The following is a 72,089-nucleotide window of genomic DNA, read 5'->3' as shown; positions in this document are numbered from 1 at the left end:
TATATAATATATAAGTATATTATATATATTTAACGTCATACCTAGTGTATTTTAATACTAATATAAGTACATATATATTAGTATTAAAATACACTTAGAATGACGTTATATATATATAATATATAATAGATATATACAATTATATATATATAAATACGTATAATTACAATAATAAATAAATAAAATAATAAAATTAATAAATAAAATATTGAAACAAAATTTAATATAAATTATATATACATATGTAATTTCATTCTAACTGTATTTTGTTATTAATATATATATGTAACAAAATACACTTAGAATGACATTCTATCTATATCTATCTATATATAAAATGCAAATAACCGCAAATATATATATATAGATAAATACATATAATTACATAAAATATTACATTAGTATACACGTAGAATTTAAATACCTATAAATGCATATGTATTAAAATTCTACGTGTATATTTAAGTAATCTTTTAACATAATTAGGTGATTTGATTAATTAAAATTTGATTGATATGCCTGACAACACGGAGAAAGTGCAGAGAATTTAATTCGCTATATTTGACCCTGTAACTCTCCAAGACAACATAAAACCTGTACAGGGGGGGTACTGTTTTACTCGGGAGACTTCGCTGAACTCAAATATTAGTGTTTCAAATTGGTAAATTGGATTACAACGATGATATTTTAAGTAAAAGTTAAGTTTTTCGCATTTTTTTACAAACGAACTGCACTTTTATGGACTATATTATTGTTGTAATATGTTTTACTGTTTTAAAACACTAATATTTGTGTTTAGTGAAGTCTCCCGAGAATAACAGTACCCCCCATGTACAGGTTTCATGGTGTTTTGGAAAGTTAGAGAGTCACATATAAGGCTTGCATTTCATTTTTTTTACATTGAAATTTGCCAGATTGGTTATGTTGCCTTTGAGAGCGTATGGTAGCCCAGGAATGAGAATTACCCCCATGATGGCATACCATTTGCAAAAGTAGGCAACCCAAGGTATTGCAAGTGGGGTATGTCCAGTCTTTCTTAGTAGCCACTTAGTCACAAACACTGGCCAAATATTAGTTTTTTGCTTTTTTAACACAAAAACAAATATGAACGCTAAATTTGGCCAGTGTTTGTGACTAAGTGGCTACTAAAAAAGACTAAACATACCCCACTTTCAATACCTTTGGTTGTCTACTTTTTAAAATGGTATGCCATTATGGGTGTAATTCTCATTGCTGGGCTACCACACCGTCTCAAAGGTAACATTACCAATCTGGCAAATTTCTATTTGAAAATGGAACGTTCTATATTTGACCCTGTAACTTTCCAAAACACCATAAAACCTGTTAATGGGGATACTGTTGTACTCGTGAGACATCACTGATTACAAATATGTGCATTTTTGTGCAGTAAAACCTAACAGTATTATGACATTCACAGCTAAAATGTCAGACGGAAATACAAATTTAAAAAAAAATCTTATTTTCTCACTTTTTTTAAATTTTATTCATAATGAATTATGTTCCATATATGAATAGTTAATGGTAAATTAAAGCCCTGTTTCTCCTGAACAAAATGATATATAATAAGTGTGGGTGTATATAATTTGAAAGAGGGGAACTACGGTTGAATAGACATGTAGCGCAAATTCTAGTTTTTGTTTACGTTTTGTTTTGATCAGAACGTGCACTATTGACTCCGTCCTGAAGGTGTTAAGCATCATTGGTGTTATTGCAGAAAACAGACAATGAGTCAGTCAAATAATGAATATTACAAGGAAGTCATTATGAAAGTAAAAATGTGATTCAGGTCATTATCTTGCCTACAAATAAAGATATACTCAGGTAGCCTCAATCTTGATAGAATGATATGCTGTATGGGTTGGCAGACCTATATCAAGAATATAAAACCAGGATACAGGGTTTGAGATTGGAAGACCTGCAGCAAGATTGTAAATTGAGGATTTGAAGAATAACCTAACGTAGCCTAACGTAGCCTAACGTAGCCATTTTATACACCTGCCACCGAGTTTGAGTTTCCAGGTCTGGATAAACAAATTGCGGTACCCTGAAGATGGAATTAATTCTAAAAGACCTGGGGTTTCAAGACTACACCAGGTTATCCTCAAGTTATTAGTCCAAGGGTCCGGAAACAGGAAAAAGAGAATAGTAGAGTTGTAGATCAAATGTTTTGAATCCTTGTGATTAAGAAAAATCTTTAAGATGACAAGTTCTAAAACAGAATAATTATATAATAAACCATCATGAGGGAGAACTAAAAAATTCACCAAATGTATACAAATTCAAAAGGTTTTTCGGGAAACTGTTTGAAACATTCTTCCATGTAGATTCTAGTTTGTTGGGTGGTTTATTGTATAATTGTGTAAGTTATTTTTGCTATGAAGACTAGTTAATGCTCTTGAGTGACGAGCACATAGAGTGTACTCTATGCTCATAACATTGAACTTTTTTTTATAATTCTTTATTTGTTATTTTGAACATAACTTATATACATATGAGCATAACATAGACAAAGGTTGATGAGACCACATTTTTGACAGCATATTCTAAAGCAATACAGGATAACCAGAGACAAAGTACAGTGTATCAGAATATTGTGACAGGTTACATTTTTACATTATTTTGTCATGTTGACCTGTAAGATAGTTGCATTTAGTGTGCATTGCCTAGTAGAAGAAGGCCATATTGCATGTATACATATCATCAGTGAATTAATGGAGGGAAGTCTGTGGAATTGTACTCTATATATAGATGGCCAGTGTTTGAGGAGGAAGGCTTCTTGATCAGAGATAGGATTTGTCTCAGGAAAGAGAAGGGTTTAAAACTATATATATATATATACATATATATATATATATATATATATATATACATAACCGTATATATATATATAACTGTAGGATGGATGAAGTTCATGGGAAGGGTAAATGAGTAAAAATTCAAGGTATTGTAAAAAGGAAGAAACTAGTGTGTCTTTAAAGCACCATGGAGTCACATGATGAAAGAGAGAGAGGGGAGAAAAATATGAAGAGGAAGTGCCAGTGTGCCTCATGGACTTAGAAAGGATTAAAATAGCATATTGTACCTATCTGGATAGTGTAAACAAAAAGTAGAAGCACCTACATGTATCATAACATTAAACTTTATTGCATTAATGTTGAAAATGTGTATAGTATTGTGAGTGTATATGCTTGGTGAATGTGGTTCCACTATTCACAGATGAATCAAAGAAAAAAATGATAGAACAATACATCTCTGATGTTAAACTGTACATATTTATTTATTTATTTATTTATATTTATGTATTTATTTATAAAATATTTTACCAGAAAAGAAACATTGAAATTGCGATGCAGGTGCATATACTACATCCCCATAATCAATGATTAGCATCAGCATTTGCTGTACAATCTTTTTTCTTACTGTAGGGCTTAGACAGGATTTGTTTCAGTACAGGGCGCCTAGTTTTGGATAAAGTTTAGGTGCAAGTTTTTCTATGTGGAGGCCAAAATATAGATTGGGGTCTAACAACATACCCAAGTATTTGAAATATATACTGTCTACTGTATATCTGACATTAAAAAATATTCTATTTTTATTTTTTTATATTTTGGTAACTCTGGTGGTGTTGTACATACAGTAATAAATTATTTCGAGTGACCTTCCACTGTTTGTATACAGTTATAAAATAAATAAGAGTGACTATTTGTTCATATATGCTGTCACATTTAATGTAAATGTAAAAAAAAACATTTTTTTACCTATATAACTAATATTTGTTTTTTAAATGTTTTATCCTTACTATATTTATGTATAAATGTAATTAAAAAATGAAAAAAATTGCATTGTGTTTTTCATAATTTAACGATTTCCTTTTATGCTTGCTTTTTAAGCTTAATGCTTGCTTTTTTTTTTTACACAGTTTTTTTTTTTTAAATGGCATGCCAATATATTTTTATGCCAAAAAATAATTCAGTAATGATGGAGTTAAATCACATATTTTGTAAAAAAAAAAAAAAAGTGGATTACATGACTAGCAAGCTCTTACAGTAATATTATACAACTACAGTTTAATATAATTTATTTCACTGTAGGTTTGCAGAGCGTAGATAATAATGATGAATGTAAAATGCCATTTAAAAGAGTACAATTTCATAACAAAGCTACTTTACCACTTTTCAACCTTGATATCATGACCCACAAATGTCCACTATATATAGAAAGCATTCAGCAGTCGGTGATTTTAAGATTGGATTTTTAAGTGCTTTACAAATCTATATCCTACAAATAAAACTCATATAATAAACAGAAATACTATGTTTTACAGTTTTATTTATTAACTACTGTTACGTCTTTAATTTTGTTTCTATTTTTCCATGTTATTTATTCTATTATTAATTGTATGCTATATATACACTGTTATAAATATGCATTGTGACAAGATGTAATTTCATAAATACAGGTATAAGCAATTTATAAAGGATTTCTGCATACAATCAACAAATTGTTTTAATTATATAGTTAAAATTAAATGGTTACTCCAAGCATCATAACAAGTACAGCCTGTAGTTTGTTAAGTAACCTGGCTCCATTCCAACTGTTTGCCCTCTTACCTGGATCTTACCTGGATCTTTCTGGGCACCAAAGAGCCTCTCATGGCTGTAGATGTACATACATCTTCTGCAGACCTGCAGAACCCAGATGCCGATACCATTGCCCATTCTTTGCTCGATAGTGTCAGTTTGATGCTCTAAGCCAATGCTTTTCATTCTGTTCATAGAAAAAAGTGTTTAATTGACATTAATCAGCCCAGGATTATTGTTCCAGACTGGCTAATGACACCCCTAATTACACTGTCAGATGAGGAGTTACACCTCCAACACAAAAATGGCAATTTAGAGGGCATCTGATAACATTATACAAATACACCCAGGACTAATACAAACCATTGTGTGGACTTTACATAGGACATGAGGTCATGCGTTTAGACTAAAAGAAAGAAGCTTTAGAAAGTTTTTTACCGTAAGAACAATAGGGATACGTAATTCTCTGGCTGAAGAAGTGGTTTTATCGGAGTCTGTCCATGTTTAAACAGCAACTATATTCATAATTGCAAAAGCAGAATATTAAATTATAAATATTTTCAACTGTAGAGTTCTTGATCCAAGGATAAATATGACTGCGATTCTGGGGTCGAGATTGTTGCAAAATTGGAAGTGCTTCAAACTGGATTTTTTTGCCTTCTTTTGGATAAACAGCAAAAAAACTAATGTGATGAAGGCGGAACTTGATGGACACATGTCTCTTTTCAGCCTATATAACTATATAGTGTGTGTATCTTAGTGTCAGTGTGTATCTGTGTCTGTTGAGGTGTGTATGTATCAGTGTATCTGAGAGTGTGTGTATGTGTGCCAGTGTGTGTATTTGTGCGTATCTGAGTATGTATCTGAGTGTGTGTATCTGTGTGTCAAGGTGTGTGTGTGTGTGTATCTGAGTATGTGTCTGAGTGTGTGTGTGTGTGTATGTGTGCCAATTTGTGAATGTGTCAGTGCATATATGAATGTCTGTGTATTTATTTATCTGTGTTTTAATGTATATGTATATCTGTGTAAGTATTTTTGTATGCAGTATGTGCATACATCCCAGCAAACACCAACACAGCATGCAAACACACCCTTACAAGCTAACACAAACATTACATACAAACACACCCCTGCATTCAAACTCCAAAATTATACACAAATAAACTCAAACACTGATACCACACAATTGTACATCCACATTAAAAGCCAACACTACATCCAAACACACCAATACACACCAAAACACTCAAATGCAAACATTAAAAATGAACACACCTCTGTATTAAAATGTTAGTATGTTATACAAACACCAACACTACACACAAAACCACACGCATTCAAAAGCCAAAACTAGTTACACACACCCCTGCATTCAAAGACAAAAACTACACACAAGTATACCACTGCATTCCAATGGCAACAGTACATACAAATACACCCCTAAATGCACAGACATACTTTAGGTGAAGGAATGCGCTATCACTTGAATCGGTACTATTTTCTTTTTCCCTGTTTGTTTGTTCATTCGAACTCACCTAGTCCGATTCCAGAATGAGGACTTCCCCAGCAACCCATTAGAATGTGGAATACCAAGTAACAAGTGTGAAAACCACAAAGGAAACTATTAGTAAAGTGCTCCCCTGGGTGGCCGCCATTTCATGCAACCGAGCAACCGAGCATTGACAGAATGGATGGTGGCCATTTTGTCTCCTGAATGCAAGCAATGGTACTTGTTCGTGGAGTGCCTGGAACTTTTTTCAGCTAGGCACTCCCATGAACAGCGGTGTAGATGGAACCGCTGCCAGGACAAGTTCCCGACCACCTTTGCGAACGGCGTTCAGGAAATGTTAACTACGAAATGGGGGGAGCATTCTCCATGTGAAAGCAATTGAATAGTGTGTGTGGTTTTCATATAGCAATCCTTGAATGGAGACCGGCCATTGCCACTATTTCCCTGGAACTAAGTTGGGCTTCTACCTTGTGGCTGGCCTGTCCAAACCACCAAATCAATCTAAGTGCTTTTTGGATATGTTTGGCGCTCAGGTCAGGGTTATCTGGGGATGTGACTCTCAAGTGGTTTCCATGTATTTTGGGGGTACTTTTGTGGTGTTGAATTTTTTTTAGATTTTTCTGCACCTGAGAGATAATTTAGTTATACATTTCCGGACTCAATTATTTCACACGCACAGGGAGGAGTTTACTGTGTGTATAAATTGTGAGTGCTTACCTGAAATATACAAATCTACTCCCAGCATTCAGCCTCGACTAATTTTTTTGGGGAAAGCCATACAAGCGATATTCACTTTTACTGTCTGATAGAGCTACCGTGTTTCTCCGAAAATAAGACCGGTTCTTATATTAATTTTAGTCACAAAAAACACACTAGGGCTTATTTTCAGGGTAGGGCTTATTTATTTACGGTACCGGTATGTACATTGAACAACATTTAAACAACATTTAACCCCTTAAGGACACATGACATGTGTGACATGTCATGATTCCCTTTTATTCCAGAAGTTTGGTCCTTAAGGGGTTAAACAACTTTTCTTCAAATACCGGTACAGTCATCTTCATTTTCCTTTGAACCATTGGTCCTAATCTCTCATTTACAGCAATATATGGTACAGTAGCTCTCCCTACCATAAACAACATTTATTCAATTACAATCATGTCATCTTCTTCTGGAATGTCATCATAACTCTCCAAACCCTGATTGCCAGCCTGAATTTCTTGCATCTCCATTTCCTTTTGAACCATTGGGCCTAATCTCTCATGTAAAGCAATATAGCTCTCCTTAAATGAGTACTTCTTGTCCATGTAGCCTGCTCGTAGTGCTTTGGCAACACAGCTGTCAGTGATTTTATCCCAGGAATTCTTCTCCCATGTCACGACCTCTAGCAGTTTAGGCTTCACAAAGTTTCCACGATTTTTGATTTTTTGATTTTTGACCAATCTATTTTCAGTGTATTCATTGATTTCCGTGCGCAAATGGTCCTTGAATGGTTTGTTTATTGCAATATCAAGACTTTGGAGATAAGCAGTCATTCCTGCAGGAATCATTACTTGATCTATTCTTCTCTCTGCAAGGAAGTTCTTCATGTCTTTTTTTTTTTTATATATATTTTATTTTTTTCTTAGTTTTTTGGTCTTGGAGGTATTTCTCCATAATTCAAGAACCATAGTATAACAGTATCTTGTAACACATGCACAAGAAATAAAGATTACAAATATAAGAGAAGAAAAAAAAGGAGAGAGAAAAAAAAAAAGGAGAGAAGAGAAAAAACAACAAAGAACCAATTGTCGCATCACCATATACAGCTAATAGTTTTCAGTAACAATCGTATTTGGCCTAGGTCACATATAACCTTCATATAAATCATAAGGAACAATGAGTATCCTCCTTTGGTGTCTGTGTTAGCGTACCTATTCTGTATCACAAGAAAGATGTTCTATTCTGTGTCTATGTGTTCCCTCCACAGTCTGGTAAAATACGGTAATTGTGTATAAGTCTGGGTCTGCAGCAGTTTGTAGCAAAGGGATGTCGGCTTAGAGGGCATTTTGTCCCCTAAGCATAACAGTTCAAACTTGGACTTTTCTCTCGGGGTCCAGGTTAATAGGCCTTGCGCGGATAAGAAATGTTGTATTTGTTCATATTGAAACCTCTGCATGAGCGTGGGATCTTTCCCATCCGTCAAGAATGCAATTGGTATCAGTCCCCCCTCCTTCACCACGTCAGTCAGAGTTATATGCGTCTTCCTGTGTCCACCTCCCTGTGGTGACAATATTAGTCCATGTTTACCTGCTATGAAAGTGGGGTTATTCGTGATAGGGTAGTTCGGGGACGGTGTCGGAGCTATGTCTGGGAGATTGTTTACCTTTTTCCAGATTCGTATGGTTGGAGTTACTGTCGGATGTGGTGGTGTCGTCCAGTCAGTGACTGATGTCATCAGCCAAGGTATTGCCTTCAAAGATTCCCCAACCTGAGCTTGTTCTAATGTGACCCATAATTTGGAGGCAGGTTGGTAAGACCAGTCTATGATTCGTCCTACGTGTATTGCCTGATAGTATAGCCACATGTCTGGTAAGCCTACTCCCCCCCCTCTCTTTGGGTCTAGTGAGTATGTTATATCTTATTCTAGTGCGTCTTTTGGCCCATATGAATCGTGTAAATAAAGTCTGGATTTTCTTAAAGAAGGTTCGCGGAATAGCAATGGGGAGGGTGTTCAATAAATATAGCAGTCTAGGAAGGACATTCATTTTGAGAATATTAACCCTTCCAAACCACCGGAAATGAGGTTTATTCCAGGATTCCAGGACTGCACTGATGGCTCCCAATAGTTGTGGGAAGTTAGCTCCGTATAGAAGCTTGTTGTGGGGAGTGATATTGACTCCCAAGTATTTGATGGACTTTGGCGCCCATTTAAAAGCATATTGTGCCTGTAGTCGTGCTTTGTCCACGTCTGGTAATGTGAGATTTAATATTTCACATTTATCTATATTTATTTTAAAATTTGACAGAGTGCTATAGTCGTCCAGGAGTCCTAATAGTGTGGGAAGGGACTTGTGTGGGTTAGAGAGTGTGAATAATAAGTCATCTGCACATGCAGATACCTTGTACTGGAGTTTACCCACCTCTATCCCTTCCACGTCCATATTATTCCTTACTGCATTCAGTAGAGGTTCCAAACCCAGAATGAACAGCAATGGTGACAGGGGGCACCCCTGTCTCGTGCCATTTGTTATTTGGAAGGGGTCAGACAATACACCATTGATCTTCAGCCTTGCTGAAGGGTGAGAGTAGATTGCTTGGATCCACTGCATCCACCTTTTTCCAAAGCCTAATGACTCCAGCGTCGACAGGAGGAAGTCCCAGTCCACCCTGTCGAACGCCTTTTCCGCGTCAATAGCTAATAAAATGGATGGGGCTCGGATAATTAGAGGTGTGGCTTTTGTTCCATCCAGACGAATTGCCAAAACACAAGTAACACGTGCACTTTCATAACCAGTGGAGGGAACGTAGATTGAGGAGGCTCCCCTCTGATCAATTGTCGTTTGAGATCCTTGGCCCATATACACTGCAGTTTCATCCATCGCAATCATGTTGGAGAGTTGGTATTTAGAAAAGTCTATGCCATCAATGAAGAACTTGAATGCAAATGCACGTTTAACAACTTCATTATCTTCCAGCTTGAACAGTGTTGTCGATCTTCTTAGAGACAGTTCATATCGCTTAAGGAAGCCATCCAGCCAGTGGTGTGATGCTTTGAAATCTTCTGTGGATATGTCGAATTGTGGTGCCATTTCAAGGGCAAATGCTTGAATATCAGCCCTGCGCACAACCAAAGCCTTTGCTCTCTTGTCAGCAATCCATTCACAGATGACATCTTCCAGCTCAAGATCTAATGGCTGGCGACCTGATCCACACTTGCGCTTCTTAGCATTTCCCTCGTCCACCTTTTGACTGAGGTTACTATACTCTGCTCACCATTTTCAGACCATTCGGAGATCTAACTTCATCTCTTTGCAGAAAGTGGTCAGAGTCCTCCACGATTCCTTTCTTGTACTTGACAGAATAGCTCTTTCTCTTTGCACTCATCTTGTCTGGGGATCAAAATACCGTACTGTCTAATTAATCCACCCCCTCTAATTAATCCACCCCCTCGTTAATTAATCCACCCCCTCATTAATTAATCCACCCCCTCTAATTAATCCACCCCCCTCTAATTAATCCACCCCCCTTAATAATCCACCCCCCTCTTTAATAAATCCACCCCCTCTAATTAATCCACCCCCTCTAATTAATCCACACCCCCTCTAATTAATCCACCCCCTTCTAATTAATCCACCCCCCCTCTAATTAATCCACACCCCCCCTCTAATTAATCCACCCCCCTCTAATTACGGTAATCCACCCCCTTTAATTAATCCACCCCCCCTCTTTAATTAATCCACCCCCTTTAATAAATCCACCCCCTTTAATAAATCCACCCCCTCTAATAAATCCACACCCCCTCTAATTAATCCACTCCCTCTAATTAATCTACTCCCTCTTTCATTAATCCACCCCCTCTCTTTAATAAATCCACCCCCTCTAATTAATCCACCACCTTTAATTAATCCACACCCCCTCTAATTAATCCACACCCCCTCTAATTAATCCACCCCCTCTAATTAATCCACACCCCCTCTAATTAATCCACACCCCCTCTAATTAATCCACCCCCTCTAATTAATCCACCCCCTCTAATTAATCCACTCCCTCTTTAATTAATCCACCCCCCCTTTAATAAATCCACCCCCTCTAATTAATCCACCCCCTTTAATTAATCCACACCCCCCTCTAATTAATCCACACCCCCCCTCTAATTAATCCACACCCCCCCTCTAATTAATCCACCCCCTCTTATTAATCCACACCCCCTCTAATTAATCCACCCCATTTAATTAATCCACCCCCTTTAATAAACCCACCCCCTATAATTAATCCACACACCCCTCTAATTAATCCACCCCCTCTAATTAATCCACCCCCTCTAATTAATCCACCCCCTCTTTAATTAATCCACCCCTCTCTAATTAATCCACCACCCCTCTAATTAATCCACCACCCCTCTAATTAATCCACCACCCCTTTAATTAATCCTCCCCCCTTTAATTAATCCTCCCCCCTTTAATTAATTCACCCTCCCTTTAATTAATTCACCCCCCTTTAATTAATTCACCCCCCTTTAATTAATTCACCCTCCCTTTAATTAATTCACCCTCCCTTTAATTAATTCACCCTCCCTTTAATTAATTCACCCCCCTTTAATTAATTCACCCCCTTTAATTAATTCACCCTCCCTTTAATTAATTCACCCCCCTTTAATTAATTCACCATCCCTTTAATTAATTAATTCACCCCCCTTTAATTAATTAATTCACCCCCCTTTAATTAATTCAACCCCCCCTTTAATTAATTAAGTCCCAGACATAAAATGCCGGTATCCACTCACCGTTCAAAGAGTCCGACCACTGGGTGCCTCCGCTGGATCCTTCCGCTGAAGATCCGTGAAGGCAGACTGATGGCGCTGCGCACGTCATCATCACGCTGCGCACGTCGTCATCATGCTGCGCGATGCCGCGGCCCGCAACGCTCCTCCCCCTCCTCCTCATAGAAGAAGGAAGTCCCGCCGGGCCGCAAAGGTAGAATAGTCATAGTATATAAAATCTCCAACATCTGCAATGCTATATTCATAATAATAAGTCTAGATTTTGTGGACTATAATTAAAGCATTACATTATATTATATAATAATAAATCATTATCCAAAAAGATTAACTAATATGGAATGTTTATCAAACAATATTACATTGAGGTCAAAGAAAAAAAAAAACAGGAATAACACATAAATGTTTGTGAAAAACTTTTCTGCCATTTTGAATTTCCAGGGTTAATGAAAAGTGAACATATTTAAAAAAAATAAAATAAAAAAAATCACCAAAAGCATTTCAGAATTAATTGTATGGTAAAAGTGCATGGAGCCTATTTGAAAAGACATTTTACAGTATGAGCTGCTGTTGCATCTGCTGAAAGAGAAAGGAAAAAACCCCAAATATTGACAAACATTCTCTATGAAATAATTTCACTAAAGCCAGTAACACCCATTGAATATATGTACTTAAATGTTGTGTTAAAACAAATCAGTATGAGCAAACAAAATCCAATGACTATCATTAAAAAAATAAAACTGCTTATCATGTAATTATTGCACATAGAAAAGTCCAGCTAAGAAAAATATAAGGCAAGAGAGATTATTAGTTCAGATAAATATAGGTATCTGTTTGCCCTGTTGTGAAAGATTGAAAAATATTTAGTCTAACAAACTCAACTAAAAGTATAACAATGACATTGAAGAAAATATCAAAATACAAAACAGACAACAGTTGAGATTGAATACATACAGAAAAAATGCAAAGAAAAAATAAATAAATGCATAATATTAGGTAAATAAATACGTAACAAAACAGATACTATTGCAATTGGCTCAAATCTTCCATTTACTAAGCAACTGATCTTTCCTCATATGATTATTGATGTGAAAAAAATAAAGCATTAAGAGATATAGCATTTGAGATATCACATCTAGAAGTTTTGTTTGATCAGGACCCTAAAAGGCAGCTTGGTCAGCATAGAGGCTTAAAGGGATACTATAGGCACCAAAACATTTTAAGCTTAATAAAGCCATTTTGGTGTATATGTCATGCCTCTCTAGTCCTACTGCTCAATTCACTGCCATTTAGTTAAAGCACTTTGTTTATACTGCCCTAGTCACACACATCCCGCACCCCTGCATGTAACTTACACAGTCTTCCTAAAAACTTACTGTGAAGATATATTTCATGTTTAAACTTCCTTTATTGTATTGTTTATTTTACCATTTATTTTATTTCCTGCTCTTTTAATAGCCTTCTAGAGCCTGCTGGGTATAAAAAACATCTAAATCCTGTTAATATCTGATTTAAAAGTCAGATATTGTGTTTTCTTTTCATACATGTGAGTCATAGCCAGAGGAGGTATGGATAGGCTGCATGGACATAAACAAAAAAGCGATTTAACTTCTAAATGGCACCGAATTGTGCAGTAAGACTGTAGGGGCTAGATCTATACAGCAAGCCGTATCATTAAGCTAAAGTAGTTTTGGTTGTTATAGTATTTAGTCTAGTGCTATCCTCAGAATCAGTATCAAATAGAGGGCAGTGTACCCCCTAAGTTTACTTGGAGCCAAGTAACTTGGAGTCAAGTTTTGAGGCTCCTAAAGAAGGTGAGCAGTTTATTTATAAGATTGTGCGCTGAGTCACTTTATATTGCCTGACATACTTCACCAGAGGCTGCTGCTTCCCTCTGTTTTATTTTCTCCCTTTTGAGTGTCACCATAGAACACATATGCCAGAGTTATTTGAGCCTATCCTATTGGCTCTCCACTTGTGAGTGAGATACTATAAATCACTTTATCACATTCTTGGCTTAAAACTTTATTGCAACATATTGTGCTTTATTTTATATTATAGCTCTCATTATATATGGTATCCCTTATTGTATAAGGGTAAGTGTGTTTTTTTTATATTCTTTTAGCTTCCCACTGTATGCACTGGTGTTAGTATAACCACTTAGTACACTTGCTTACATCCAAGGCCGGATTAACATAGGGGCTAATGGAGCTGCAGCTCCAGGCCCATGTCCATGGAATAAGTCCATTGATTAAAATAAAAAAAATAAAAAACATTTTTTTTTTTTACTTTTTTTTGGTATTTGAGACTACCTGGCCAGTGCCAGTATTGCAGTAAACCGTCAATACAAATGCCGGTATATTTCTTAGCATAAATGGACATTACTCTGCAATACCGGCACCAGCCACTAGGAGTCACTGTGTGTGGAGAGAGGCAGGGATAGGAAGTTACAGCATATCCATGACTCTCTCTATACACTGATCCACGGGGGGAGCAGCTACACAGCACAGAGTGTCCAGCCAGCAGCTCCCAGCCTGTAGAGACAGCCTACAGCTCAGGTAAGTGAGGAATGGGGGGAAGGCTGATGGTAGACATGGGGACACTGAGATACTGAGAAACTTGGGGACACTGAGAGACCTGGGGACACTGGGAGATCAGGTTACACTGGAACACTTGGGGTCTCTGGGAAACATGTGGATGCTGAGAGACATGGGGAGACAGACACTAGGGGATGCTGAGAGACATTAGGGGATGCTGATACACTTGGGGACACTGAGACACTGTGTCCCTACTGTCTATGTCCCCATGTCTCCCAATGTCCCCAAGTGTTTCAGTGTCCCCATATCTCCCAGCTTGTGTCCCTAGTGTCTAAATGTCCCCATGTCTCCCAGTGTCTATGTCTCAGTGTCTCCCAGTGTCTCCTACTGTCCCAATGTTTCAAAGTGTTCCCATGTCTCTAAATGTCCCCTAGTGTCCAAGTGACATGGAAACACTGGGAGACATGGGGACACTGGGTGACATGGGGACACGAGGGGACACTGGGACATTGTGATACATAGTGGTCACTGTGATACATAGAGGACACAGACACTAGGAAACGCGGGGAAACATGAGGACACTGGAAGACTAGGAGACACAGGGATAATTAGGGCTACTAAGACACTGGGAGACAGGGAGACACTAGGAGCAATCCATCTATTTTTCAGCAGCATCAAACTGTAAGTAGTTTTTTGCTGATTTTACAGTATTTTCTGTTATGTCACTACTTGAGATTTACACTCATATGTAATTAATTATGTAAATTAGTAAGGCCGGTATTTTTATCCAAGAAAATGGCAATCCTAACTATCCTTCACATACTCTTGCTTAAGTATGGAATTAAGAGGGATGTATGGTAACAAAACTTGTGTGGACTGGCTGACAATGGAATTAGTTAAGGCAAAGTTGACTTTGTGCACAATGGAAATGCTCTTGCTGCTTTACTCTAACACTGTGGCATATCCCCTTCCTTTTACACTCACTACATACACCTTTTATTTGTCCCAGACTATACATACCAGGAGCTTCTGCCTGCTAGTAAGAAGGTAAGGAGACAAGCGGACATGTGAGTGCTAGTGTACAGTCCTTAGAAAGCATGGAGCGAACACATCATTAGATGCATTTATGCCAAGCTCAGGGTGCTGTCTGCAAAGTATGCCCTTAGTTGGATAGCCTGCATGACTGGCAGTCAGCCTGACATGCATTCATGGTAGGCTGGCCTTCCAATTCTTGAGGCAGACTTGCCCCCTTTTTTGGCATGTTCGCCCCTTTTGGCAGTTCTGATTACATGATTCACATCAGTGGCACACCCTTTTACCCTGCCCATTACATTTCTGCTTCACTGGACACTGCTGTTAGGGGTATGGATCTACTTTAAAGATGAAAGCATTTATTTCAAAGGACACTATATTGTGATCACTGTTTCACAACTTCTCACCTACTTGAATGTTGGTCAAAAGATCAAAGTTGTTTATTAGAGACAAGTCCAGCCAAGCGTCCTTTCTAGTTGGTGCTTGTACAAGTAGGTTCCAAAACTAATTCCCTGAGCTACTAGTCCCTCTATCCCAATTTATGTCCAGGTAATTAAAATCTCCAATAATTAATGTGTTACCCAGATTTGCAGCTTTCTCAATTTGCTCGAACAGCTGTTGTTCCTCATCAATATTAACATTAGCTGGTTTACAACATATCCTAACCAATAATTAATTCCCAGTTGAGGCGGTCGAAAACTTTCTCCTCATCTAGTTATAGAAAAAGCCTCTTCTGGTTGCTAATATGTAGACTTTGCATGATGTTTAACACTTTGTGGGTGCTATCTGAACTTTGACTCCCTTTGATAAACCAAACCTGGTCATTATGGATTACTGGGGAGTATGGGACCTAATCTAGTGGCTAATGTTTTTGCAAAAATCTTTCTGTCAGAATTTAGGAGTGTAATTGATCTGAATTTTTAAAGGAAGGGGTGCTTTACCTTTTTTTGGTAAGGACCTCTGAAGGAAGCTGTTGGGGGTTTATAACATCATTGAAGAATTAGGATAATTATGGAGTTTGGATTTGTTGAAATTTTTTTTAGTACGAGTTAGAAATGCCATCAGTGTCAGGGGATTTTGCCAGAAGGTAGTTATTTTATGGTGTCTGTGACAGCATTTTACCTATCTTACAATAAACCACCTGATTGAGGTCTGACCCTTTCATAAAAAAAAACTGTCGATCCTAGTGTAGGTGTTGTGTACTGAAGAGAAGTGTGTGTATTCCCTATCGCCAGTGTGTTTTTTTTCTCCAAATGTCGTACAGTTAGGTGTTCTGACAGAAGTTTTAATATGGCACTACATTACCTCCTCAGTGCTCTATATCTATGGCTGTATGGCAAGTGAGTGATGTCTAAGGTGGGATCTAGGGTATGGTTACATCTCCACAGATTAATGTAATACCTTGTTATATTTTGGCAATGGTGTGGAGAACTTTGTGTAGGTAATGGCTTTGTTCAGAGTTTGGCACGTATATGTTTACTGTAGTATAAAGAATATTGTTAAGGCTGCAAACCAGAATTACATATCTATCCTCTTTATTTATCACTTGATTGTGTATTAGAAATGTTACATGCCTGCTGATTAATATTGACACTCCCTTTGATTTGGTTTATGAGGTGGTGAGAGTTTAGTGTGTGCTTCAGTTTTAAAGTGGGCCTATTGTAAACAGACCACATCCGCTCCATGGGTCTTTATATCTCTTACAAAATGGTGTCTTTCTCTAGGAATGTTTAACCCTCTAACAATGTGGCAATATATTTCCATGGGGGTTTCCATGGCTCAAACCATGCAAATAAAGACCTGGAAAATAACCATAATAGAGGTGTCGATTTCCCCATCCTCAGCATTCTCAAGCCAGGTAATCCCTCTGTCTGTGTTTTGCCCCTCTATCTTCTCAGGCCACTGGAATAGTTTGTAGCAGGTCATGGACTGCTGCTGTGTTACCTATAAACAAAGGGTCACAGCAGCGTGTTGAGCATGATGGCCACCTACCCCGCTGTTATACATGCAGAACCAAAATAACAATGTACAGGCAGATAAAAAACTTAATAACAGTAAAAAAGAACAGAAAAAAATCTTAAAAGAAAGAAAATCTATGTTTTGACTAAGCATCTACTAGAGGTGTCTCGGTAGTAGAAGCGTTGTGCTTCCATTCTGGATAGGTTGCCACAATGGTGGTGGACCTCAACTAATATTTGTACCATTTTGAAGCATAAAGGGAATGTGTCCTGAATATATATATATATATATATATATATATATATATATATATATATATATATATATATTCAGGACACATTCCCTTTATATTATATATATAATATGGGCTAGAGAAGCTTCCTGGGTCCTTGTAAAGTGTTCATATACAGATGAGATTTATACATTGATATTTATTTATATTTTTTTGTGTCTTTACTCCTGTACACTTGGAAGAGTATGTGGATATAGGGGTCTTAGCTTCTCAGGGGTTATATGAAAGTGAAAAGCTCTGGGCTCCTCAAGAGTGAGTAATGGGTAGGGCAGGGCCGCCATCAGGGCATGACAACCGCAACGGTTGTCATGGGCCCGGCGGTCCTGGGGGGCCCGGACTGCTCAGGTCGTCCGGGCCCCACATTCAGTGGGAACATACCGGGTCGCAGGGGGCCCTGCGACCCCGTTATGTTCCCACTGGGCCAGCCTCTTCTCCTGGGGGGCCCAGCAGCCGGTCACCTCAGGGCCCCCCAGAGGCTGGCCCTGCTGACACCCGGCGGGCGCGCGAGGGAGCACTCTCCTCTGAGTGCTTCCTCTTCAGCTCCCTCGCGCACCGTACTGATGCCGGAGCCGGAAGATGACGTCATCTTCCGGCTCCGGCATCAGTACGCGGCGCGCGAGGGAGCTGAAGAGGAAGCACTCAGAGGAGAGTGCTCCCTCGCGCACCCGCTGGGTCACCGGGTGTCAGGAAATTTGAGGGGGTGGGGGTGGGGGTGGGGGGGAATTTGAATGAGTGGGGGGGAGAGGGAAGGCAGGAAATTTGAGGGAGGGGGGAGGGAGGAAATATGAATGAGTGGGGGGGAGAGGGAGGGAAGGGAGGAAATTTGAGGGGGTGGGGGGGGAATTTGAATGAGTGGGGGGGAGAGGGAAGGGGAGAGGGAGGAAATATGAATGAGTGGGGGGGAGAGGGAGGAAATTTGAGGGAGTGGGGGGGAGAGGGAGGAAATTTGAGGGAGTGGGGGGGGAGGGAGGAAATTTGAATGAGTGGGGGGAGAGGGAGGGAAGGGAGGAAATTTGAGGAGTGGGGGGAGAGGGAGGGAGGAAATTTGGGGGGGAGAGGAAGAGAGGAAATTTGATGGGGGAGGGAGGAAGGAAATTGGAGGGGGGAGGGAGGAAGGAAATTGGAGGGGGAGGGAGGAAGGAAATTGGAGGGGGGAGAGGAAGGGAGGAAATTTGAGGGGGGAGGAAGGAAATTTGAGGGAGGGGGGAGAGGAAGGGAGGAAATTTGAGGGAGGGGGAGAGGAAGGGAGGAAATTTGAGGGAGGGGGAGAGGAAGGGAGGACATTTGAGGGGGGGAGAGGAAGGGAGGACATTTGAGGGGGGAGAGGAAGGAAATTTGAAGGAGGGGGAGAGGAAGGAAATTTGAGGGAGGGGGGAGAGGAAGGAAATTTGAGGGAGGGGGGAGAGGAAGGAAATTTGAGGGAGGGGGGGAGAGGAAGGAAATTTGAGGGGGTGGGAGAGGAAGGAAATTTGAGGGAGGGGGAGAGGAAGGAAATTTGAGGCAGGGGGGGAGAGGAAGGAAATTTGAGGGAGGGGGGGAGAGGAAGGAAATTTGAGGGGGTGGGAGAGGAAGGAAATTTGAGGGGGGAGGGAGGAAGGAAATTTGAGTGGGGGGAGAGGGAGGGAAGGGAGGAAATTTGAGGAGTGGGGGGGAGAGGGAGGGAGGAAATTTGATGGGGGAGGGAGGAAGGAAATCGGAGGGGGGAGGGAGGAAGGAAATTGGAGGGGGGAGAGGAAGGAAATTGGAGGGGGGGTGAAGGAAGGAAATTGGAGGGGGGGAGAAGGAAGGAAATTGGAGGGGGGAGAAGGAAGGAAATTGGAGGGGGGGAGAAGGAAGGAAATTGGAGGGGGAGAAGGAAGGAAATTGGAGGGGGGAGAAGGCAATGAGAGGGAGGGGGAGAAGGAAATGAGAGGGAGGGGGAGAAGAAGGAAATGAGAGGGAGGGGGAGAAGAAGGAAATGAGAGGGAGGGGGAGAAGAAGGAAATGAGAGGGAGGGGGAGAAGAAGGAAATGAGAGGGAGGGGGAGAAGATGGAAATGAGAGGGAGGGGGAGAAGAAGGAAATGAGAGGGATGGGGAGAAGAAGGAAATGAGAGGGAGGGGGAGAAGAAGGAAATGAGAGGGAGGGGGAGAAGAAGGAAATGAGAGGGAGGGGGAGAAGAAGGAAATGAGAGGGAGGGGGAGAAGAAGGAAATGAGAGGGAGGGGGAGAAGAAGGAAATTGGAGGGGGGGGAGAAGAAGGAAATTGATGGGGTAGGGGGAGAGATTGACATCCATCACACACACACACACACAATGCACCCCTTGCACACAGAAAAACACACAATGCATTACACACAGACACACATACACAAGCAATGCATCCCTTACACACAGCAACACACAATGCACCCCTTCCACACACTCAGTGCATCCCTTACAGACACACACACTGCATCCCATACATACACAAACTCACCTTGCAGCCCTTACACATACAAACACAGATTCACACAATGCATTCCTTACACACATCAGGACATCCCCCCCTCCCCCCCCCACCCCACCCCACACACACACACACCCCTGTGAACAAACTCATTGGTGGAACATGAAGGTGGACCCTGGGACCCAGACCTTGAGCTGTGTAAAGGGCCCTCAAAAAATGGAGCTGCTTCTCGTTCTCCCAGAACATTGATTTTTGTGACCACAGTTACAAACCGCCTCCAGAGAGCCTGTTCTACACCAGACCAGTGGAGCCAGACGGCAGCTGAAGCCCATCATCATCCTCATCTGGTTGTAAGTAGGCAATCTAGTATATTATTCGTGGCACTAATCTTTAATTTACCTCACATTAAAGGGGCACTATAGTCCCCAGAACCACTGCAGCTTAATGTAGTGGTTCTGGTGTCTATAGCCTGTCCCTGCAGGCCTTTTATTGTAAACACGGCGGCACTGCAGCACTGTGTTAGTTAACATGGCAGATCATATGGGTGGGGCACTGTGATGTCACATGGGGGGGCGGCAAACTTTACTTTTGCCTAGGGCGGCAAAAATCCTTGCACCGGCCCTGCAGACACTGCATCCCTGTGGACGGACTCAGGGGGGAGGAGGGGGGGGGGAGGGGACTCGGGTGCAGGCGCCGGGGGGCCCAGACCTTGAGCTGTGTCAGGGGCCCCAAAATTTCTGATGGCAGCCCTGGGGTAGGGTATGATATGAGGTGTCCCTAGATAACGGGTTGGTGTCTTCATGCGTAAAGTTATCTGTATGTACATTATTTAGAGTGTTTTAAGAGTTATATTATTATTATTATTATTATTATTATCATTTTATTATTTATATAGCGCCAACAAATTCCGTAGTGCTGTACAATGGGTTGACTAACAGACACATAATTGAGATCAGACCACTGGACGTACAGGAACAGAGGGTGTTGAGGGCCCTGCTCAATGAGCTTACATGCTAGAGGGAGTGGGTTATAGTGACACAAAGGGTTTTACACCTCACCTCTCTACTTGGTCCCCTGTGTAAGCTGTGATAATTCAACATCTGTGCATAATTCAACAGTGCAAAACTCCAACATTCAGCATTAACACAAAACAAAACAAAATTAAAATGTCATTGACCCTCAGAAGCTAGAGAGGAATAGATAAACAGGTATAGTGTGCAGAGTGCTAGGGTACTTGTGGTAAAGATAGGCCCAGTATAATGAGGTGTTCTGCAATCCGCATCTGACAGTCACTCACTGTCTGACCCTTTTCCATTATGGGGGGCAAGTTTGGGAATCAGTTCTTCTGTCTGCATGAATAGTGAGGAGATATGCCCCAGTTCCAAAGCATTTTGAAGCCATCTTCCTGAGAGGTGATCACGGTGACTGCTCCATTGCACTGGACCAGTAACTTCATTGGGTATCCTCAGTGGTACATCAGGTGGTGCTCTCGTATCCGGCTGGTCATGAAAGATTTCCTCCTGCGCTTGTGATGGCCGAGATATCAGCGAAGATCTTGATGGTCTGAAATTGGCAGGTAAGTTGTCCATTGCTATGCTGGCTTTTAGGAGGAGTTCCTTGACATTGTAATAGTGCATCTTCATAACAATATCTCTCGGTATATGCTTACACAAGAACGAAGGTTTTGCAACTCGTGGACACGGTCCATAAGAAACATCCTGGGGAGATCAGGTATCAGCAAGAGAAATAGCTTGTTATAATGGAACTGGAGGTTCCTCAGTCCCAACTCTTTTGCTATACCCCTTCTGTGGAGGTTGCTATGCCTGGATCGGTCTTCCATGTCACCAAGTTTGGTCTTGTACATTTTCATTTGTACCATAAGCTTTTCTGTATTGGTAGTAAGATCGTTTTAAGCTTCTGCATGCTCCGCCATTTTTTTCTACAGTGTGGAGGTGTGATCGCCCACGTCTTTAATGTCTTGACAAAGATCACCAAATTATTTTTGGAACATATTTTGTATGTTGGTGACCATTTCATCTAGCATACTTTGCAGCAGACCCCTAGTGTGAGGCATTTCTGGACAGGAAGGCCCTGGGGTCTGGTCTGTCTCAATGTTTCCATCATCTTGACTATCTAAATGGAGTAGTAAGCTTTTGTTTTGCGCTGTCCTCGCATTGAAAAAGCTAAGCTTGTTGCATTCTTTTTTCCCTTGTTGTGGGACATGTTTTTTTTTTTTTCTTGTAATGTTATTTTGTGGGAAATTTCACCTTGTGAAATGTTATGTTAAGTATTATATGGAGCTTTCTGTGCATGTGACTGCTCGTGGTTGAGTCCAGGATACGCCACACCCCACCACCCTCCCTCTGTACACGATATGCTTTTATGGAGTATCTAGAAATGTTACCATTCAGGGGAACTGTTTTGTAATGGTATTGCATTCTTTACATCATTATAAATCATCTCTAACCCTAAACATTTGCAAAGCATTTTGTTTGTATATTATAGAAATTATATTAAATTCTTCAACATATGTCTTTAATATGACTATTTGCGTAACTGCCTATCCATTTACATTGAAAACATTGTGATAATGTATACTATACTCATTGAAAACTTGCTTAATGCACTGTATGCAGCTGAGATTAAATTAATTTATGGCAGTACACAATGTAGTATGATAAAGTAGAATACTCCATGATAATTACCATTTTATTCTCTGTACTGATACAGAATATATTTAATTATAAGTTACAATGGACTTCTGCATAAAATGCCAAATATAAACTTAAAGCACGGTATATTGGCCTTGCTTTATTACTGCTTCAGGCAAAAGATTATGAAACAGGATGAATTGAACAACATTTTTTTTCCAGAGGCCCAGAGTGGTACCAACAGAAAATACTGCCCTAGGTGCACCTCTGATTCCATTAATCAAAACAATTCTACTTGGAAGTTACCACAATTACCACAGTTATCCATTGTTAATCAAACAACACAAATATTATTTGTAACAGCACTGATGATAAACACATCATATATAGAACAAATGCTCAAGGGTGATATCACCAATATGCCCACTTAAACTTAACTTATTACTCTACAGGCTTGTTCTCATTGAATGATACATATAAATGATTATAATTACCAATTGCTTGAAACAGAAACTTATTTTTACCAATAGTTACATTCACTGTTATTAAAAATGTACAGCATGACCTTTGCCACCGAACATGGCCGTTATCATTTTGCGGTGCATGCCAATTATCAATTAATATAAATGGTATTTGTTCAACATGGGGCAAATTAATAGAAAAATAACATCAGTATTATTAAATAATGCAGCATGTCAAATATCAGTTATGGTTATAGAGATCACATTCATCAACTTTTCAGTGCTTAAATTATGAATGAATATATTTGGCATTTTATGCATTAGATCATTGTAAATTATAATTAAACATTTTCTGTATCAATACAGAGAATAAAATGGTAATTATCTTGGAGTATTCTACTTTATCATACTACATTGTGTACTGCTATAAGTAAATGTAATCCCAGTTGCGTACAGTGCATTAAGCACATTTTCAACAAGTATATTATGCATCATTTCTATTAATATATTTTGCTTATGAATGCCAATGTATTCCATAACCCTGAACAAGTCAAATAAATGTATGGAGTAGTTATTGATATATTTACATGAGGATCAGAGTGTTTTTTATGTAAATGGATAGGCAATATGAAAGGTTAATTTACAGAAATAGTTGTGTTATCAAGACGTACAATGAAAAACTTAAAAGCATTTCTATAATAAACAAACAAAATTCTTTGAAAAATTAAAGGTTGTTTAATATGGTCAAGACAAATAATAGGACATGGATAACAGGTGTTTGAAGATGCATTAGTATCCATTTGTATTGTGTAAGAGCTACTGTGAAAATTTGTTGTTTTTAACCTAGTGTCTTTTTTTAGAATGTATCTGCTCCCATATTATTTTTCTTTTACGTATGCTCTGATCTTGAATATGTTGAAAAGTCTTTTGTTCTTGACCATCTATGACTTTGAAAATGGCATTGTTAGGTCCCCAGCCCCTGCACCACTCGCAGCGACCTTGCTTACCTCATCACAGCGAGCGGCGTCATCTGGTCCCTGTCTCCAGACTGGCAGTGTATCTGACGATGCATGCTCCAGAGCAGCTTCCTTATATGTGTGCCGCACCCGGTCATGTGATCAGGGCCGGACTGGCCCACCAGGATACCGGGAAATATCCCGGTGGGCCGGCACACTAGGGGGCCAGTGCGCGGTCGCCTAGTGTGCTCCAGCCCCGGCCGCAATTACAGGGTGACCGGCAGGAGGGGATGTAATCATGTGCTTCCCTCCTGCCGGTCACAGAATGTAGCGTGGCCGAGCAGGCAGACCGGGTAGGGGTGCTTCTGTTCCCCTACCAGGTCTGACAGGAAACAGGAAGCAAGAACACTCCTCCCGCGAGCAGGCAGGTTGGAGGGTTGCTGTGCGTTACCATAGCAACGCTCCGACCTGCCTGCTGTTCTCGCGGGAGGAGAGCGAAGTTAGCCTGCAGCCAGAGGAGCTGCAGGCTGAACAGCACGCGCCACCACTGGAGTAGCCGTCCCCCCTCTCCCCTGGGCCCTGACCAAAGGTAAGGGGGGAGGGGAGTAACATAAAGGTTTTTTTTGTTTTTTTTATAAATATATCAATGCTATACCCCCCACACACTACACTCCTCCCCCCCACCACCAGCACCCCCCACCCACCCACAGAACCCCCCCACACACAGACCCCCCCACACACACAGAACCCCCCCACACACACAGACCCCCCCCACACACAGAACCCCCCCACACACACAGAACCCCCCCCCACACACAGAACCCCCCCACACACAGAACCCCTTCACACCTTCACACACACAGAACCCCTTCACACACACATAGAACCCCCCACGCACACAGAACCCCTCCACACACACATAGAACCCCTTCACGCACACAGAACCCCTCCACACATAAACAGTACCCCTCCACACACACAGAACCCCTTCACACACACAGAACCCCTTCTCACACACACACAACCCCCCACACACATAGAACCCCTCCACGCACACAGAACCCCTCCACGCACACAGAACCCCTTCACATACACAGAACACCTTCACGCACACAGAACCCCTCCACACATAAACAGAACCCCTCCACACACACAGAACCCCTCCACGCACACATCACCCCTCCACGCACACAGCACCCCTCCACGCACACAGAACCCCTCCATGCACACAGCACCCCTACACGCACACAGCACCCCTTCACGCACACAGCACCCCTCCACACACAAACGGCACTCTCGCCACACACAAATTTCTTTCATGTTTTCAGTTTTTTTCCCGCTTCCATATCTGCGCACTATGCTGGCGCGATGCATTACGGGGCTGGTATGGAATTTCTTTCCAGGGCTGCTTTTTATTCCCAGTCCGGCCCTGCATGTGACCCGGCACACAGGTATGGCCTCAGAGACCACAAGGGAGGGAAGAAACTCCTCCCAAGTTTTGTGGTTAACACTAATTGGAGATTAGCAAATCAGACACACCCTGTGTGTATATAGGCTAATCCCTCCCTTGCCTCAGTGACCTGTTGTGGTTTTTTGGTTTACCATTGAGCATTGCACTTGTTATACGTGAGTACTATCATGCACTGTACATTTATAAATGTATCTGCATGTGTGTCTGTGTCACTGTCGACCCACCACACACACACACATACACACACTGTCACCCCCATTCACCCTGCCACACTCACAAACTCCCACAATCCTGTCACTCAGCCATGCTACACTCACCTCCCATCACTCTGCCATATTCACCTTATAACACTCACCTTTTTGTAGCACTGTCACACTCACCTCTCCCCTAATCCTGTCACACTCATTATACATACCTTTGTCACACTTGCCCCCTTTCACATGAACACCTCCAATTCTGTCATACTCATCCCCCCAACCATGCTGCACTCACCCTGCGAGGCGTGAATGAAGCATATGGAGAGGCTGGGGTATGAATGTGACACATGGAGGGGCTAGGGGTGAGATGTATGGGGTGGGGGCCAGGGCAATTTTCGCACTGGGGCCCTGTGGTTTCTAGTTACACCACATGATACTGACTTTCTAAAGCACTAGCAAAACTTTATATAGACATGCATCATAATGTATAATGTATTTTTATAATTCACAATTCCCACTATACCACAAATGTTTCACATCAGTATTCCAAGCCTTCTTCTTAGGTTTAAGTACATCACACATTTGTTGTGTGTGTCTAATCCTAAGCGGATCCTATATAGATATGTGATTTTGATATATGAGTTCTTGCAGACATCTCTTCTCCAGGAAAATGACTCAAATGCACCCGGCCATCTACCTAATTTAAAAGATAAGATGAATTATCAGGCCATTCTTCTATTGCACCATAGTTCAGTTCTGATGCTCATGTCCAGATTGATGATGCTTTTGGCAGTGGACAGGTATCATCATTGGTACTCTAACTGGTCTGATGCTAGGCAGCCCCATAAGCAGAAAATGGTGATGCACTGTGTGTTCTGACACCTTTCTATCATGGTCAGCATTTAGTTTCTGTGTGATTAGACTAGACGGCCTAGCCTTCACTCCCCTCCCCAATGAGCCTTGGGTGACCATAAACCTGATGTCAGTTTACCGATTGTCCTTCATTGCACCAATAGGTACTAACCACGGCATACTAACAACACAAGACTTCGCGTTTTGGAGATGCTCTGACTCAGTCATCTAGCCATCACTATTTGGCCCTTGCCAAAGTCACTCAGATCTTTTTAGTTGCCCATTTTTCCTGATTTCAACATGTGAAATTCAATGACTGTTCACTTGCCTCATATATCCCACTCTTTTAGAGGTTCCATTGTAATGATATAATTAATGTTATTTACTTAATCTTGAATGTTGTGGCTGATCAGTGTATATATAGCTCGTGCAAAGTAAAAATCAGCTGAAGTACTTTTAAAGCAGAATTCTAAATATTTAAAACTTCACGAATAAAAAGGAAACAATATTATTTTAAACACAATCATTGGGAATATTCCCTTTCAGGAATTGCTACTTTTCTTCTGAAACCAACAGATGAAAATATTCTTTTCAAATATGCAGAAATTATTTTGGAGAAAACAAAACAGATAAAAGAATAATATCTCATTGGAATATTTGCAATATATATGTTAACATTGATTATTATTTTTGTATTCCTTAAATCAGGATATACCTTTTTAAATCCCATTAATTTCAAAAAAGGTTAATCCAAAACAGACTTTAGAGAATTTGCTTTTAAAAAAAAGCCTTCTTTACTAAAAATCACCAAAGGTTATTTATTTATGATCCTTTTCCGCAAGCTTATCAGAGGATTAAGATGCTAAGTCGTGTTTAGATGCAGATAATGAAGAATTGTCTCCTGCATTTATTTCCAACCAATCAGAACTTACTTGATTCTAATAGGCTTTCTGGAGATTTGTAAAATTACATGAAATGCCACTGTAAAGGTCAGTGTTATACCTGAAAAGGTCTTTAACAGGAACTTTTTTAACAAATGATTTATCAAAGTCACGTTGATTTACAACTTGAAGTTCTAGATCTTGGTAATTTTAATTATTTTCACTCATTACCAGCTGGGGTTGTGAAAGCAAATATCTGTACAAATAAGAAGTTCAGCTCGGTTCTCTGTTTTGATCATTCTAATGTCACTGTACCATGCTGCATAAGCTCTCTTCCTTGAGCATTATTCAGAACTAGACATATCATTGTATGATAACGCTAAATGAGACAAACAGCTTCCACATCAATAATTTGTAATCCCATACTACGGTAACATTCCATCTGGTTCTCTGAATCTATCACCACAAATGAGTATCAGCTTGATCAAATCTTTTCACTAGAGAAATATTCTATACTTCTTTGGGATATAAATGTTAATGGTTTGTGACTGGGCATACATTCTGCTATATTGAACATTATTATTTAAAGTGGTAAAAAATTATAGTGTCTAAACATGCTGCACATTTTATTCATTTCTAGCTTTTAAATATAAATATGTTTTTTTCCAAATAAATACTATTTAGATCAACTAATACCCAAAGAAATCCATTGATATGTGTCTGCACTAGTGCCCCATATGTTCCTTGTTTTTAAATGTATGGTTTTATTGCGCTGAGTGGAAATGGTGATATTTGTTTCAGTAACTCTTATTGATCAATTTTTTTTTAGGAAGCACAGTCTCCTACTCATATTTTTACCGATGTACAGTTCCTTAGGAGCATGTAACTAGAAATGATTGACATGATTAATAAACCTATCAAAGATTTAATTGTTAGATGTTATTATAAAAACAGCTGACTTCATGTGCATTGTAATCATATAGGAAGATTTTTTGGTCTTTCATATCTAACTGTAACTAAGTGGATTAGCATGCAATATTAACACTATGTGATCCTGTTCCAATTAATGTTGATGAAAATTGTACAATAAATTCAAATTTTAAAAGTTAGTTCAATGTAATAGTTAATAAATCTCCTCCCATTTTTAACCACTGCGCTAAGAATCTGAATAGAGAAGAACACCAAGGACTGCAACTCATTATTACATAAATTATGTTGCAATTCATATTGGCGGTCTAGTTTTGTCTCCTTTTTTGTTCAGAGTGGTTTTGACAACTCAATAAATAAAGTGAGTGTACTTTTATTTTTGTGATTTCAGTTATAGTTGTAGGTGTTCCTTGTCATGTTATACTTCTAGATGACACTTAAATGCATGGAATATACTGTGCTACAGACATTAACTAGATGCAATCTGCAGGAACCTGGCAGGTATGTTTAAGCATGCATTTACATGTACTGTTTGAATTTATCCAGCATATATAGGGTACCATTATTTTATTCTAGAGAAATGATGGAGTTAAGATTGTGTACTGTACAATCTGAGTATATATATATTTGTAGATTAATGTGTGAGACCTTCATGTGTGTACTATGTGATTGTATATATTTAATGTGAGTGTGTAAGACGTATGGTGAATGTATACATTTATTAGCAGCAGGTCCTCTTCACCTGTTGCATTTGTCAGCATTATTTTGTTTAAAAGTAATGATGGTCCTGGAACTCAAAGTAAATCCCGTGAGCAGATGTATTGAAGTAGATGAAAAGCAACGTTTCTGCTCACAACAGGGCCTTTGTCAACAGGGCCTTTCGTCTGCTTCAATAAATCTGCTCACCTGATCTACCTTGAGTGCCTGGACCATTATTTATTTTCTGTAAATTAAATTGTGGTGATTGGCCAACCTCAGGCCTGGTTGCTCCCTGGGATCCAGGAGAGTGTGGTATCCTTTTCGGTAATAGCATTATTTTGTCCTTCATTTACTTGCTGATATATCCCTATTGTATAATTGTAAAAAAAGCTGCCAGACTATATTGGAGCTATCTAAATAATTCTAATAATAATGAATAAACAATAAATGCATAATGTATGAAGCAAAGAGGTTTATACAAATACATGGGTAGTATGAACATAAGAAAAAAATAAGGTTTCCTTTGATCTCTGGTATCCATACTTTGACTTAACACTGATTCATTCTCACACCCATCAGTAACCATGTATAAAAAGAACGACTGTGCCATCTTTCCATGTGATAGCAGCTTTTGGTGAAACTGAATACTAGCTTTGCACACAATATCAGAGTAACTATGGTAAATTTCTCCTAGCATATAACATTTGTTTGGGATATCTGAATGTTTCTTGTTTCACACCAATTACAACAGAGCTGGTATGAACAAATTTCATTTATGTGTTTGAGTCCATTGAGTGATTGGGTCTTGTTTCTGTTAAAAATGCAAAAAGCTTAACAGGAGGACTGAATAATCATTGTCTCAGAATAAGACAGAAAAGTGTACTCTTATGAACCACTACACAATTATTAACTCTTGATAGGACCGGCACATGAGGTGGCAGTCACACTGTGATATGAATGTGTATTACAGAAGCAAATACGAACACAGGAAATTACTCCCGTTTTCTATATTAAACACCCATGTTACAGTGCTTCCACCCACACCATGTGAACCAAGAGTTCCAAATTGTGTACATGTTCCCAAGAATACCCATTTCGGTCTGATTAGATGAAACCATCAAGGTGAATTGTTAATAAGGAACCTAGCTAAGAGGACTGAATTCATATGGCAGATGTGCTTGTGGTTTAATGGCCGTTGGAGTCGCACTAAAAATCTCCTGTTATTTAAAGCCGATCTGTCACTTTTAGAGGTCATTGCATATATTGCAAAGATATTTGAAAGTGATAAATTCAGTGTAGGCCTGGTGGCAATGGGTTGCTGTCCCTTGCTGACGCCACCAACCTCGCCTTACAGGTCCGCTTCAGTTCCTAGCTTTTTAGTTACCAAGAGCTGCATCAGTGCTGTATTTTCTGAGGTCTATCTAGGATTCCACAAGGCCATGGGATCCTCCATAGGTCAATGTCTTAATCCCACAGCCAACACTTGTGATGGCTACTGAAATTGAACAAATTTGAGCTCTGCCTTTTGTCAACTTTTGTCAACCTTAAGATTGTCCATATGACAAAATAATCCCTATTTTGTAATCTTTGGATTGCATTGGAATTTAAGTAACATTCCTACTCAGTCTTTATCAATATTTCATAAGTGATATACCTTTATGAAATACTGAAAAGTGATAGATCTGCTTTAAACGTGCATAGAGATTTTGGATAGTACTCAGGTAACTTTTTTTTTGTTTTAGTTCTATGTAATTGGATCGATTAATACTATAGCCATTCCTGCTGCCCAAAAGTAGTGGGAGGGCTTAATGTTTTCTATTCATATTCACTGCTTATTATATCATATCAGTTTATAGCATCATGGAAACTCAGTAGATTATTAATAACACCACATTGATGTTTCCTTAAAATGTATATATTTATTAGATTACTGAAATAGATTTATATATGTGCATTTTATAAAGAACATTAGGATCCAGATAAAAAAAAAAAAAATTTTGTTCTACTGTTTTAAAGAGCACTTTCTAAAAAGAATTATATCTCTGATAAGTTACAATGTATTATGCTTTTAGTCTGGGAGTTTCAATATTGCAAAAAAAATTGTTAGAGTTATATTTCTGAAATGTGTTCTGTGAGATAGAAAAACAAGTAGCAAGAGAGAGGTGAGAACAGACAACAACCCAATTAGCCTGCCCTTTGGTGGGTCCCGGCTCAGATCTCAAGCTGGTTTTAGCTCATCTAGTGCCATTACAGAGAGAACATATCTGAAGCATATCAGACTGGTCCCACCTGTACGGGCAGTCCAGATCCGAAATGCCAGCAAGTTCCCTCTGCACGAGAGATACAGCAACCCCAGACAATTATTTCAACCTTGTAGGGATCATCACTGAGGTATAGCCAATATCAATCTAGGCACCGCGAGCAAGGGATCCATGGCTGGAGAGAAAAAAAAAAGGAAGCAAGAGAGGTGAAAACGGACAACAGCTCAATTAGGCTGCCCTTTAGTGGGTCCCCGCTCAGATCTCAAGCTGGTTTTAGCTCATCTAGTGCCATTACAGAGAGAACATATCTGAAGCATATCAGACTGGTGCCACCCGTACGGGCAGTCCAGATCCGAAATGCAAGTTCCCTCTGCACGAGAGATACAGCAACCCCAAATAATCATTTTAACCTTGTAAGGTATCATCAGTGAGGTATAGCCAATGAAGTATAGCCAATGAAGTACTGAAGTACTTTTTTTTTTTTTAATTCTTTATTTTGGTGGTGTATAGCAAGGTCATGGTATTACAGTACAATTTTAGCCAGACATTGGCTGCAATATTGTACAATGGTAAAGCTTTAACAAAGCACCATTTTGGTTTTATAGATAGATTAACAAGAATGAACAGTAGGTTTGGGTTAAAGGTAAAGGGTTAAGACAAGTAGTAGAGGCATGTCAGTGTAGTAGCATCATAAGCGTTACATAATAGGTTTCTCAGACTGATTCTGCAAGTGATCTTAAGCAGAGATGTGAGGTTACTTAAGAAGTTAGTGACATGCTGCCATGTTATAGGTTATATTCAACTCACATATAGTACTGCATAGCATGCTATTCCACGTAACATAAAGATAAACGTGCACGTTTTATACCGGTGGGTCCTGTCAACATTTACTATGTCAACATTTACTATGTGCTGAGTCTACATGTAGCTACATGGATCGGCTAGCTAGTACACAATTTTATGGCAGGACAGGAGGCTTCATATTTGCTTTACCTTCTTTACTGAAACCTCCAGCAGCAAAGAAACAGTTAACAGAACGTTTCAAAACAACCAATCAGAACAAAGCAACAGTAGTATAAAACCCCTAAGCAGGCTCTTCCACTTCCTCTTTCTTTGCTGCTGCCTCCAGGCGAGCACTCACCAACTCAGAGTTGTCTCTGCTCTGGGTTGCTTTTTATCCTACATGCTGCTTGCTTATTTGAACAGTCTGTTTAATCAGTCTATTTCATAGGTTCACAATAACCAATGTGTGAGCGCTAAAATCCCATGCAGATAATATGGCAGCGTTCAAAATACAATGCACAAAAAATTGTGAAAAGCAAAACAATAATTACCAAAAAGAACGCGCTAAATTAATCTGTAAATACAAAGAAACAAATAATGGTACAGACCATCTGGTAATAGTAATATGGGGAAAAGGAGTTATATGAAAAAAACTCACATGTCCCAGAGCCCTATCACCCCTGGCTCTGGGTTTGAAATGCTCCTTGGGAGAGGGGATATTCCCACACTGCAGGGTAATCCAGAGGATATGTCCACTGATGATTCTGTTGTGCTGTGTATAAAAGGAAGAAGGGCAGGACCCCCAATTGAATAATATCACAATTAGGTTTATTGTACAAAATAGGTTAAAAACCCTTACTTTGGATGTGGTGGGTATGAACTCGCAGAGTCACCCACATAAAAGCATAAAACACATATTTTCCACTATACATACACTTCTAATGTATCCTAATATTATGCCTGAGTGGTCTGTAGATGTGCATCAGCTTCTAGCTGTATGGACCCTTCTACCCCTCAGGGGGGCTAACCGGCCCCACATACAGGCCTGTTATTACTAGGGGTGCCCCCCCCCCCGTCCATATTGCTGGGGGTCTACCCGCTACTGGACCATAATAATGGACGTGTGACACCATTGTGGGCCGGGTGACCCCCTCCCTCTGGCAACATGGCTACCAAGGAGTACCCTGCTGGCTCTACGGTGTCCTGTAGGATTAATGCTGAGGTTGACCCCCTCCTGCTTCCTTCACTAATGCTCTGGCAATGTCCTGTTATTATCATACCGAGAGGGAACCCCTCCTACAGTCTGCACCGCTGGATCTGCAGCATCCGGGTATACCCGTAAAGGAGGGTACCCCTCCCACTGATTGAGCTACTGTTCTTACGGTGCCCTGCTATACGCAGATACTGAGGGTGACCCCCTCCTGTGGACTATTCTGCTGGACCTACGGGGTCCTGTCATAACCATAATGCGAGTGACCCCCTCTCGCTGACTGCACTACTGGGTGTACAGACCTCTATGATACCACACTGAGGGTGACCCCCTCTTACCTACAGCTCTGCTGGATCTGCAATGCCCGGTTATGGTTATATGAGGGTGACCCCCTCCTGCCATCTGCACTGCTGGACCGGCAATGTCTGGCTACTTTTATTATACGGCTAACCACTACGGCACTACTGTACCTACAGTGGCCGATTATGTTCAGACTGAGGGTGACCCCCTCCCCTGCTGGCCTATACTGCATAGTATGCTTGTGCTTGTTGGGTGATCCCCTCTTGCACGCTGGGTGACCCCCATCTGGCCGCACCAGGTATCACTCAGACAGTGTTACCTCTATGGCAGTTATGCAATCACGTCTGAAGGCTAACCACTACGGCACTACTGTACCTACAGTGTCCGATTATGTTGAGACTGAGGGTGACCCCCTCCCCTGCTGGCCTATACTGCATAGTATGCTTGTGCTTGTTGGGTGACCCCCTCTTGCACGCTGGGTGACCCCCAGCTGGCCGCACCAGGTATCACTCAGACAGTGTTACCTCTATGGCCGTTATGCAATCACGTCTGAAGGCTAACCACTACGGCACTACTGTACCTACAGTGTCCAATTATGTTCAGATTGAGGGTGACCCCCTCCCCTGCTGGCCTATACTGCATAGTATGCTTGTGCTTGTTGGGTGACCCCCTCTTGCACGCTGGGTGACCCCCAGCTGGCCGCACCAGGTACCACTCAGACAGTGTTACCTCTATGGCAGTTATGCAATCCCGTCTAAAAGACACATCTCCCGTGCCCAGAAGGTCACTTGGCCTGTCCTCATGCCACCCCGCTGACTTCACTGCCAGAAACCATCGGTACCCTACAGGGGACACTCCACCGGCCCTCCTAGACGCTACACCAAGCACCCCTGGTACGTGTTGGCTAACGGATGGATTTATTTAGAGGATCAGTCTTCATGACGGAGTCCGGAGAGGACCCTGCAGACACCTGATACAGGGTTTGCACTCTATCCGGGACTAACCACTGGATGTCGACGACACGCGGACACAGATGTTTCCTCAGGACAAATGGCGCGTTACAGCTTGAAAAGCGAAAAATACTTAATTCCCTTTGCGAATGGACCTATATGACTTATAGGTATCGCCCAGTTAGTTTCTACCCCTGAGAACCGCAAAACGGCCCTTGTCCGAGCTGGACATCAAACTGACGGATTTGGCATTCAAGTGCTGGGTCTGCTCTCCGGAGTTGCCCTCATGTACAAATTGAGCTGACACGTCTCTACTCATAGGGTTCCCCTTAACTAGCCCCAGAGGTCTCTCGGACCGTGCCCGGACTCAGGATCAAGGTTGCGGAACCTTGGACCGTTCCATGAGCAATACGCATGACCAAAAGAGGCGTCCATTCCGACTCATTCCGAAGTTGCCATGCATTCCCACCCCATCCCCACGCTACATGCTCCCATTGCATATGTCGCCTGTGGACACTTTGAGACGGAGGGCACTCATCCCGTCAGAGAGCTGCTCGGCGTGGACGATTGGTTCTCTCCCTCAACTGGACATGAGAGAAACCTGCATGGATTTTGCCATCAACATGGACATATTGAATCTGACTCACTCCCAGTCAACCCGGTTTTCTGGTCTTTCATAGAATATTCGGTCCAGGCGGTGCTCCGCCTCCCGAGGACCAAGATGTCCGTCTTCAAGGAAAATGCCAGGCATATGCTCCGCAACCTGCGGGTCACACTTAGGGGCCCAACCCGGTCGATTGACCAGTTGTTATTCGCCATCGAGGCCATACCTCCAGGATCCGGTACTATCAGCCGCTCCAACATGACGCCTTCTCGGGTCTTCGGCCTGGTTTGACCGAATCATGTGACCTTCGGACGAAGATCATCTGAAACTTAATTGATGACTCCGACATAGGGGGACCTGACCTACCTAGGAGTTTCGGACCCCAAACAACTTCGGCCTGGACTCAGGAGTCCAAAGGAGGAACCTCTTCACGCCAACTGCATGGAACTACCTGCAGGTTTGTTCAACGTTTACAGCTTTCCCAGGGGAAGTAGTACTGCTCGCTACCTTCCGGCCTGGACTTATCACTGGTTGCCCACTTTGGACTGCAGTCGGATCTCACGTAGGATCGCTATCTATAGCGTCTGGACAAGTATTCGTCATTTGTGACAATGTCTGCGGGACGAGACACTCATGTGGCGGACGGCTTCACCCGACCATGGAGAGATCCCAATGATTGGTTGCCTCACCCTCCGGGGTCTCGAGTACTGACATGATTAAATTCGGTGCGAACTGCCGGCTGCCGGACCCTCAGCAAGGCGAGGGACGTGTTTTCCAAGCTTGGTCTCCTTCCGGGCGTACGCATCCTGTTTACCTCCTGGATACTTCGGGATTTGCTTCAGACCGAATTCCTGGGAGTGTCGTTTTGCCTGGCCACACCACTTCGAGTCCTCCGTGCTTTCCCCTTTTGCTGGAGTTTGCCATGGGAAGGCAATCTACGACTCCCTGTCTCCTCATGTCCTGTGTGGGATCCCATTGTCTGGCTGAGTTGCCCTCTCAGGGTAGGATCGTATGGGGCCATTCACGTCCTATGTCAGCTAGAGGACGACTCATGTGTGTTTTCTTAAGATTCTGGCATTGGTAAGGATCTCTTGGTCTACAGTCTACCAAGAGGAGTATACCTTACGGGAGTCCTATCTCTCGCTATTCCTCAAGTCTAGTGGTATTGTGTGTTCTGCATTTCCTTGAGGAATGACCTGATGACAAGGACTTGCCTTGCGCCAGTTTTTCCGCTTACGGTTTTCCCCAGTACATCTTGTATTTCATGGCGTTCTGACGTCATGGTATCGACGTAGTGTCTTCTTCCTTCTTGCCGTTCAGTACATCGGTTTCTGCTCCACACATATTTCATTTATATTCGTCCTCTGTGTTGTACCCTTATTCTCCGGATAGGCCATGGCTCTGTTGACAGGTTGTACACGACCATGTAGATCCAGGATCTACTCATGGACAGCTGTTGATTTCTGCGTACGGCCGTTCTGAACTGTTTCTGCATTTTCTCTACACCGCTGCTTGGTTTAGGGAATGGGTTTTCCATTCTCCTTTTATTTCAGTCCTCTGTCATATTGCTTCTGGTTCTACTATTTGGGCATTAAAATTGCAAATATGAAGCCTCCTGTCCTGCCATAAAATTAGGGATTATTCTAGCCTCGATGAGGGAATAATCTAAATTTTATTAAAGACAGGAGGCGAATATTTCCCCCCCTTTTCTTACGTTCCCATCCTGGATTTGGGCCTTATAATTATTTGGGGATATTGTTATGTTTTGTGAATGCATTGTTTTACATAATAAAGGTTATTTCTATTATTCGGTGATGATTGTCTGTGTGCATTTTTATTCATCATGTTTGTGTTGTAATTATGTTTCGTCAATGCCTTTTAGTTTAGGTACATACTAGATACTAGGTCTTCATAAGATCTGTAGACTTTGTTTATTCATCAGGTATTATGATGTGCAAGTGATATTGTATGGATATGACATCTTGCCTTGACAGTTTACTTTCACAATGTTTTCCTTTTTCTTGCAGTGTAATCTATATTCTCTCTGGGCTTGATGATTATTTCTCTGGATGTGTCTGCTACAAGGTGGATTCGTTGGTTTCCTTGCTCTCATGCTCGACCTCAACAAAGAAAGAGGAAGTGGAAGAGCCTGCTTAGGGGTTTTATACTACTGTTGCTTTGTTCTGATTGGTTGTTTTGAAAAGTTCTGTTAACTGTTTCTTTGCTGCTGGAGGTTTCAGTAAAGAAGGTAAAGCAAATATTCGCCTCCTGTCTTTAATAAAATTTCGATTATTCCCTCACCGAGGCTAGAATAATCCCTAACTGTTAAGCAGCATTTCGATTAGCCTGTACAGCATAGTCGAGGCAAAAAATAAAGGAAAACCATACAACTTGCTTGAATGTAAGCTATTCTAAGCATTAGCACACTTAGTATTCAGTCGATTGACTACATATGATGTGGTTCCCCCCTTGCGATCACCTGTGCTGTCAAAAATGAGAAAAAATAATATAAGGAAGAGAAAAAAAAAAAAGAAATACCAACAATGGTGTGTGGGAGTTCAGTCGGGGTGTAGATAATTGGTAAATGATTGGCTCTATGCCAGTCCTTGATTCCCAGTCCCGTTTGATTCAGCCAATGCCTCGTTGGGGCTGGATGTGTGGTCTTTGCGCCGTCCATTGTGACTTGTGCAATCTCCGAAGCAGCCCAGAGCCCCTGTGCTATGTGGACGTATGTTTGTTGGCCAGTATAATGTTCTCCATGTTGTGTGTCGAGCTGGGTTTGCCGGTCGTGGGCCTGAGCTGCTCCTTGCTTGCCTTCCTGATGCGGTAGATTCCTTGAGTCTTTCGCCCCTCCGTCGCACCCTCCATGTAGGGCTAGGTTTGCCCCTCTGAGGTTGCAGTCGCGGCGTGGAGTGAAGGTGTCGTGGGGGTCTTCTCTTGGGTTTCCCCGGGGACCTAGGTCCTGGCTTGTTGCTGGCTCGATTGTAGTCCCGCGAAGGCCCCATGCTGGATCTGGGAGTTCGCGGGTGCAGTGTTTGGGGGAGTTTTTTTTCCTCTCTGCCGGGTGCTTCGTGGTGAGTTGCGTGGCCAGTCTGTTGGCAGCGGTGCGGACACTGGGCTTTGCAGGCGAATCCTCAGCTGTTGCCAAAAGGTGGCGAAAATGTTGTTCAGTCAGAGCTCGGTTTCCCACCATGCATTTTGTGAGTGGGCTGTGTGGGTAGCATCCTCCACCCCAGAGGTCACTGTAATGGTAGATGCAGGGTTCTGTGCTGTGTTTGCTTTTTCAACACTTTGTGTGGGGATCTTGTGGTGGTAGACCAGGATGACCCCCCCCCGGTCCGGTACAGGGACCGGTGTCCCGATACTTGGCCAGTCACGGCAGCAGGAGAGCAGCCGTCTTTCCCGCACCTGCCATGCTTGTAGGCCTCACCAGCACGTCAGGTGTATGGGGATTTGGATTGTCGCTTGTGTGGTATCCACATGTGCACCCCAATGGGCCCTCGCTCTGGGTAGCCTTTTTGTCCCGATTTTGCCGTTTAGGCTGTGAATTTTAGCTTTTATTGCCTTGTTTAGCAGGAGCTGCTGTGTTGAGAGTCCTCTCAGCTCTAAGGCCAGGCCCCGCCCCCCCTGAAGTACTTTTAAAACAAAATTCTAAAAATGTTAAACTTCACAAATAAAAAGGAAACTATTTTATTGAGAATATTTGCATTCAGGAATTGCTACTAGGCACTGTGAGCAAGGGGTCCACGTCTGGATTGCCCTTTAAACTTAAGGAGAGAAAAACAAATAGCAAGAGAGGTGAGAATGGACAACATCTCAATTAGATTGCCCGTCGGGGGGACCCCGCTCTGATCTCAAGTGCTTTTGTTGCCATTTATATAGGTTAACCCCTTTCTTAGTCATATGTCATGGGTGCAATGGTAGTGAAAAAGTTGCATATGAAATTTCTATGTAGGATGGTTTTAAAGCTTTGAGGCAAAGGCTAAGAATCAGAAGCATCCAGTTTAGAAATATCCATACTGAATACAAAAGTGGATATGACATAACCCAGAAATTATACTTGCAGCTCATCAAATAAAATGTTTTATAGTTCATGGAACAAACTATTTTTGAGCAACCTGGTTAGGACTGCTAAGATATGTTGGTGGTACGTTGGGAGGTCAGGAGAATGGATCAACTGTCATTGAGGTAAACAGTAATGCAGACAGGCATAATGTCACATAAGACATCAATAATCAGATCTTTTAAGTCTTTTGGAGCATTACATAATTCAGGGAATGACCAGATGTTCATAATTCCTACATTGTGTGTTAATGCCATCTTCCATTTATATCCCTCACAGATTCTAACCTGGTTGTCTGCTCCCCTGACATCAAGTCACACACAAGCACACTTCTGAATTCAAACACCAATCCTATACAGAATAATAGCATTGCATTCAATCTTCTTTGTTTGCTGAGAAAGGTGGTTTTAAGTAGCCTTATAAAATGTAAAACTGTATTTTTACGTTTGCAATGTTTCTTAATTTGTATTTTGTATACATTTTGGTCACTATGTCAGCACCATTCCTGCAAATTCAATTTTTGTCTTTACTTTGTAAGTTTGTAATCCAGACCAGATTCCTTTTGGGTTGAGCTCCCCATCCAGCCACCCAGAATTAGAAGCCTCTTTGGAGGTGACCACTGGAAAGTATAAATTTGAGGAGGTTTTGGATAGTAATGTCACTTTAATTGTAATTTTCATAGAGCAGATATATGAAATGCATTGTGACTATACAGCGTAGCACTATTACTTTAGTCTTGAGACTGCATTTGAATTGTGTTTATCACATTCATTTTGCATTATATATATTCACAATGCTCTTATGACAGATAATTAAAATAAACTTTAGCTTATTTAGCACTAGCAATATTTAAAGTGTCTCCCATGTTTGAATTAGTGTAGGATTCACCAATATTGGGGTACTGTGAAGTAGTGGTGGGCATAACACAATGTGGCCATATGGTGAAACTGTATCCCCATATTTGTTTGCTGAGATAGGTGATTATAAGTAGCCTTATAAAATATAAAACTGTTTTTATGTGTGTGCTGTTCCTTAATCTGTATTATATTACAGACGGGCACTTAAAGGAGACACTATGGTGAATAGAATGTGCCTTTAAAGGAACACAACATACACCATAACCAATATGAATGGTTTGACAACATATCTGCGGTCTGCCAAGTGCCTGACACCTCTTCCTCTGAAGCCAGATGTTCCAGCAAGGAGAATCCATTAGTTTCACTGACACTGCAGTGCCATGCCAGCTAATTGGTTGTGAGTATTAGCTGAACGCTCTCTTAGTCATTGAGCATTTTCATGCACCATTGGACTTAGCTCAGTGCAGGAGCTTTTGGAACAGAAGAGGCTATAGACACCCAGATGTCCTTGAATAAGTTGTCAATGGATTGATTAAATGGATTGATTACTTATGCAGAGGGGACTCTGGGGTAGGGGATCTTTTTGCTACGTGTTTGCTCCACCACAATCTTCTGCTTTCTTATGTAGTGTATTCACACATATTATATTATTATTTTACAAAGTGTGATCAGAGGCTTCGGAAAAAAAGTTATTTTTATGGGCCTTCTCACTTATAATGACTTAAGTGCTTCCAAAAACGTTGCCCTATATCCAATGCAACAAGGTATCTAAAGTAAAAAAGAAAAGAAACTAGCAAGATAATAATAATAACATAACTAATAACTAGTTTAGCCCCTTCAGGTTGGAGTCAATTGTACACGTTCTGATCAAAACAAAATGTAAACATAAACTGGAATTTGCGCTATATGTCTGTTCAACCATAATTCACCTCTTTCATATTAAGTGCACCCACATTTATTATATATAATTTTATTCAGGAGAAACAAATTCAGGAGAAACAGGACTTTACTTTCTCATGAACTATATATATATATATCATATATGAAGCTTAATTTATTATGAATAAAATAATAAAAACTGTGAGAAATTACGTTTGTCGTATTGTCATAATGCTGGCCAAAGTTAGCGTTCATATTTCTTTTTGTATGAAAAAAGTAAAAAACTAATATTTGGCCAGTGTTTGTGACTAAGTGGCTACTAAAAAAGACTGGACATACCCCACTTGCAATACCTTGGGTTCTCTACTTTTGCAAATGGTATGCAATCATGGGGATAATTCTCATTCATGGGCTACCATACGGTATCAAAGGCAACATTACCAAACTGGCAAATTTCAATGTGAAAAAAATTAAACGCAAGCCTTATATTTGACTCTCTAACTTTCCAAAACATCATAAACCCTGTACATGAGTGGTAGTGTTATACTTGGGAGACTTCACTGAATGCAAACATTAGTGTTTCAAAACAGTAAAATATATTACAACAATTATATCGTCAGTAAAAGTGCAGTTGATGTGTGAAAAATGCAAATGACGTAACTTTTACTAAAAATATTGTTGCAATACAATGTATCATTTTTAAACACTAATATTTGTGTTCAACGAAATCACCCAAGTAAAACAGTACCCCCCATGTACATGTACCATGTTTTATGGTGTCTTGGAAAGTTACAGGGTTAAATATAGTGCTTGCAAATTACATTCTCTGCACTTTCTGCCTGGGTTGCCAGACATGTCAATCAAATTTTAATAATGTCACATAATTATGCTAAAAGATTACTTAAATATACACGTAGAATTTTAATATATATACAAATATATGTATTTAAATTCTATATGTATACTTATGTAATCATAAATGTAATTATAGATATATGCAGTTATTGGTATCTTATATATAGAATGTCATTCTAAGTATTTTGTTACATATATATATATATATAATTATATATATATATACACACACACACACACACATCTTATATATGTAATGTCATACGTAGTGTATTTTAATATTAATATAAAGTACATATATAAGTAGTAAAATACATTTAGAATGAAGTTACATATATATAAAATACATATATATATTTTATATTAATATATACGTATAATTACAATAATAAAAAAATAATAAAATAAATAAATAATTTTTAATAAAGGAAAATGTATTATATATACATGTAATTTCATTCTAACTGTATTTTGTTATTAATATATATATAGTCGATTAGTGATGTCGCAAACATAACATTTTTCGTTCGCGAACAGCGAACGCGAACTTCCGCAAATGTTCGCGAACCGTGCGAACCAGGCGAACCGCCATAGACTTCAATAGGCAGGCGAATATTAAAATCCACAGGGACTCTTTCTGGCCACAATAGTGATATAAAAGTTGTTTCAAGGGGACTAACACCTGGACTGTGGCGTGCCGGAGGGGGATCCATGGCAAAACTCCCATGGAAAATTACATAGTTGATGCAGAGTCTGGTTTTAATCCATAAAGGGCATAAATCACCTAACATTCCTAAATTGTTTGGAACAACGTGCTTTAAAACATCAGGTATGATGTTGTATCGATCAGGTAGTGTAAGGGTTACGCCCGCTTCACATTGACAGACCAAACTCCCCGTTTAACGCACCGCAAACAACCGCAAACAGTCCATTTGCACAACCGCAAACTCCCCATTTGCACAAGGTTGGATACCAAGCTAGCCATGTCCCGTTCCTTGTCCTCACTGATGTCACTGAAGGTCTCTTCCTCCACCCAGCCCCGTACAACACCAAGGGTCCCCGAAAGGTGACAACATGCCCCCTGTATTTTTTTTTTTTTAAATGTACACCAGATATGAGTTGCACTGGTGTGACACTGTGCCCTGGCAGGCCCTGAAACGCACACGTGTGAAGGAAACTGACTGCTATTATTTCACAGTCAAATTTCTAGTTTTTTTTTTTTTTTTTTAATGTACAATACTGTTACACCAGATATGAGCTGCACTGGTGTGACACTGTGCCCTGGCAGGCCCTGAAACGCACACATGTGAAGGAAACTGACTGTTATTATATTGCAGTCAAAAAAGTTTTTGTTTTTTTTAAATGCAAGCTATTGTGACACCAGATATGAGTGGTGGCACTGGGCAAGTGGGCACAGTATACGCTGTGAGCCTGACACACACGCTGGCAGGCAGGCAACTGCAATCAGATTACACAGAAAAAAAAAAGCAGACTGATGTTCTAGCCCTAAAAAGGGCTTTTTGGGGTGCTGTCCTTACAGCAGAGATCAGATGAGTCCTTCAGGACTGTAGTGGACACTGAATACACTAGCCTAGCTATCGATTTCCCTATTAAATCAGCAGCAGCTACACTGTCCCTCCTCTCACTAAGAATGATGCTTCCGGGGGGGCGGGGCCTAGCTGTCATGGAGGAAAGACACACTTTGTGTGAGCTCCCTCAATATCTCACTTTAAGCAGCTATCAACAAGCGAATTTCACCCCAGAAGCGGATGACCCAGCAATGTTGCTCCTACCTGACCAACCCGACATGCTTAATAGCGGTCAGAAACTCGACAGAGTCTTACTTACCTCCGCGTGGCAAGTGTGGCCTGGTGCTCACCGGGCGGGAGAGGCGGCCAATCTCCCGATCCTGGGATGCCCAGGAGCAGCTACTTCCCGGCAGGAGCTCCGTTACCCCCATTCGGACCGGTAAGGGTTATCCCGGTCCACCCCTGAGAGGCTGTCTGGAGCTAATGGACGCAGAGAGCACAGTCACCCAAGCTGACATATTCATCCGCGACTCTCCCAATATGGCGGCAGCCGCGTGTCCTCCTGGTACCAGCAAAGCATGGAAGGATATTGAGTCTAAGCTGGACAGACTCTTTAATCAATTTTGGAAGCAAATAACAAGCAGGAAGCCCCAACAAGCTCCACCACCGCCCCAACAAGCTCCACCACAGCTAAGCGAAGCAGTCCCCATTAAAATCCACCAACGCAAAAGGCGTCGAAGACAGGACCGGAGGCACAAACAGAAATGCAGAGCCTGCCCCACGTCAAGCACTCGCCTCCCCCTTAAGCCACCACAATCCCGCACCGGACGTGAAGCACCACCGGGACAGATCCGACCACCCGACAAAACAAGCTTCCACCACCTCAAGCCGTGAACCTGGCACTCAATCAGAGACTTGCCTTTGTTGTTCCTGGTATCAGTGACTCCCAGGGTCTGCACCTGGTGCCCAGAAGGGATCGGATGAGCACAAGCAGTAGACAGCAGCCTGCCAAGCATGTCCCACTATAGCCGATCCTCCACACCATGCCTTTGATCACATGAACTGCTCTCTGCATATAAATACACAGTTGATAACGTGCAAGCTACACCCTAAACATGACAGCCATCTTTCACAACAATGTACTGCTATATACTCATACTCTCAGTGCAACTAGCCATGATATACGCACGTTCAGCCTAGCATGCTCAAATATAACACAAAAAAAAAGAATGCAGCTTCCGAATGAATCTAAAATGGATGCTGTCCAGGAGGTGGGAGGGTCTGGGAGGGAGGGACTGCTGCTGATTGGCTGGAATGTGTCTGCTGACTGTGAGGTACAGGGTCAAAGTTTACTCAATGATGACGAATAGGGGGCTGACCGAACATCGCATATGTACGCCGTCCGTGGCAAACGCGAACAAGCTATGTTCGCCAGGAACTATTCGCCAGCGAACTGTTCGGGACATCTCTACTTACAAGATAAAAGTTGCATAAAGGCACATCACAATCTGTCCAGGAGATAGTTCCAGTCCTTGGATCCGAATGTGGAACAGGAAAAATTTACCAAGGAACAGAAAGTAAATTCAGTGTAAAAAAATATAATAATCAATAAAGGAAAACTCTAAACACTAAAATAAGCCCTATGCGTTTCGTACAATATAGCTTGAACTTCATCCGGGGGTAAAACAGAAGTCCTTTCTTTGTAGTAGCATGTAATCAAAAGTCCAGTGGTCTGCTTTTTAAATTGGTGTGGCATCAGCAAGAAAAGCCTTGAGCCAATCTGCATCAAGCGGAGCGTTTCCTGGGATGTCACTTGGGCACTTCCGGGGTTGCTAATCAAGCCTCTCTTTCGTGTTGCGTCCGGACATAAAAACGTTAGATATGGTGATGCATTCCAAATGAGTCATGAGGTCACCTGCTTGTTCATCTGAAGTTGCCTGTTCAATAACTATGCATTTAAAATTATTAATATTAAAATATGGGCATTTGTTACAATGCACCGGTACTGAATATAGCACACACAAAAAATAAGAAATATATAAGAGATAAAAGTGACTCTCACTATGGTAACACAGATAAATCTCATAAATCATCTCAATATCTACCTCAACCGAACATTATGTCCACACTAGAGAATCCACTTATTAACCTAATTACCATCACCACAATAAACATCAAATGACACACACACAAATTATAAAGCATATAAAGACTTTTCTCCAAGACCACAAAGGCCTATCACAAAGGCCACAAAGATCACCTATCCCTTACATTAACCCAAATAGGTACCAACTATTATCTATGGACTCAGAAGGACACACAGATGAAAATGTTTTAGAAATCAGAGCAAACATCAACTCTCACGCATTAACATTCCACCAACCAAGAGAAAGAAAAAGAAGTTTAACATTAGAAGAGGAAGGGATGGAAGAAGAGAACAAAAGAGAAAGATTAGCAGAATAGAAAACACCAAAACTGAAAAATAGCGTGGCATTTTTAATTTAGCCCAAAAGACACTCACATCCACCCAAATAGCTGTGTTAAGTAAGGGATTAAAATTTTCCCCAACTATTTCTTTCAAACCGTTCCAAGCATTTTTAGACGAAAATAAATTTGTAAGAAAAGCCACCATAAAAATATTTCATTTATGAAAAAGAAACTACATCCCCGCAGATGACCCAACAAACAACACCTATACACTCTGTTTTAACAACCACTTCAACTATTATAAATACAAATCTTAAACCACAATCAAAAATTTTATCCATCTAATTTTAAATCTGGTCCACTAGAAGTGTTTGAAAAGCTTGTTTCAAAAGATTTTAACAATATTAGAATAAATAAATCATATAATCTTAACCATCAAGAAAAAATGCCCTTAAAGAACTACAGGCAGATGAGGATATTGTTATAAAACCAGCAGATAAGGGTGGTGGACTTGTGATCCTTTCTAAGCAAATTTACATAGCTGAAGCCCTGAAACAACTAAACGATACCAACATATATGAAAAATTATCTTCAGACCCTAGTCTCCAAATCCAAGTGGTTCTAAATAATTATTTTCTAAATAATTATTTGCTAAAAGGAAGTAATCTTAATATCCTTAATAAACAAGAGTACATTATATCCCAAAATTCCAGAAATTCCAGTAATTTATTTTTTACCCAAGATACACAAAAATGAATCTTGTCCTCCAGGTTGCCCAATCGTTTCAGATATAAATTCTATGTTATCATATCAAAAGAATATTGACATCTTACTCCAACTATCTGTAAAAGAAATGAAATCATATTTAAAGGATTCCATGCCCCTTCTCCTCTTTTTAAACAATTTTCTATGGCACCTAAACTACATTGTGGTGACTTGTGATGTACAGTCACTCTATATTATTATCCCACATCAAAAGGCATGTGAAGCAGTCACCAGAATATTAAGAAAAGAAAAAAGATCCCAGAATCCCAAATTAATTTTATCATAGAGGGTATAAAGATTATTTTAACCAACAATTTTTCTGGGGGGTTTTAAATTCTTTTTATCTTCAAAAAAGAGTCACAGCGATGGGGACTAGGTTTGCCCCAGCTATGCTCACTTATTTATGGCTGACTGGGAAGCAGATGCTGTATGGGGCAACCATAGCTGGCGGGCAAACCTGGTCTCCTACTTTTGCTATATTGATGATTTATTTTTTTTATCTGGAATGGTTCAGAAAGCTCTGTTATCTTTTTTTTTTTTTTTTAACAATTAAACCAAAATGATAAAGACATCATTTTAACCACTGAATTTAGCAGAGAGGAAATCTATTTTTTAGATCTTTTTTTTAAAAGGTGTGTACAAACACTGTGATTAATCAGAAAAGCTGTCATTATACCCCTTGACTTGAAAGTGCCCCAAAACGCAAGTTTTTAAGATTAAAAAGAAATTGCTCTATACCAGAAGAGTTTAACGAACAAACCACCATTTAAAAAAAAAACAATTTAAGAAAAAAATTATTCTGAAAACAAATTAAACTCTATAATCACGAAAGTAAAATCTAATGATAAAAACAGTCTTCTCACATATAGAGATAAAAGTACAAAAAATACCATCCCATCCATTCCAAATATATTTGACTACAAAAACCAAAATAGAGATTTCAAAAACATTGGCACATCCTACTACAAGATGATGTCCTGAAGAATATTATTCCCATAAAACCAAATATTATCTTTAGAGGTGCCCCCAACTTTAAATGCCTTCTCACCAAAAAATTCAACAAAAATTAACACAATCAAATCCTCTACCCTATCTAACGTCAAAGGCTTCTTTAAATGCAGAAAATGTATTGTCTGTAAAACTACACAAGGTTCAGTTCAAAATAAAACTATTAATTTTAGATTGAATGTAACCAACATAACATAATACAAAGCATTTTATCACATGTAAAACAAAAAAATGTAGTCTACCTATCAGAGTGCCCTTGTGTCCTCCAATACGTGGGTATGACATCTAGAAGCCTAAAAATAAGAATATCCAAACACTGTCGAAATATTAAGAATGGATACAAAAAACATACGGTCTCCAAACATTTTCTAGCACGACAAACATAACCAACAGAAAATTGCATTAGGCTTGTTAGTAAAAGCAAAAAAATCAAGAAACCACTGTGGTACTCCGCAGATGTGTCCAAAATAGTAAAAAAAAAACAAAAAGTTAGCATTTAGTAATCGTAAAAAAAACCCAGAGTGAGGAAGACAGAATGATCTATAATATTAGGCAGAAAGAAGCTAAACAAATTATAAGAGCTTCCAAATAACACACATAAGAGAAAATAGCACAGTCAGTAAAAAAAGGGGGACAAAACATATATTAGATACTTAAATGAGAAAAGGAAAGTAAAACAAGGATTAGAAAAAGAAAAAACACAACAAAAACACAAATGCACCTAACCCACCAAATGGAAGAAAAAGGCAAAAGTACTTAACTTGAGTATAGAATGGATACAGCTTCCCAAGAGGTTTCCCCCAGATGGACCTCAGGTACAGATATGCAAATAGACAAAAATGGGGGACAGCTGAATAACTAAAAAGCAAAAAAATACATAACACATAGTGAAGTACAGTAATTACAATTGGATTTAACCCCCAATGATTGCACTCACGAAATAGTATAGAGTACAGCCCACACTGGGGCTGGAGAAGCGTTCACCTTCCACGGATGGGGGCTTCTGTCTTCCAATGAAGTGGGAATACGCCAATTTAAATGTATGAAAATATTTTTATTGAGGCAATACAAAGCCTTAGTAAAAAATTTGATAAAAGTAAATAATGACATGTGCATTCTGTTTTGAGGTATGTAGAGAGGGATCTCTTAAAGGACTCTAGGCTTGGGGAAGATTTTAAAGTGTGCGGGAGGTCGTTCCACAATTGTGGCGCTCTGTAGGAGAAGGAGGATCGGGCCGCTTTCTTTTTGTATTGAGGTAGACTAAATAAAGTGCTGGTACTGGATCGGAGGTTATAGGAGGTGGGAAAAGCCAAGGAGAGCATTTTGCTCAGGTAGGGTAGGAGTTTCCCAGAAAATCTCTTAAACACAAGGCTGGAAAGTTTAGCATGTCACAATGGTGGGTCCTGTAATTACATTGTAGCACAAATCGGCAGAACTAGTTATACAATGTATTGAGTTTATTAATGTGGGATTGCGGTGCAGATGCATATACTACATCCCCATAATCAATGATTGGCAACAGCATTTGCTGTACAATCTTTTCCTTTACTGTAGGGCTTTTGAACAGGGCACCTAGTTTTCGATAAAGTTTAGATGCAAGTTTTTCTATGTGGAGGCCAAAAGATATATGGAACATATCATCAAAAAAATCTAAGAGGTTTAAAATTTACAGCTATTCAGACATGTGCCATTCCATGGAGAGAAGGAGACATAAAAAAAGATTTTTGGTAAAACCGAAATGGAATGGGTTTTTAACTTGAAAACAACACTAGAGGGCTTAAATGCGGATTTCGACCTTTTCAATTTTTTTAACTCATGAAGTTTAATATTCAATATTTTGGGTACAATATGTGTGGCTTTAAATGTTTATTCTGTGTAAAATGTGATGCTTTTAATAGTTTTGCTCTTATATTGATTCCTATAGAACTCATTGTCAATATCATCTGTCCTTTTATTTTAGTTTTTTCTTTATTTCAGGCTTAAATAGCCTTCCTTTTTCAGTATTACAAGTACTCTTGTACTTTCCCACATCTGTCCTTACTTATAATGGCTACTACTTTTCTATACCGTCCTGTAATTCGGACGTGATCCCGTCCAAATAGGGACTACGTTTCCCATATACCACTTCCCCTCGTGGTTATCGCGGTATTTCCGCCGACCGCATTTATATTATTTATATTATTCCTGCACTTTATTATCCTCTTAGAAACTTGTCTCCTCTCCTCTGTTGCTTAAATATACTTCCTAGCCGACCACACTGCCTGCTCAAATTATTCTGGTTTTCGTTTTACAATTCTATCACAGCCATAAGCTTGAGTCTTATCACCAAGTTGATGTTATCTATTTTTAAAGTAAAAACGAGCATTATTTTATTATATTGTTTTAATCTATTATATGTTTTGTACCAAGGTCATGTGATCGCTGTCACATGACGATGATGTCATTATGGCACCAAAATTCAAACTTATGTTATTCAGCTAGCTATATATAAATGTTTACTGCCAGAGAATCTGTTTCTACACCTGATAAAGCCCATTTGGGGCGAAACGCGTTGTTTTTTAATCTATTACTTAAAAGTATTTATTTTTTACTACCTAAATTTCTGGTTAGTCTTTCTACTTTTATTTTAAATTGAATATACTTTTATATTGACTTTTACCTGGCACACCTCAACATCTGAAGTTTCAATGCCAGGTGGGGATTGTTCTACCCAGGCCTGTTACACGAAGCGGTTTGTCTGCTCTGTAAATTGTAAGTACATCTCTTATTTTATTCAGCACTTTTTACTTGGAGAGCACTATGGGCCTTCTCGTGTGATTTTATTTCATGTGATCTACACTAAAAATACTGTCAGAGGAATATCCTACATGTGGAGAGTTTGAATACCACTGTGTGCTGTTTTACCTGGAGCTGAATATAGCTCTCATAAATGTGAGTTGGCACTTCTTAACCTTAGCGTTGTTTGTGGCCACACTCAAAGTTATTGCACCATTGGTCCCTTCTCTTTTTCATATGCTGATGAGGATTTGACTCAAGACGCCTTGTGATTACCTGAAGAAAATATCTGAGACCTAGAGACTTTATTTGCTTGTTTTTTCTGGTACCTTGTTTTTATTTAATTTATTTATTTTTGGTGCACCCTTTATCTGTTGTCTTCAATTAGAAACCCTGCTTTTGATTTTGCTTTCAACACCCAATGTAACTCTAGAGCCTTCAATATACAAAGGATTATCAAGAAACAATAGGGGTTACTTGTGGAAGATGAGTTGCTGAACCAACAAATCCCTCACGTACATAAAATTATTTTTAAGAAGGGCACTAATCTTAAACAAATTTTAGCAGCAGGCACTTTTAGTTTTGGAAAAGATAAAATTAAATAAAAGGAAGGTTTCCACATGTGTGGTACTTTGCAATCATCAATTCAAGGTCACCAAGGACTTTATTAGCACCCAAACGTCTGAAAAATTCAAGATTAAGGGTTGGTATCCTGTTCCTCCACACATGTTGTGTACCTACACACGTGTTGATGTGGTGCACAATATATGAGGATGATGGGAAGGAAAGCAAAACTGAGATTTTAGGAACATAAGAACAATATTATAAACTGTATGATGTCACATTCAGTGCCTGTGCATTGTAACATATGCCCATATTTGAATATTAATCATTTTAAATGCATAGTTATTGAACAGCTGACTTTAGCTGAAAGAGGAGGTGACCTCATGACTCACCATGAAAAAGAGAGGGTTATTGGATACATACATTAAAAACCATGCAACCAAGGGGACTGAATGTTGACTTTGACTTGGTATGTTTTTTGTAAACTGCTTATTATACTGTTTTATATAAAATATATATATTTTTTTTTATACATACATTTTTCACTTTCAATGCTATGTCATATATTTTATATCTTTACATGTCAGATATACTTCTTATTTTGGGACAATTATCAGCTATGTATGTATTAATCATTATTTTGTAATATTTGCCTATTTTTTATGTCACCTTATAGACATTACGGACAATTCCGCTCTTTTATGAGTGGTGTAACGCATGGAGGCCATTGGAATGCATCGCCATATCCGACGTCTGTATGTCCGGACGCAACATGAAAGAGAGGCTTGATTGGCACACCCAGAAGCGTCCAAGTGACATACCCGGAAGCGCTCCACTCGATGCAGATTGGCTCAATGCTTTTCACACTGACGCCACACCGATTTAAAAAATATTTTTTACACTAGATTTACTTTCTGTTCCTAGGTAAAATGTTCCTGTTCCACATTTGGAATCAAGGACTGGAACTATCTCCTGGACAGATTGTGATGTGCCTGTATAAAAGTTTTATCTTGTAAGTGTATCTTGTATTAAAGAATTGTCTTTTATTTGGAAACTCTGCACTATTATTATTTCCTTTCCTTACATGAATTGATGCCCTATATGTCCTGATGCTGCTCCAAAGACTTCCCGAAGTGATATGCCTACAATCAATTTGGGTTTGTGAGTGCAACTTATTCTACTTCACAATCCATTCTTTTATTTTTGCAATATAGGCCTATGTCTTTCCTGTTATTATTGCATTGTAGATTACCTGTTGGTATTTTTCCTATTTTGTACTGAGGACCAGGAGGAGTCCTTTATCTACAATACTATCAGTGGATAGGGTAATTTTTGACCCACTGAGTGTGTTTTATGCACTAATAGGTGTCTCTGTAACACACATTAAAGCGATTCCATGTGTCCACTACCCTCTAAGTAAAGTAATACTTTCTGATATTATTTTTAAACCTTTGCCCCTCTAATTTAAGAGTATGTCCTCTTGTTGTGGTAGTTTTTCTTCTTTTAAATATACTCTCCTTCTTAATAGCTGCATTATATATATATATATACGGAAACAAATAATAAAGATGAGAGCACTCAATGGATTTCTAATGAAAATACATGTATTAAATGTTGCCAAATAGGATCAACATTTCAACCTGTGTCTTTATCAAGATGGCAATCATTGAGTGCTCTCATCTTTATTATTTGTTTTCATATATCCAGCGCAGAGCAGCACCTTGGTGTAAGTTTTTTCATTACTTTATAGGCAGAGTGCCAGATTTGCTTTTTTTGTGTATATATATATATATATATATATATATATATACATATATATATTTATCAATTTTTTAATACATGTACATTGCAATCATTTGTTCATTTTGTATCAACATTTACATAATTGCTCATTTACTCTGCATCTATGTATCATGTTTAAAACCAATGTTAATGTTCTTAAAAGAAATTAAGTTATTGCTAGTAAACAGGTGAAAAAAAAGATTTATAACAAGGATACTGTTGAAATTTTGGTCATGTGTGCTTATAAACATTTTTGATAGATTACTCTGTGGACTTAATTGGCCAAATTGGCTTATATGCCATGTTATTATATATGAATATATTTGTGTTTTATTTGATAATTGCCTATGAATACACAAGTGAGTGCATTTATCAAAGACAAATACATGTACAATGCAATAAATTCTATCATATTTGATTTTTATTTTATTAAAAGCACAACCTCTGACACGTTTGACAATTTGGAGAACCCATGGTGCTCGTGGTTAAATAGCAAGTACAGTTCATGCATAACTAAATATTCTGTCATATTGTCAACATAATGAGAACACTTTGAAGCTTAAGTCATTCTGTATAATCAACTAGATGTTTAACCTTTTTATATATACATATCAACAAACTGATTTGTGATTTTATGAAAGAGTATATGGAGTTTACCAATTATTCTAATTTGTATGTCTATGCCAGATTTACATTTTCAATGTCACATTACTGTCACACATTGTGAATATGATTAAAGAAATACATACTTTATAGTAAAGTATACTTTAAAAAGCACTTCAGTCTACCCTCATGTAATCCTTACTGGTCAAGTATCCCCAAGGACCCTGTAATTACAGAATAGAAATTTGTTTTTAGACATGGATTTTAACAAATTATCTTATATTAGCAAAACAGCTTTTAAATATATTGATATTACAGATTTGAAAGATATAGTTAGGACACATGGGAAATAACTTATGAGTTGTGAACTTTTTATTCTACATTAACATGAAGTGAAATTATATATAATTATATATATATAAGAAGTTGTACATAAGTTGAGAGCTGCAAGACAATTTCTATATGCTATGTAACTTTTACACAAGAAGTAAATAAGCACATGCATCAGATAAATTAATTCAATGAACACCAAAACAACTTAATGAAGTGGTTCGTTGAACTGATCCTGCCCATGCAGTCTCATTGTTCTATTCTTTGCCATTAAGATTGAGTTAAATGCCTGTGTTAATGCACCCCTAACCACAGTTCCCCTAGCTATGAATCACACAGCCTTCCTACACACTTAGTGAAAAGTCTAAATATTTTGGCTTCCATTGTTGAACAGTGTGCTCAGTTTAGCCTTTTGTATATATATAACTGAGCTAGTAACCTGCTAGAGTCTGCTCTGCCTCCTGTGTGTGTGATTGGAGTTCAAGTAACTGAACAGGAGATAAGAACTTCTAAAGCAAACACATTCTAGTGTAAGATCTGGCTGAAAATGTGTTAAAGTGTTAAATGACAATTAATTATGCCAAATATGTTTTTGTGCTTAGTGTCCAATAAAGTGGTGTTAGTGTAGTGGTCCTGTCCTATTAACCTTGCATTATAAAACATTGCAGTCCCTGATTGTCTTGCTTACAGTTTCTAGAGGTGGTTCCCCGGCATTGAGTGAGTAAAACTCGTGTTCCTCTATAAGGATTTTAATGGACTGGACCACTGCTGCACTGGAAAAAGGTAAATAAAACATTGATTTTTATTCATTTTTATAACACATGGTAGGGAGTTGCTAGGTAGAACTTTGGGACAGGGACTCTATAGTGTTAAGGATACAGGTTAGAAATACGGGAATACACATGTATTAGACCAGTAAAATCAAGAAAGTAAAGAGAATTATATTTGAAATAGAAATTATAGGCTCTGTTTTTGAGATCTCTAAAATACAAATCATTAACCACCATTAAAATGTAAGAAAATGTGTGAAAACTAAAAAAATCGCATCTTCAAATATTTCATTTAATGTGGCATCAAAATCCAAAATTATATTTGTTCTTTATTTTTTGTCAATAATTGTATAAAGGTTAAATGTGTGGACAATAGTCATAATTGTTAATAAATGACAATAGTCATAATTGTTAATAAATTACATCACAACATATTTTGTATAGCTAGATTTCTAAAATGAGTTTTATTTCTACAAATACGCGCATTAAGTTCCTTCATCAATCTGTCCTTCAGAGAAAATAACTTGTAAATCAGACTGAAATACTGTAGAATACGGAATGCATAGGCACAATTCGATGAGAAATGGTAGACAGATAGATTAAGATTTACCTATAAATTGTTTCTTTTCCAAAGTCAATACAACAAGTACAGTTGACTTGGGTATTAATATCTCTACATCACTATATAATTTAAAACAACATGAAAGTTAAATTCACCCTTATAAATTGATTTACTTTATTATACTCAAGTTTTCACTATTTTCTTTAAGTATGTGAAATTTAGACATTTGGTTTATATAAAAAAAAAAGGAAAACCTGATGTAAATTCTATTCATACAGAATTTCCCTGCTGTGCAATTTAAGTTTGAACATCAGATTTTTTTCTATTTTAATGCAGTAGCAACATTGAATAAAGATGAACATGCATCTAAATATATTCTGTAATGTTGCTAAATCTTTTTTTGATCTGGCATTATTCATCCTGATTATTCTGCGTACAAACTTTTTTTTCTAACTTTTTAGCTCTTCTTTCTCTAAAGTAAATGACTTTATTTTGACCTTCTCTGCTTATTTATTTCTGTTGAGTAAGAAGAACATAATACAGTATTGCTAAAGAGTCTGTGACAGACACGACTGAAGAATCCACCCTAGCTTTCATGTTCAGATCTTTCTTCTTGAAATTTCTTTTGCTTTAATAGTCTGATCCTTGTGACTCCGTGACCATTTAGTGGAATTTATCTTATTTATTAATAATCATTCAAGTCAATAACGAACTTTTAAAGGAAGATAAGTTGAAAAAAAAGTAGTTTCAGATCAATTCGGAACAGGTGTCGTGAGATAGTTCACACATGCTGCTTTCACTAAAAATTGAGTGTGGCATTACTGACTTGTGTGAAACTTCTGACTGATAAATATAACTGACATCAGTAAAGTAGCAGTAAATCAGTCCATTGCGGCAAGTGTAAACCAAAAACAGCCAACATCAATATGAAGACTGTACAAAAATAAAAGGGTGAATGAACAAAAAATGGTCTTCAGGACAGTTTCCTAGTATAGAGGTAACCATTATACAGCCAAAACACATTATAAGCAGCAGTAGAGGTATTGAGGGAAAACAAGTGATGGTTTCTCACAACGTCTATGAGCAAGGGGATATGCAAGACAAGTTTATCATCTCAAGTGCCTATAGGCATGCAATTCTAAGCCACTAGCTTCACCCTAAATCAGTTTCTCAGTTATCTGCTCTAGGATTTGGAGGACACACAAAATAATCTAGCAGTGCTTCTTTCGCACTCTCTCTCTCTGCAGATATTCAGAGCACAGAATACTCATTTGTACTCAGAGCAGGTATCCTTTACAGATAGACACATAAAGGCAGCTGCCTACCCTGGTTATTGGCAATACTGACTACTCGTTTTATTGACATTATTATTTGTGTGCTTAAAGCTTCTTCAGCATAATGCCTCTGTGCTTATCAATATTAGTGGGTAATCTGAGCCGCTTCTTATTTCAGAAGGTCTGTTTGGCATAGCAGTTTGGCTGCCAGGGCAACCCATCCACACTACACTACTCCTTACACTTGGCAGCTTCCTAAAATGCTGACAATGCCATGAATAGAGCGGGAATTTTACTAATTACCACAGATATATATATAAGAAAGGTATCATTGCATACTGCAATACTCTGGTATTTTGACATATATACATATATATGCTCTGCTCTGCATGTGTTCTAATAAATATGTGCCTAGACATTGAATTATGATACAAACAGGAAAATACCATTGCTGTTTTAATATATAAATACATGAATTAATAACATATTTATGAGGTTCCTTTGCGTCCACATTGATTAAGGGCCTTAATAAACAAACTGATGCGTGGTCCCATGGATTGAAAGATTATACATGGGACATGGGACAGTCAAGGTGGTCACCATCATCCTATGCTCCATGTACAGAGGGAAGAGCAAGGGCTATAATAGGGACCATTTGCTGTGCCATACAGTTACTGCATTCCTCCTATTTCCACCACAATGGGTGGAGGAAGAGTGTTGTAATTTTGTTAGTCCACTCCAGCTTGCCAAACTTAATCTGCCAACCAGCGCTGCAGAATCTGTTGGCACTTTATAAATACCAGTAATAAATAAATAAATAAACCAAATGGCAATAAAATTAGCTTGTCGTAAAATTTTATAATGTACAAATTTTGCATCGCATGGATGAAATTGGTACGGTGTGAAAGCCATGTGGATGAAATATGAATCACTCAAAATAATTTTTTCCGAACAGAATAATTCACATGAACCAAATGTTTTTGCTGTTCAGAAGTCTAGGATTGACATGACAAAAAAGGGCAAGTTGAAAAGCACTTCAAGTACTCAGTTCCATGGATCAGAAATTGGAAAACTTAATCCTATCAGTAATTGTCTGGGAAAAAGCAAATTAAAACTAGAGAAATGTTTTAAAAAAGCTTCTACAAGAGAAAAGGCTAAAATAAAGTACCCATATAAAAAATATTAACAAGAACAAGAAAGTAATGGAAAATCCAAATTCGATATCATGACTTATATGTGATAATGACACTAACGTATTGGATCTAATAAAGTTTGCGTTAAGTAGCAAACATTTGCATACCTTCATATAAAACAAAAGAAATGAGGCTGAGAGGAGCCATATGGAGCTATTAAAACTAAGGATCATATATTGGGGCATTGATATGATATTCTTTAATTCAATAAAAATACATTACATTACCAGGAGTTCTAGTACAGGACAGAACATATCTGCAGTGTTCAATCTGCTGTGACAGAGCAGGGAGACTTGGGAAGTGAAGGCCTCCTGGGCACCTGCAGTCTGTCAAATTTTCTCACATGCTCAATTAGACTGACAGATGAAGGCTGTTCGGGAATTGACTCCCAAGAGTGTGAAACAGTAAAATACATGCATGAGATGTAATCATCATTACCAATGTGTAGGATTTGATATAAATCAGATTTACATTATGTTTATTTTTCTATTCTATGTTTTCTATTTGGCATTTTTTTTAAAATAGCAAGTTGCAGTTAAATACTTTTAACTTCATCTATGTAAATTAGTTTAAAAAATGGGTGCACAAACAGTAATACACCGCACATCTAATATCTACACTAGACTTGGAGATTTGTTTTAGATTTGTTGCCACACATGAGTAGTGGGAGTTTTAGTGCTTAATTTGTAATACACAGCCATGTTACAGTGCTGCTGCCCACCCCATATGTACCGTATTAAAAGGTTAATAATAGGGGTTTAGAAAAGTACCCCTTTCTCTCCCATTAGAGATGTTGCCATTTAGTTAGTAGCAACAAGGTAAATTGTTATCATAGTACACACCTAAGTGGTTTGCCTTGATGTGGCAGGTGAACTTGTACTTTATTAGCCATTAGATTGATACTAAAAAAATTCTCCAGTTAATTAAATGTGCAAAGGGATTTGGGATAGTGTAGGTAGCTTTTTTGTTGCTATTCTGAATAAATATTTAAAAGGTGCATTATATGTTTTAAATTATAACTCCAATAAATCATGTCAAGCCATTTTTTGGAGCACATATGACTAACATTTATAACTGAATAGCCACAGGAAGTGATTATAAGGTGTAACACGATCTTATAATATTACTAGTTGAACTTGCACTTGCTGAACATATGCAAAGGAAAAAGATTAAAAGGTGACAGAAAAAAATAAAAATAATCACATCTACATGATTTTTTATTTGTTTTTATTTATTCAGCATTATTATTAAGTTTTCTTCAATACAAATGATTACAATTACCAAATTTCCACAAAGCATTTAAAATGTATCCCTACATCCCTAATATGGTCTTCGAGATGCTAATCCAAGATTACACAAAACCATATCATGTTTAATCGTAGCTGAAATGAAAGGCTTAGCGTTATCAACACGTACAATGAAAGGGCCAATCTCTTTTTATCTCATGGCTCTCTAAATCCCTTCATGAAAACTTGCAATTGATGGTTCAATAATCTATTAAGAATAGAATACATTACCAAGATATGATATGGACCTTTGACATACTTCTTTAGAATTCTATTAAGTAAGAAAGCCATGTCATTACCTACATGTTTACACGTTCTGTATACAATTTACTTCTTTTAGTATCCTTTATATATTCTCTGAATAGTATTATATTGTACTGATTTGATACTGAAGAATTTCTATGGAGACAACAAATGCATGCAAGCACTAATAACAATATTTAATGATAAGAAGATTTCTGAATCATATATCATTTCACAAAACTGTTTCTCTCATTGAGTAGCATGGGATATGAACTAAGCAATGTGTTAAAGCAATCATCCATTTATATCACACCAATGAAAGCCAGAGAGTTTATGGACCCTTTTGTCAGGGATTAACATTTTTTTTTTTATTTAAGTAAATGATTGTTCTCTCCGACACATAAATAATGATATAAGGAGACCAACTGTATTAAATATTGTACAAGTATTTCCACAGGGATGGCATCACTTAAATGCCCAGTTTGGCCATATATATTTAGGTAAATAGAAGTTCTATTAGCACACAACATACATGAATTAATGCAATACCACAGATCTCTGTCTCTGTCTCTAACTGAAACAAACAATTAGGATGTTAGGCTGTGAATCAACACACCTGAAGGAATGGTCCAATTCATCCAAAGAAGCAATGTTGTCTAAGGAAGTAAAGTCTCAGAAATGTAATACAAATATGCTGCATATTAAAGGGACACTAGAGTTACCGGGACAACTACAACTTAATATAGTTATTATGGTGTGTATAGTATGTCCTGCAGGCATTCTAATGTAATCACTGCCTTTTTAAAGAGAAGGCAGTGTTTACATTACTTCCAGGAACAACTCTAGTGGCAGTCACTCATACAGCCATTAGAGATACTTCCTGGGTCAATGCTGCACAATATGCAGCACTGACATTCAGCATCTCTACTCTCTGCATGGAGGAGCTCAATGTCCTCATAGAGATGCATTGATTCAACAACTTCACTTTTGATTTCAGTTAAAAGAGGCAGGGGTTTAACATTTCCCTTGCTATCTTTTAGCTGAAAGAAGCAAGGTGAATTGTATGCCTTGACATGGAAGGTGAGCTTATACTTTAATAACCATTGGAGTGATACTAAAAACATCCAGTTATTTAAATGTGCATAGGTATTTGACATTGTTTGCAGGTATCTTCTTTTTTTTTGAGGTGGGATGGGGTGTTCTATGTATATAATGAATACTATAGCTATTGCAGCCACCCAACAGTAGTGGGAGTTTTAGTGCAGGGCTTAATTTTGTGTTTCAAGCGAGAATGTGTCATCAAACAGATAAGTAGGTAGCATCCAAGACTGTTAAGAATGAAAGCGAATAAACAAAAAGCTTGTGACGCATTTAACAACTCATTTATAAACTCTGCATTACCACAGGCCTGTCGATAGCTACTCCAATTCTGGGTTTGTCATTTTGCATACCAACTTTTAACGCCAAGCCATGGTATGAGCACGGCGCAACACACTTCCTCTTCCAACAAACCACTCTCATGGACTTCCCAACCTTAGTGGCCAAATATGCTCTTCCCACAACCTCACACTACTCCTACCTGCAACTTAAATCTTTTCTCACACAGCACTACACTTCGAATGTGCCACTTGGGGCTGTAACACCGGGATTGACGGTATGGAAACAAATGTGTACAAATGGTAAAACTCCACTGTTTTGTAAGCCAATCTCCAAGTGTTATAAATTGCTATCTGACCACATACATCAACATCTTTCCCAACATCTAATCCAGCCCAGCAATGGGAATTAGACCTTCAATGCAAGTTCTCCTCAAAACAATAGGATTTAATAATTAACTCCCTCAAAGGGCCTAATCAAGTCATCGACTACAAATAAATACCAGAAATATTCTGTACCGCTGGTACATGTTGCCGACCAGGCTGCACAACATTTTCCCCACCACATCTCGCAAATGTTGGAGATGCGGCATAGAAGAGGGCACCATGCTTCATGTGTGGTGGCAATGCGCTGCTCTGACCTCCTATTGGAAAATTGTCCGAAGACTAAGCGCAGGTGGCAGATTGCTCACTGTCATTTATGCCCCAAATATTTATTTTACTAGACTTACCACCACCACCACCAAAAACTAAAAAGTAGATAATATTGCATATACTTTTAACATCACAGCAATTGATTGCCAGAGCCTGGAAAATCCTTTCTGGCGCCTCCAAACTCAAACCTGCTTAAAACCTTAGACAAACAACACATACGAAAAATGCTATCAAACCAAACCATCAAACCCCCTTCAAACATTATACTGAGTCATGGAACCTTTGGAACACATTGAGATCGGATAACCCTCACCACATTGTAATGACATTGGAATATGATGATTGGGGTTGTTTTCAGTAAGTTGGCATATGATCGTAGCCATCAACCATGTAATGTTGCTGTTGAACAGCAAACAACACTGTAATGCTCAATGTTACTTGTACAATAGCTGTTTGTATAATACTGTGAAATGATTACTGCTGTTAACCCTTTACTCCTCCACCCTCCCCTTTTTTCCTTTCTGTACCCCCTCCACCATATTGAAACAATAAAAATCTTCCTATTTTACATCGTATCACATCAGAATTGAAAGATATTGGATATATATTCTGGAGTTTGAATTGTGTTCCCATCCTTTATCATATTCAGGGCCGGCCTTAGGGGTGTGCGAGCTGTGCGGCTGCACAGGGCGCCATGGACCAGGGGGCGCCCTGACAGCCTACACAGCTCGCACTGTCTCCTAGTGACAGCCTGTGAGGGAGAGCTCAGAGCCCTCCCCTAATACAGGCTGCGCTGTGTAGCGTGGCCGCACTCCGCCCCCCCTTACTCTTAACTCAGCCCTCACTGACAGACCTCACTCGGGTCTATCAGTGAGGGCAAAGGGGGTGGAGTTAAGCGGCAATCGAAGGCGGAGCTACATGGCAAGCAGGGGCGGAGCTACACTGCAAGCGGGGCGGAGCTACATGCAGGCGAACCCTCTGCCTGGTAAGTTAAGGGAAGCAGTTCCTGCTCCCCTCCACCTAGCCCAACTGTGCCCCCTGCCCCCCACCTAGCCTAACTGTGCCCCCTGCCTCCCCACCTAGCCCAACTGTGCCCCCTGCCCCCCACCTAGCCTAACTGTGCCCCCTGCCCCCCCACCTAGCCTAACTGTGCCCCCTGCTCCCCCACCAGGCCTAACTATGCCCCCTGCTCCCCCACCAGGCCTAACTGTGCCCCCTGCCCCCACCTAGCCTAACTGTGCCCCATGCTCCCCACCAGGCCTAACTGTGCCCCCTGCTCCCCCACCTAGCCTAACTGTTTCCCCTTTTCCCCCACCAGGCCTAACTGTGCCCCCTGCTCCCCCACCAGGCCTAACTATGCCCCCTGCTCCCCACCAGGCCTAACAGTGCCCTCTGCTCCCCCACCTACCCACTGTGCTCCAGCTACCTACTGTGCCCCTGCTCCCCAGCTACACACTGTGCTCCTTCTCCCCCACTTACCCACTGTGACCCTTGCTTCCCCAGCTACCACCACTGTGCCCCTGCTCTCCTACCTACTACTACACTACCCCTACTCCCCCACTGTGTCCCCTGCTTCCCCACCCACCACTACACTGCCTATGCTCCCCCACCTACCACTACTGTGCCCCTGCTCCCCAACCTACCAATACACCACCACTTTGCCCCCAGCTACTACCACTGTGCCCCCTGGTCCCCCACCTACCACCACTGTGTCCCTGCTCCCCCACCTTCCACTATACTGCCCCTGCTCCACCAGCTACCACCACTGTGCGCCCTGCTCCCCCAGCTACCCACTGTACCCCCAACTACCCACTGTGCCCCTGCTCCCCCTGCTACCACTACACTACCGCTGCTCCCCCACCCTCCTCCACTGATCCCCCTGCTCCCACCTACCACTACACTACCTATGCTCCCCCACCTTCCACTACTGTACCCCTGCTCCCCAACCTAACAATACACCACCACTGTGCCCCCAGCTACAACCACTGTGCCCCGCCCCCATCTACCACCACTGTGTCCCTGCTCCCCCACCTACCACTACACTGCTCTGCTCCCCCAGCTACCACTACACTACCGCTGCTCCCCCACCCTCCTCTACTATGCCTCCTGCTCCCACCTACCACTACACTACCTATGCTCCCCCACCTACCACTACTGTACCCCTCCTCCCCAACCTAACAATACACCACCACTGTGCCCCCAGCTACAACCACTGTGCCCCCACCCTCATCTACCACCACTGTGCCCCTGCTCCCCCACCTACCACTACGCTGCCCTGCTCCCCCACCTACCACTACACTACCGCTGCTCCCCCACCCTCCTCTACTATGCCTCCTGCTCCCCACCTACCAGTACACGATCTCTGCTCTTCATATCAGCACACATATCACACACATCCAATACAACAATTACAAATATTACACACAGCCAACACATAGCATACATATCACACACAGCTATGACTCGTATCACACACAGACACCACACACTACATCATATTATTATGAGATTTTTTACAGCAGAGCTGTCTCACACAAAAGCAATATGTAGCTGTCCTCCGAGCTCTGGCCAATCAGAACGTTGCCACGGATTACTACAGGAAAGCTCTGACACTGTAAGTGCCTGAGCTCACAAAACAGTTACTTATGGTCTTGCACGCGGTGGAGGCACCGACCAGATTCCCAGCATACTGGATCACCAGAGTTCAACATGCCCACCTCCATGCAAGGTAACAGGGAAGGGGGAATCATTTTTGTTTTTAAATAATTATTAATTTAATAAATTCTATATACAAACACTACACCACCTATTGACATACACTGTACATGGATAAAGGGGTATGATGGGGGGGGGGGGGGGGGCGCTGTTAAGATTTTTCGCACAGGGCGCCTTAAGGCCTAAGGCCGGCCCTGATCATATTCCAAAAGTCCTGCAGTGGTGCATTTACGCTAGTGGCAATATCATTGTGGGAGGGCAAAGCTGATTTTGTTTCTACGGGTTCAATGCACACCTAGCACTTGAATTGGAGGCATTGACATTAATAATGACAATGGAGCTAAACTAAGCATTAAAAATGTTTCTATTGTATCTACAATCTGGATAAGTGTGCTTTGTTTATGCACTAAATTTTTACATAGATAAATAAATATATGGAGATGGATTGGAAGCCACATTCCCACCTGCTCTGTTGCATTAACCCCTCATTGATTGCACATTTTTTCTTCCTTTCGGAAGACTTGATGATAACTAACTGTTTACCAATATGAGTTAAAAAGAAATTGAACAGGGTCCACAGTCTTCATTATCAGTTGAACGTCACACTTGACTTAATAAATATCTCTGTATTTGTATTGTATATCTAGAGCTTTACCTGGATTATTTTTTCTTTTTTTTTGTCATTTCATAATCAAAACATTTTTTTTTTTAAAGTACCAGTTATGAATATGTTTTTTCTGTTAAACAAATACTTTTACTGTAATAAAGATAAAAGTAACAATCTAAACATCCTAATTAATTATTTAATGGTTACATTATATTACATGTCAATGTGCATTTAGATATACTAAAATAAATAAAATATCTGCATCACAGATGGTTCCTTGCGGGTTATTTTTCTGTTTGTCCGTATGCACACACATCCAAGGATACACAACAGATGTGTATATGTCTTGTGTTTTTGTATTACCATTCATATTGCCTTCCAAACTACACTGATTCTGTTAGCTTTTTATCAGAATAATTTACTATTGATCTCTTGTCATTTGAACTGCTGATACATGCTGGATGCCCTTTACTTTCATGGCCAATGAAATCACGCATCTGGTGTAAAGGATAGTCATTCATTCTTGGAAAGGCATGAGTTGCATTTTTATAGAAAACATTTAACATTTAATAGTAGAAAGCATTTTTATATCCCTGCTTTATATAAAAGAGCAAAATATAAAATGTTACATTACTCTGTTATTGCACACACAACTAAAACAATAGAAATTAATAATGCATGTGTTAAGCATACATATATAAACTAAATACTAAATATGAACACTGTGATTCATTTATCTGACTTTTTTTTTTTTTTTTTTTTTTTAAGAAAGATGAACATAATCAGTTAGAATGACAAATATCATAAACATGGTTTATTCCACTCCCAGCAGCTTACACTCCTTACATTAGTGACAGAGGACATTTAAGAATTATAGGAGATCATATAATTTACAGACAAGGTAAGGGTTATTTTACTGAGTTTTAGATTTTGGGCTCTAGGTAGTAAAACTGTTATTTTGCTAATGGTATTTGCTTGATATATTCTTAGTATTTGTGGACTGTTGCATCACATCAAAATGAGATTTTACGAGCATAATTTTAAAGATGATAAAAAAAAATGTTTCATATTAATTTACATTATTGATTTATGAATGTCAGCAATTGAGCAATATTGCACAAACTTTAGAATACGTGTAATATAAACCAAAAAAGAAGTAGAGCAAAGGGCACATAATATACAGTATAGTGTGATTGTAACTACTGAATGAATGCAAATATTTTCTTACCTGTACCTTCCTTACTAATCTTCTTAATGGGTGGGTCGGTGACTTTTTATATATAAAAAACAAAAAACAAAAGTGTTCTGTGCAAAAATAACTTCTTATTTAGTGAATATATGTGCTGTGGCTTTTCTCAACTGGTACCTGCTCTTTTGTCTGCTTGTCCTTTTAATTTTAACCTACCATTTCCCTTTTCATATTTAGTTTTACTATACAAATAACTTAAATATTGCATTCTAGTCAAGCACCCTTCAGGGCCCCCAAAGTATAACTGTACTAGTCAAGCTCAATTTCTAGGCCCCTCAGCAAAATTACCCAACACACACATGTCTCTCTGCAACATTGTCCTAGCAACACACCATTGGTAACTGACAGAGTATCCTATTCAAACTTCCTTGTAAAATCATATAGTAACACACTAAGGACTTTGATAGGCCCCAAAATATGTTAGCTTAAAGGACCACTCTAGGCACCCAGACCACTTCAGCTTAATGAAGTGGTCTGGGTGCCAGGTCCAGCTAGGGTTAACTAATTGTTTTATAAGCATAGCAGTTTCAGAGAAACTGCTATGTTTATCAACTAGTTAAGCCTTCCCCTATTTCCTCTAGTGGCTGTCTCACTGACAGCCGCTAGAGGCGCTTGCGTGATTCTCACTGTGAAAATCACAGTGAGAGCACGCAAGCGTCCATAGGAAAGCATTATGAATGCTTTCCTATGTGACCGGCTGAATGCGCGCGCAGCTCTTGCCGCGCGTGCGCATTCAGCCGACGGGGAGGAACTGAGGCGGAGAGGAGGAGGAGAGCTCCCCGCCCAGCGCTGGAAAAAGGTAAGTTTTTACCCCTTTCCCCTTTCCAGAGCCGGGCGGGAGGGGGTCCCTGAGGGTGGGGGCACCCTCAGGGCACTCTAGTGCCAGGAAAACGAGTATGCTTTCCTGGCACTAGAGTGGTCCTTTAACATCTCAAAAAGGCCCCATGGTAGCATTGTTCTAGTTAAGTACTCTTGAAAAGTCATGCAGTAATATACTAACTAATAGGTTTGGAGATGTGTTTGGTCAGACAATGCAATTCATCTGAAATTCATGATCTCTTAACTAAAATGTAACCAAACAAAACACAAAATGACCAGGCATGTTCATTTTGATTTGATTATTGGTTGGAAATATATGTTTTCTGACTAGGGGACAGTCATTAAATGTTGATTTTATTCACAGATCAAGTGAGAAGTAACCAACAGATGGTACAAAATATATATAATACTCTATATTTATATATACAATAAATATATAATATATAAATATACATTATTCTCTCTATTGGTTACTTTTTCTTACTTTGTCTGTAAACCAAATGGCAGGAAAATGCACCAATCGGGGTACTGTAAAATATATACACATTATTATATCATGTATATATTTTGAAGTATATACATTTGTGCACCATTTCAGCTCATATAGTTCATTTTTCTGAATCTTTCTATGTTGACAAAATTTGCCAGTGAAACTGCAATCTGGCATAAAATTCATCTTTTTGGGGGGGCAGAAGTGATTCAGCTGAAACAACTTTTTACATCTACTAACAAGTTTACTAATCAGGAACCCTAGATTAGGTTCCAACATTAGCCAAACCACACACCACTGGTATGCCCTTCAGAAACATACTAGCGTTGGACCCTGTAAGGACATCAAATCACCCACATATCAAGAGTTTAGAGTAAGTCTTTGCTCTTTGTAGAAATACAGATGATAGCCAAGTCTAAAATGTATGCTACATGCGATTAGAGAGATTAATTCTTATTCTCCTTGCTGCTGACCCCTCTGAATGACCTAACAAAATATAATCTTGTGTATTTTATTTATAGAGCAACCACAGGGCTTCCAGTTAACCTTTATGTACATCAAGTCAACAGTATCATTTTAATTTTCAGAATGGAAAGTATTTATGACTTTAAAAAATAATTGTACAGTATTTTATCACTTAGATGGTTAGTCGGCTCAAGAGGTAGCCAGGGTAAATTATTTTGTAAATTAATATAATCAAAATGTTGTTGCGATTAAAATATTTTTTATAAATCTAGACAGACTGACACTTTTTTTTGTTAAAATATTTTTTACATTTTATTTTCCTTTACTGATGGCCAGAGGAAAAACTGGCAAATTGTATTTTGCTATATATTGTAGGCTCTGTACTGTATCCTATGAAGGTGCTTGCTGAAAGCTATCATGCCTCCTGGCTCAACGGATGAAGCCCTCAAGCGTGCATACTGAAAGAAGTCAAATAATCATAGCACACATCAATTCAATCAATCATTGTGGGTATGCCTAATATGACTGAACATAAAACAACAAGCAAAAAATATCTTGCTGAACTGTATCTACTGGGATTGCAACTAAAATGTGTACTACTCAGTAAGTAGAGAACTGCTTCTGTAACTTTTCAAACAAAGGCAGAAGTCTTTAAAAAAAAAATTGATGCACAACATAAATGATTAATGTAGCAGTTAGGGTCGACTGAGATGGAAAATAGATCCTGGCATATCAAAGCACATCAGCCCACTTTCAAGAAGCATGCACATTTTTTTCATTTTTTTTTAAATATATTTATACCAAAATACCCAAGAAATCTTCCCAGTAAACACTCTGTCCATTTCTCTTACTAAATATGATTAGGAACGTATATGTCTGTTTAGAAAATGTTTATTTAGAATCAGCATTCCAGCTTTCCTATTAGACTTTTCTCAATTACCCTATCTCTACATTCACCTAAATACTTAATAATATTTACCTTCACGACCACACTTCCAACTTCACCTAATAAGTATCAGCCCATTAAACAAGTCTGCAGAATCTTCCCATTTATGTTTAGAACATTCATCCTCAGCAGAAATTTCAACCAGAAATTTCAACATTATCTATGATCCTGGGAATTTATTATTATGCGTTTACAGATACAACAGTGCACTGAATTGCATACACAGTAATGGAAAATACTTTTGACTGGTTCTGTATACATTGATGCTACAATACTTTAAAATGTATCTTACAACATAATTAGTGATACATTGATAAAACAATTGTATAAAAATAGTTCAAGAGTGTGCAGCTATAATCAGATCATTTTTAACTGAGCAATTTAGTATTATATATTGCAAATCCATTCCCACTGTTTAATGAATATACCTCTGACTCCTTAGAATTTAAAAATATACAGTATCCTTAAAGAAAAGCTATACATCGCATCTAATGTTATACCTCCAATCTAATATTCTTCCTCCAAAACCATCGCTTTCTCTTCAGCCACTCGTAACATGCATTCTAATACTCTGCTCAAGATCCCCTACTACCAAAACCATGTCCACTGACAACCAAGATATCCATTCTATACCTCTCCTTAGTCATTGCGTCAAAGTTTTCTGTTCACAATCGTGTTCCCTTCAACACACATAGTACATTTAATGTCCCTGCCACAAAATGTATTTATTTTTAGGTTTACTTTGGAGGTCACACCAGCATGCTTTAAATGTATTAATTACGTGTATAAATTAATACAATGTTTCCCAAACCAACCCTCAAGACCCATTAACAGTCCAGGTTTTGTCAGTATCTCTATTAGAATAAATCAGGGAAATACGTACATCCTGGACTGTTGGAGTAAATATATTCACAGTGAAAATCATAGCCTAATCCTGCTAGTGTGAGTTCGCCAAGCCTACGAGTGCGTCAGCAGATGTTAAATAACTTCAGGATTCTGTGGATTTAACTATGGCATCGATGTTAAGCAGCAAGCTGTAAATAATGATTTTCATACTGGAGTATTTTAAAAAGTGTTTTCTCTAATGTCATCACAAATAAAGAGCACTTGAAGTTCTTGAGAAACCTTGCCATAAAAGCCTAAGATCCAAATAGAAAAGACTATGACATTAGGAAATAATAATAAGAAAGATTGATGTTTCCAATTAGGGGTAAGCTAATTGCAGTTGTACAAAGCCTACTTGATGGCATTACAGCATTACAGCAGTGTAGAATCAATTTACTTTCTTATTTATTCTCTTAGTTCATCTTGTTATAGTCTGTTTCTATTTTCACAAATACCTTTGTATATCAACCTTGGTGGTCAGCTCCACGTTTTAGACACAGGTATGTTGATTTAACCTTTTTACTACTAATACATTTAACATATTTATTTTCAGGAAACTTGATAATTAATTTATGAGTTGTACATTGGGCATTATTTCCCTGCTATGACATAAGACTTTGATTTATAGTATTAATTGGGATTTGTGAGGTGTAATTTAAATATATCATAAATGTTTAAAAAAAAAAAAAGGAAAGGAAAGATATAGTATCATCAGATTCACATTTTTTTTTTTGTTATCAATAGTAAGGAGTGAACCCTGCACTTGATATAAATCATTTAATGCAAGAATAATTTGGTCACCGGGGTTGAAGACTATGCTTAGTACCAGCTATAAAACTTCAGTTTAGTAAACTGCAATACATGTTTTTAGCATTAATATTGTATACATTATGACATTCAATCATATTCTACACTACTGTAACAAATACAACGCATCTTTAAAAAAAAAAAAATGATCCAATGTAAAGATGAGACTGCCTATGATAATTTAGTGCAAGTGTGAGATAAAATGAGTTTCACATTAGTTGCTTCAATCCAAACCATGTAATCTGCATTCAGACACACTTTGACTTACATAGGTTTATTCACTAAAGTCTGAATGCAGTACCGACGTGTTAAATCCAGTTAAAATCATATAGCAAATGGATTTTTTCTTGAAATCTTATAAATAACATGAGGTTTACATCTTTGTCAAATACAAATTTTAATGGCATATTGCCTAGAAGCCAACAAATCGACCAAATAGCACGGGGGTTATAAATAATCAATAGGGTAGAATTTGCAAACACTATTCCCTATAACCCTCAACCAATGCCAGACAGATAGGGGTTGAAGACGTACGTGACTGTGTAGCTATTAACTTGCCAAGAAATATCAATTTTCATGGAATGATAAAATAAATAATCAAATACTTATTATTGTAAGGAGTTTCCATTTCCTGCATATGGCCATTTCCTCAATATGGCCAATTCCCCTTTGCCTGCTTCAGTAGTGCCAGGAGATGCTTAGACTGCCTGACACATTCTATTTAATAAATGGGGCTGAACAAGGACAATTTCTTTCAGAAGCAAAACTAATGTAGAGAGGGCTCTGGTGCAAGCCTTTTTTTGGGGGCCCCCTCTAGTGCAAGCATGGGCAAAAGATAGATCCCCATTTGTCGTACAACTGCCATAAAGCTTTACCAGCAGGGGTTCTACCATGTGCCCTTTCTTACAGAGCTGTTTTTGGGAGCAGTGTTTGTTTTTGTATGTACGAAAGGTTTGTGTGTTTGAATGTATGTATTTTTGTACAGTTTTGGCAAATTAATGCATTTCTATGTTTATATGTACTGCTGCTATTTGAAAGCAGTGATGTGAAATGTACTTGTTTTTATTGTTTGTGTTTGAATGTGTTTGTATGTAGAGTTGGAGTTTGATTGCTGGGATGTGTGCACATACACATTGAAACACACATACTGACACATGCACATGCAAATTCATACACATACACTGACACACGCATGCACAAATGTACACACACTGACACACATATACAGAGCTAGAACACACAGATAATACATATACACACAGATAGCACAAAACACACACATTCACCTCTGATCTCTTCCACAGTAGTCATGCTCTGGACATTCTCAATAAGGCACTGTAAGGCATTTTGGTTGTATCCCCTTTGTGTCTGATACAGTCCTCGGCTCTCTATCTCCTGAGTCTTTACATATTAATGACTGTTGGAAAATGTGAAATATTAACTAGTTGATGCATCCAATGAGGTAAGAGTTACAGAGTATCAGTGAGTATTGTATTTTTCACGTGTGCATATGTGATGTAAGTCAACATTTGGATTATATATAATTCAGTATTTCCTTCAGTTCTTTCCTTTCTTGGCTGCTAAAAGAAAGTCAGTTGTGTCATTTCATTTTGGTGAAACACTTAAAATACCTTAGCAAAATGCAGGGAAATTAGAGATCACCATAATAATTTCTACAGTACTAGAGTATGGGATTTTTAAATCTTGCTTTTATTAAATGAAGTCTAGATCATGCTTGCATAGGTTCAGGGGGTTGAGTTTAAACAAGAAATTCAAATGCACCAAAACTCAATTAACAATATCCTTTTTTTTTTATTTTCCTCAGAAAAGGTGCTTCGAATGGTGTGATGCTTTTCAGTGACATAATCAATATTTGTAAAAGTCAAAAAGTCAGGAGGATCCTCATCAATGTTTAGATACCATCTTAGATTTGTCATCAGGATAGGAAGCTACTTTAGTTTGTGCAAATGGGAACAGTGCACAGCAGGCAATATTCTGAAGCAAATGGAAACGGCTTTCCAAATGTCAGAGATATTTATACTTCTTCAACTGGTGTTGTGGGTTTCAAAACATTTCAATTGAAGTTTCTATTTCTAGGTATTTTGTATTTTTGTGCTAATTTTTGTATAATCGTTTTACAGCTGATCTAATTTATACAATTTAGCTCATTAAAATGTATGATAATAAAATTGCAAGCAACACAGAGATCCATCAGCTGTTTTACTGCTGTATGCAACAGCCTGATTTAAAATCGATTCAGCCCCAGACGTGC

This window comes from Pelobates fuscus, chromosome 1 (assembly GCF_036172605.1).
Source record: "Pelobates fuscus isolate aPelFus1 chromosome 1, aPelFus1.pri, whole genome shotgun sequence".
Lineage (NCBI taxonomy): Eukaryota > Metazoa > Chordata > Amphibia > Anura > Pelobatidae > Pelobates > Pelobates fuscus.
Note: the sequence above shows the minus strand (reverse complement) of the source record.